Source organism: Parasteatoda tepidariorum, chromosome 4, assembly GCF_982258835.1.
Source record: "Parasteatoda tepidariorum strain Cologne lab strain chromosome 4, Ptep-v5.0, whole genome shotgun sequence".
Lineage (NCBI taxonomy): Eukaryota > Metazoa > Arthropoda > Arachnida > Araneae > Theridiidae > Parasteatoda > Parasteatoda tepidariorum.
In genome coordinates, this window is record NC_141758.1 from 8,130,335 (window position 1) to 8,202,423 (window position 72,089).

Consider the following 72,089-nt stretch of genomic DNA (forward strand, 5'->3'; position numbering starts at 1 on the left):
TGTTCAATTTAATTAAAAGTCAAAATTGAAATATCAATCACATTTTTCTCTGTATTTTTATCATATTCATTTTAATTAAATTTATTTTTCTTCCAATGTATTTTTTATAAGTTATATAAAATTAATAAACATTGTATTAAACAGAAATATCTCAAAAGAATTATAGTGAGACATTAAAACAAAGTGCACCACCATGCTCTTATGTTACTCCAGCCAATCTTCTTAAAGGTTAACTGTTAGATAATTTCAGTTAAAATTTAAATAAAAATATTTTGAGGATATTTAATCATTATTTTAACAATCTGGTACCCACATTGTAATTCACATTTTAAAGTTATCCACTAAAAGATATTCAACATCAATATGACTTTATTTACTTAATAAAAACTTCAATTTTTTAATTTAAAATAAAAAATTTTAGGAAGAGAATTTAACAGTTTGCAGACAATTATTTATAATTGAATGCAATCCAGATTAGGTTTTTTCACTTTAAAGAAGACTGTGCTCTCTTTTTGCACTAATTAAAATAAGCTGTTGTTCAAAGTTGAACATATTTTTTAAAATCTTATATGAAACTTTTCAATTAAAGAATTAACAAAAAATTATGCTCACTCATTCAGAAATTAGCAAAAGAGTAATTAGACTAAATTACAAATCAGTTTTTAGAAAATTTAAAATAAATTAATAAGCAAACATAAATCAGACTTGCCCATTAAAGAAAATTAATTGCTTTGATTTGAGTTCACATTTTTGATTTTCCCAAAATTTCAACACTTCAAAAAAATTACTATTAGTACTTAAAAAAAAAAGAGACCATTTCTGTAGCATGTTTGTGCTAAAATGGCAAGAATAGTTGCGTGTCTCTTGTAAATTTAATTTTAAAAACACTGAAGACAGTGGACATATGAATTAATGCATAATTTTAAAATACAAATATATTTTTGTTTTAGATTAAAACAGTTCTAACAAATTTAAAATGGTTTGCAAATACTAAGAGCTCTTGAAAATTGGGAGTCAAAATTTAAGTTCTTCTAAAATATTTTTCATGGCCTGTATTTACAGTAGACATTCTAAAACACAGAAAAGTGTTTTCGAATGTTATTTAACTTTTAGTGCGAAAGAGGGCAACTTCACACGTTTTGAACTCTTTGCACAGCAGACAATTTTTATTAGGAAAAGTCAAGAGAATTTAAGTCATTGTATGCATACCCACAATGAAATTTGCTTCTTTACAGCTTTCAAAATAAAATGTGGTTGATAAAAAACCGCGTAATTTATTGTGGAAGAAAGAATTTCACGCAACTTCACACTTCTTGAACTCTTGGCACAGCAGTTAATTTTTATTAATAAAAGTCAAAAGAATTTAAGTCACAGTAAGCATAACCACAATGCAAAAATTTGCTTTCGATAAAACGTGGTTGATAAAAAAACTTGTCTTTTAAAAGAGTTAAAACTATTAAAATTTCAGTAATTCATGTTACCGTCAAAAATAAGAGGGACAATTTTTGCTCCTTTGCCCTTAAAAGGGTGGAACAGAATTGAGCATCTAACAGTTAATTAAGATTCATCTGTAATTAAAAAAGTCATTAAATATGTGAATAGTTGCTATGATAATATAAAGAGCAGGAAGAGCTGAATTTAAATATTTCATATACATAACATATATAAGGTAATCACATGAAGGGTTGAAAGGTCAAATTTAAGGTGGAAGTAATAAAAATGTTGTGCAATCACTAGAGAGGAGGGAAATACCTGTAAATTATTATTTGATGTTTAAAATAAGCTGAATAATAACTACGGATTAAAGTGAAATTTTTTTAGTATAACTTTTCATTAGCTGTATGCAAAATAATTTGCTATTTAATTAACATATTTCAAATATAACATTTCAGTTTTATGTTCATTTGAACAAAAATACTTTTAGAACTTATTATACACGTAGTTTGTTTTCATAAATTATGACGACGGAATTTAGAACAAATGTTTTAGTGTTAATGTTTTAGTACTATTTAGTGTTTCCTGATCTAAACTAATTTATTTTTCATTAAATATCTGACACATTTTTGATTCTATGTCTTTAAAAATTCATTAAGAGTATTGAGCTGGAATAAACACGGCTATAAGTTTAATTTTTCAGTAATTAGTTTGTAATAATTAATTATAAAATGATTTAGATTGGTATATGTAAGCAAATAAAAAAAATCTCATTTAAATAAAAAAAAGATTTTTTTTAAATCTTTTTCCTAAAAAAAGAGAAAAAAAAACAATTATTGCTAACTTTGTCTTGCAATCAAACTGGTTTTATTCTCAACCCACTTCAATAGTTATATATCAGATTTTGTTAATGTTTTTTTTCCTCCCTTGAGTTTTAATTTGCAATTCACATACACTTTTTTTACTTCTTAAAGGATTCTAAAAATATATATTTAAGAGAATTGATCATAGAACACTCTCTATTTTGTTATGCAATAAAACAGACAGAATTTGATAATACAAAAATAGTTGCTTCCGTAATTTACTATCTTCAAGGCTGATAAATTTTTAGAAATATTTTTAAATCATGTTTAAGACATTAAATAAAAGATGGAAAAAAAAGGCAATTCAACTTTTATGATACTGATACATAATAGCAATGTTTAGTGCAAACAGTGAAAATATATATTTTTTTAATAGCCAGTTAACACATAATTCACAGAACACTATTTTGTTCAACAATAAATCAAACAGAATTTGCAAAATAGAAAATTAGTTGCTCTTGTAATTTACTATCTTCATGGCAGATTAATTTTGAAAAATATTTTTAAGTCATATTTAAGACATTAAAAAAAAGGCAATTCAACTTTTACAACTTTCAACAATTTCAACCTTTGTTACATAATAGTAATGTTAAATGCAAACAGTGAAAATATATATTTTTTTAGAATAGCTAGTTAGCACATAATTCACAATTGTGTATGTAAAATGTAACATTACACATTGTTAAGCCAAACATAAAAATTAAGTAATTAGATAACTTAAAAAAAAAAAAAATCTAACTTTAGCATACTGTGCTTATGTTATAACATGCAAGTGTGATAAGATATAAATAATAAAATTTTATAGCACGCAACAATTTTTCAAATATTACATGAACATATATTTTATACAAAAACAAATTTTGCATATTTATTAGACTATTTCTAGCAAAGTTTAAAAATTCAGTAAAAATGTAAACGTTTTAGTTGATTGCTGTTCATTATGGATGGCTGGTTCGTATTTTCTATAATAATCATTTTGTATCTTTTTAAGAATCATACCTGTTATAAAAACATGTTACTTTCAAATACCTGTTACAAAACACTAGGCTAAAGCAGTACTTGCAGTACCATGTAACAAAAGTATATTTTCAGAAATGGAGTATTATTTGAAGACAGTATGTAAGCTGAATGAGGCTCTTAAACATTTAATGTTTTTATTTAAAATTGTCTCTGAGAATCTTTGGTACTGAGCACTTATGTTGTAAAGCTTTCAAAAAAGTAAAACATAAAGAAATAAAAACTGGACTATACTTCAAAATAACATAAATGAGTGGATAATAAATAAATTTTCACATATACATATATATATATATATCACCAATTCACAAGGAGTGAAAAAATAGTTAATATTCAACCTTTAATGCTCAAACAATACCTCAAGCACTAAAAACCATTTATATCTCATTGCTGGTTTTTAATTATCCAAAACATTTAATCTTTTTAACAGTTCCCTTTTTTTTTTTAAAGTTGCCACCATCTTAATGACTTAATTGAATAAAATGAATCAAATTTCAGTTGGAATGAATTCTCCCTTTATTTTTAAATTTACCGAATCTAAGCATTTCAGCAATATCAATGTTTATAATTCTCGTATGTGATATTAATTATATAACTAATTAGGAGTTTTTGCTATAAAATTTATGCAATGCAAACCACATACATTCTACAAGAAACAGCTTTGTTAAAAAACCTTGCTTTTGTCCAAGGTGTTTAAAAAAGTAAAGTAGTAAAAATCAAAGAGGCATAGCTGTAAACAGGGATAGGAAAAATTCCAGTAGATTTTTTAAATAATATAAACTTTATAATAATTGTTGCAAAATATTTTATACATAAGGAATTTTAAGGTTTTTTACAGTCATCAAAAAAGAAAAACTGCAATATTTTCCAGTTATGATTGACGTTGTAACTTGAGACGTTATGTATTATGTTTACTCATAATTTTGAATAGTAAAGCAATTTATTCATCAAAGATAGTTAAAATTTTGTTTAATTTATTTAAAAAGGGAATTGTATATAAACTGAACAATTTAGAACAAAAAAGTTTTTTATAAATTAGGATGGCTTTATTATATATCAGTAATATTTACATATTCAAGCAAGCAATAATTTGTGCAAAAATTCTATTTCAATAGGGATTTTTTTTTTTAGGAAACTTACTCAACTTTAGGGATTTTTTTTTTTTAAATTTACAAAAAACAGGCAAATTTTCATTAGTTTACTGGAAAATCCAGAAGAGTTGGCAGCTATGAATAGGGATTCATACATTGTTTTCCTAAGAGTTATGAATATCTATTGATTTTGCTGGTGTTTTGTTGTTATTGAGAACATGTAGTTAACCTACGACTAATATTCAAACTATGGCTTCAATCTATAGATACTGATATTCAATTTGAACCTGCAAACAACTTTTGTGGAAATCTGACATAATTACTCATTATTATTTATTTCCTTGACTATTATTACCAAAAATTACAACTTTTTGCAAACATTTGGTACAAGAAAAATAGATGTGGGCATGCTAACCATTGTACCCAAAATAATAACATTGTTGTCTCTTTCAAATTTAACTTAAGAGGCTAAAGTTTCTTATTTGCTATGCTTAAACTTTCTAAAAGATTTTATATTCAACTTTTACTTTAAAGGTAGCTATTTTGCCATTATTATCCTCAAGGTAAAATGGGAAATTCTTGATCCCGTCCCAAAATGTCACAAACTATGTCTGTCATGAACTTATTTTTTCAGCTTAACAAGCAATTTCTACTTTTTTAAAATAATATTGAAATAGTAAAATGCACGATTAGTTGTAAATATTCAGAATTCGCCAGCCTCATGCCGTCCACATATTTCAAACAAAAGGAAAGATAGTAAATTCATACGAAGATTAACAACCAGGGGTAATGTATTTCTATTATTTTTCAAGTAATCTTTCAGTGTCAGGAAAATTTATTCTACTGGGGGTACAAAATTGAAACAAGTTGTTCTTTAGAAATTATTTTTTCACTTGAATAACTAACAAAATTAGATTATTGATATGTTTACACCACAAAATATTACAGAGAAGTTGAATTGGTTTAAATAAACTGATTAAAATCAATTATAAAAACCAATAATGAGATATGAATATTTACATTAAAAAAGTTTAGTACCTTTAAAATACTGTTTAGAACACAATTGGTAAAAGAATATGTTAAAAACAAAGAACACTTTCAAGGTAAGTCTAGCGAATAGCATTATGTTTAACCATTACCAAAAACGGTTAAATGAAACTTAGGTGCAATATTACGGTTTTGATTTACAACCTCTTTTTTTTAAGAATTAAGTCTTCACAACCATATAGATAAAGTTAAGCACAGCAAGCCATCACAGTTTCAAGAACATTGTAACTGATCCACTAAAGCTGAAGCAGCGAGTTCTACATTCCAGTCGACCGACTGCAATGCCTTCTCGCAATCGCTTTTGGATGCAATACCTAGACGACATAGTTGCATCAGTTGAAGCGCTTTCACGGCTTCACTAAAGTTCCCCTTATGCTCTACATAAGCGGCGTGACACTCATCGAGGCTGACACCCGACACGCGTGCCTGCATCAAGGTCAATTGACTTTTCAGCAGGTCAGCATTAGTTGAAGGATTTGGCAAACCAGGCATAAAAGTAAACATTGTATTGTTGTTGGAAAGATTGCATTTGGAAGACACGGGGTTGTTTATGAGGAAGGGTTTCACTTCTGCTGTATTTGGAGGTACAGCAGGGACAGGGGGAGGACCAGCCTGTACAGTCGTGGGTGACCTAACATCGCGAGGGAAGCTTATGCCAGAGTCTGTTGTCACGATCCTGTTGTTACGTTTTGCATGCTGCTGGGGTGGCTGAAGCAGCGGGATTTTCACAACGGTTTTTTTACCACTCTCGCTAGAAAAGTTTGTCTGCATTTCTTTTTTACCAAGTGTTTTTTTCAACTCCTCCAGCATTTGAGTCCTATCACACGTCGTCGCCGTCTGAGACTTACTGATCGGGAACTTGCTGAGAGGTTGGGTTTGGATTTGGGGTCCACCAAATGCTTCGAACAGATCATCAAAAGGAGAGGCAGCTGCTGATGAAAGTCCAGATGAAGAAGTAGTTTGAGTTTGGTAAAGGTTCCGATATGAATGACTTTGTTCCACATGAAGGGTGGGGCAACTGCCCATCCGCGTAAGGTGATTGCTAGTTACAGAAGGCGTGAGCATGTAGTTTCCCTTTGTTTCAGCAACAGGAGAGTAATAATTAGAAGCGACAGAATTATCCGGTGGTACAGAATAATACCTGTCGACAGAACTCTCAGAGTCGGATGGGGGCACATTGTAATACCTATCTTGAGTAAAAGTATTATTGGTGTATGTAGATGATGTATCATAATCTGGAGAACTCTTTCTATCAACACAGCACAAGTTAGAGAAGGTATTTGGCAGAGTCAAGTCAATGAGTGATGATGATGTGTGAATTGACGGAGTCATTCTGGGAGAAGGAAGTAGGAATGGGGAGGAGGGAGGAGGTGTGTTGACTGATATTTCATTTGTGAAATCTATTAGAATTCCTTCTTTGACTTCTTTCTTTATTTTGGATTTAAATTTTGGGGCAAAAGATTTTCCAACGCCATTTTGTTCATTTTCTAATTTGTTATAACCAAACTGTTTTGTTACACTTTTTTTAGAACTACCATCACTGCTTGTAGATACTGGTCCTGAAAAGGATTTTTTTTAATTTTATAAAATATCATTTAAGTGACAGAATATAAAAGCCATCTAATCTAATAATCTATGTATCTAGAATTTTGTTGTTGGTTAAAAATGAATTTGATATTATACAGTGATAAAATAACACAGAATATGTCAAACTGAAAGCATGTGTACAGGTTAACTTTATTAATGCATGATATTCAATTTCAAACCCAGATTATAGCTATAACTAGAAAATAATTTGATTATTTTAAGATAGCTAAATTAAACACATATTAAGATTTAAAAAAAATATTAAGATTCAACCAGAAAAAAGAAATTGGATTCTAAAATAGATTTTAAAAAAAGGATCAATTGCCTTAAGCGCTATTTTTGTACTTCATTGGAAATGAATGGGATTAGAGTTTGCTAAAGATTAAAATCGTGAATTAAATTGCAGATTTTATTCATTGACAATAAGAATATAGTATAAATTCTATAGTTTTGCAAACAAATAAAAAAGAATGAAATGTTTTTATAGAAGGTAAAAACTGAAGTATAAAAAAGATAAACTTACTTGCATTTCTATCTCTTAACTTTGGTGCGGGAGGAGGGTCTTCTTTAAGTCCTAACAAATCAGGTGGCTCCATAGGATTTTGTAAATACATCCTAAAAAATGTAACAAACAGGTAAATAATGTATTTCGAATACAATAATATTTTAGCTAAGCTTTTAGACTCACTCATCAATATGACCCGGATTTCCCCATGATTGTCCATGAATATCTCCATGACCAGTGTGGATAAAGCTGTTTCTTAATGGCCTGCTGATATCATCACCAGTCCTTGGCTTTTGTCGGTCAGCAACCAAACGAGGAAATAAACCAATTTCAAAAGTGCGCTGATTTTGACCTTTCCACCAATAAAACTCTTGCCTATTGAAAATAAAAAACAACTTAAAGTACAGTGATAACGTTTGTCTTCATAAAATCAAAGATGGCTGCATAAGAAAAAAAAAAATTGCAAATTAGAACTTTTTTTATAAATTTCAGGGAAAATTAAATTCAGGGGTATATCCCAGAATTCTGAGTTTTTTGTATCATCTCTCCAGGTTCAGAAACTAGAAGTAGGGCATGTAAATTTTTTTGGCGGAACTTCGCCCATCTCAAGATTCTAAGTTTTTTCGGGACGTTTTAATTCGGGTTTCTTTGTTTACGAGACGCTTTCATACATGTTACTATTTCGCAATTTTGATAAATTTTTTTTTCGTGGTTTGTCAAATTTTTAACGTTATTAATATTTAAAACTATGCCGGAATTCTCTAAAATCGCAACTCATATTCATGTGATTTTAATATCAAACATCAATTTTCGTATTGACTTGATTCAAAAGTTACTCATTGTGAATCATATTTACACGATTCAAAAACTGTACATTGCGGTACATATTAAAGTACACTAACACTTTTCACACTTATGGGATTTAAAAGTCGCAAGTCTTTGCAATCTGTATTTACGTGATTTAAAAATCCAACATTCCGATTTGTATTGTTGCGTTTTTAAATACAATATCGCGATTCATATTCATGGGATTTTAAAACCCAAATATAGCGATTTGTATTTTTGCGTTCTTAAAACCCAATATTGCAATTCTCGTAAGAACTTAGCTAAGTTTTACCTTAAATTAGTTACTAAAAGTGCAATATTCTTTATTGGTTGGTAATTTCATTATAAATTGTAGCCCAAAAAATTATATTAAATTTGAATAGTATATGAATTGATGTGTTGTTAAGTTTTTGCACACACAGTTTTCAGGGTTTTTCACTTTGTGTCACAATCACCGCTGAAATTTTAAGAGACTTAAATCTACAAAATATGATCAGTTTTCTTCACTTGAAAATGAATTCAAACGATTTTATTGTTTTACAAACCTTTTAAAAATAGAATTAAAACAAAATTTATCTACCTTTTTAGAAGGGAAAAAAAAAGGATGTGTAAGTACAAAACAAATAGTATTTCTGTATGGAATTGAGAGAGTAATTAAAAATAAAGTGTCATTAGGAAGAGTAAAGAAGAGATGGACAAAACTAAAAGACTTTTTTTTGTCATGTGACTACAGGGTGTAGGAGAATAAGTGCTTCTAAAGTAAAGTCAAAGTAATAAAAAGGAAAAATATTCCAAATTTTTTTATTCATTTTTACATCTCTGTATGACAATCATCATTCATTACACGAAAGTTCAAATGTTTCTCCATTTTCATTCAGAACTTTAGGACAACAATTGAAAAACATGACTAATGGAAAGGAGGACATGTCAAGGTCATTAGCACAAAATAATTTCCCATTTTAAATTGCTTGGAGTCCATATAAACCTCATGCATGTTCTCCAGGATTAAAATAAAAGTTGAATAAAGTTTTAATTAATAAGTGTATTATTAAATCATGTTGTGGACATTCCTGGACTGGAAGTCCAAAATAAAAAAATATAAGGACAAAATTACCTCCAAATTGCCAGCAATTTGTATGATACCAATATGGATTCGATTATAATTGATTACGATCAGGTATACAATTGGTAATAGTCTCAGTAGTTTTTGCTTTTAAGTGATTAAAAAAAACCGTTTTGAAAGAAAAAAATTATGCAAAAATTTCAGTTTTGGTTTTTCTGTTTACAAAACGGGGGAGAAAATTGAGTAAATATGGAAAATATTTAAGCCGTAGCATAATACGAGGATTCTCTAGTGAAAAACAGAGTATGATATAGTGATAAGAGAGAAAGCAGAGAGATAAGAGCTTTTTATATATTTCTCCTACATAGAATGCTTTAGTGTCATCAAATTAAAAGTAATTGTCTCTAATACTGGAAGGAAGTAGATGAATATCGTACTTGTCACGCCATGAAGACTTTGTCATTCCTTTTGTTATTTTAATGGCCTGTAGCATAACATATTTTTTCAATTTGAAATTTCTTCAATTCTTTTTTAGATAAATAACATTTTTTTCTTACAGTTGATTTTAACAAAAATTGGAAAATCGCAAAAATTTCAGGACATTATTGAAATGTTTATTAAAGACATTTAAGAACACCCCCCCTTTTTTTTAAAGGAAATCAAGGACAATTTTCAGCCTTGCATTCTGATGGGTTAAAATGAAAGTTGAATAAAGCTTTTAATTAATAAAAGTTTGAAATCAAACCATTGTAAAATGAATAGCTGATTATGAACAAACCTTCCTTCAATGACTTCTATCACGTCACCAGCCTGAATTTGAAGTTTTTCAGGTTCTTCAAACACTTGAACACTAGTTAAGGTCACAGGACGTGCCTAAAAATAAAAGAAACATACTAAATGCCCACAAACATAAAAATTGGTTTATTAATCACATAATGAGATAGCAAAGAATTACTGAGCATCCAAAATCTCAATCAATAGTCAATATCAATTGATAAATGTTACAAGGGAAAAACGAACCAAACATTTTTGAAACTCATCACCACATTTAATTCTCTATACAGGGGTACAGTGTGCAAAAAAAAAAAAAAAAAGGATCAGACAAAAACGTATTTTCTTCGAATAAACATGAATTTTTTTCAACAGACTGGGATTTCTGACAACCAAAATATAGGGGGTAGCCACAATCAGCGAAATAGGGTCAGAATAGTTTGAACAGTGGAGCTCTCCAAAGATTGGACCCCTTAATGTTCATTTTACTTTTTGAGTATTTCACTACATCTCGAAAACCTTTTAAGTGAATTGAAAAAATTTTACGCACAGTTAAAAAATTCGTTTATGCAAAGATAAGTCCGTGCAAAAAATAACTTTTAGTAAATATTTATTATTTTATTTAAGAATGGTAGAAAAAATTTTGAATTGTAAGGTAGACAATGTTTTGCGTCATTTTAAAGAATGCAATTTTACGTAGCAAAATACAAAATTTGAGCAAAATCAGTCAAACAGTTACAGAGAAATCGAATTTTTAAAAAGACATACACTAAAAATACTAAATCATAATCAAGAAATTAAATGAAATAATATAGAAAGATATATTTTAGGACCATTTTGCAAAATAAATAAATAAAACAAAATAAATAAATATTTTTAAGGAAATTAACCTCATTCTAAACTATAACTTTGGTAATAATTGATCATAAAATTTAAGGCACTTTTAAAATAATGTTTGAACCTTAATTACATTAAAAGATAAATCTTGCAATCTAACACCAGTTTCTAGTTGAATTCTAATAGTTCTAGTGAGATGAGGCTGTAGCACATTACTAACATATGTGCAGATTACATAAATATAAACAGTCAAACCTCGATATTTCAAAGTTGAAGGGGGGGAAAAATCAAAAATCCTATATTATGAAAAGTAGAATAGAGGGGAAAAAAAAAGCTTTTTTACATACCTTTTATAAAGTTATCTGATTTTTATTAATACAAACACTGTCTATTCACACAAAAATTATTTATGAAGACAGGGTTGCCACTCAAATCTGGAGGGGAAAAAATTTCCTGTGTTTTTCCTGTATATATTATACACAATATATTAAGAGGAAACAACAATTATTGTGCTCTTGTGTGAGCTATAGTGGGCTAACTATATTTATTAGTTTTAAAAAACAGCTGAACACAACTAAATAATATGAAATGGTTTAGTACAGCTAAAATATCATGGTTAAATATCCCATAGATTACACTTTGAGTAGTCACCATTTTTTAAAAGACAAAAATAAGAAACGAAATTCCCTGTATTTTCCTAGTTTGTAAAGAAAAAAATCGAAATTCCCTGTATTTTCCATGTTCTCCCGTTGGAGTGGCAACCCTGAAAGAGATTCCCTCGTTGTTGAAGAATATATTTTAACAATTACACTTTCTAAATGGGCAACAGCTTGGAATGTGATCTAGGACATAATTGGCTGACTTTCTACAAATTCTCTCTGAGTTGGTTTTAAAGAGATTTCCCTAACATAAATGGTTTTATCTTCTCCATTCAATCCACCACAAAGCAATAAGGTTAATCGCTCCTTCATGACTTAACTTTTTACATGCATGGTTTTGTCAGGAAAGCATTTTTAAAAAAATAGTCCAGTTTCATCAGCATTAAACGCATCTTTTTCATCGCAATCTTTCCAGCATTTTCTAAATTCTGCGCAAACTTTCTTATCAATGTTTACATCAAACATCTTCAAAAATTCAATGCTGCTATGTTTTTTTTTCCTTCTTTTTTTTAAATATTCAAAGCAACATTTACAGCTTTTGAAATTTAAATAGCCTATATCTTTTTCAAAAGAATCAGCTTTCACTTTAATTAAAAGTCCATCAAAGGTGATATTTTTGAATTCTACATTCTATAATTCACTTCATTAGACATTTCTCAATTTTTGGAAACATACTAGTGTTAAACTTCTTACCTAAACTATCATCATACTTCTTCAGGATAATTGCTTTATTTTTTAGGATTATTGAAAATGTGCTATATGGAATCCAAATCTCTTTCGAAATTTATATTTTCTCGCTCAAGCCTTTTCCCATTCATTGAGAATTTGATTCTTCACTTCAAAATAGTAAGCATATTAAATTTTCGCTTGTTAGCCATATTAAGAGATGAATCACTAAAGATTTTATTCCAAATTTTTCATTTCATCGTTCATTTATCATCATACTTCTTCAGGATAATTGCTTTATTTTTTAGGATTATTGAAAATGTGCTATATGGAATCCAAATCTCTTTCGAAATTTATATTTTCTCGCTCAAACCTTTTCCCATTCATTGAGAATTTGATTCTTCACTTCAAAATAGTAAGCATATTAAATTTTCGCTTGTTAGCCATATTAAGAGATGAATCACTAAAGATTTTATTCTAAATTTTTCATTTCATCGTTCATTTATCATCATACTTCTTCAGGATAATTGCTTTATTTTTTAGGATTATTGAAAATGTGCTATATGGAATCCAAATCTGTTTCGAAATTTATATTTTCTCGCTCAAACCTTTTCCCATTCATTGAGAATTTGATTCTTCACTTCAAAATAGTAAGCATATTAAATTTTCGCTTGTTAGCCATATTAAGAGATGAATCACTAAAGATTTTATTCTAAATTTTTCATTTCATCGTTCATTTAAAGCCGATTCCTAACTTTTTCTGGGGTAGCTAAAAAAATTTTTTCTTTCTTTTTTGCATCTTCAAAAATAAATAAAATTCAAGCTAATGAGGGAAAAAAGAATTGCGACATCACAGTTTATCAGCATTGAAAAATTGGAAATATGAATGAATTTTTCGAGTTATCCAGAAATTTGTAAAACCAAAAATTGAGTTTGTGAGGTTTAATTGCTTATGCATATTTATTTTAAATTGTATTTTTAATAGTCGGTGGGCCTCGAAACTTATTTTTTTTTTACAAAATGAGTGGTCTGCATAACTAAAAAAATTGAGAACTGCTGCAGTAGAGGATGATGTGAAACTATAAAAAATTATCTAAAAAAAAGAAAAGCATATGTTTTGTATTTTTATGTTGATTCCTAGTGTTTAATTCTAAGTAACTGCAAAATACATTCTTTATTTATAAAAATATTTATGGCAAATAATGTGTAATGAACGAATTCAAGATAAAAGGTAAGGTACCTCACACAGAAAATCTTGAAGGGCTAAAAATGTTGGTCTATCACCTGGCTTATGAGCCCAGCACTGCAACATCAGTTGATAAATATCTGTTGGACAAGCTTCAGGTCTTCTCAGTCTCTCTCCTTCTTGGTCAATTTTTTGCAAGATCTATATTGATATCAACATAAGCATTAGCAAAATAGGCATTTGGGGGGGAAAACTGAACTTTGGTAACATAAAGCTTCAAAAAAAATTTTTTTTTTAAATTACAAATTAAACAGCATGAATTACAAATTAAAATGTAATAGAAATTGCATTTTAAAGGAATTATTTTATTAAATATTTTTTTTAAAATTACATATTTAGTCCTTTCACTCTTATAGGACTTTTTATTAGCTTTTGTTCCTAACTGCCAATACTCAATGAACTCTCAATTAGAATAATTTCTTCATGAGAATTTCCTAATTTAATAAAATTTTTAATCAGAGCTTAATTGTTTTAAATTAAGTTTAATTTATTTTGAATGTAACTATGAAAATAAACATTAAAAAAAATATGTGAACAACCAGAGTTCATTTTAAAAATTTCCCGATGATTTTATTAATTAAATAAAAATAGCTGTTCGTGCCAATTCCACTCTTCTAAGCTAGTTGCATGGTCCCTGGAACACAATTGAGCTTTTGGATCGATGCAAGTGATAAAGTCATGATTCGGGGCTCTCTTATTAAACTTAGTAACACAGATTGGGAACTTACACATTAACTTTTGTAAAAATTTAAAAAAGTCATCAAAAATAATGGTTTGCGTATGATTGAAAACATTTTGCCATGCACACTTTAGTCAAATGCCTTCATCATAGACTTTAAGAGAGAAATTTCATTATATATACTGACCAAAAGACATTTATTTATATTTTCAAACAAAATCTTGATAAGTGTAGTCCACGCCAGTGGCAACATCAAGATTTCTTTTCACAGTTTAGTACAGATGTGCACCATGTTAGTGGTGCCAACAACAGGGTCGTCGATGCTCTCTCACTCATTGGAGTTAATCTCTCAATTTTGAAGCAGAGAATGACGACGTGTTACACAGTATCCAACGACAAATCTTCCCTTACCCTAAAAGAGATATTACCCCCAGAACGCACGAGTGATATATCAACTCGATCTCTCGGACCATTCGTGACCAATAAATTCTGAAGGACTCTATTCGAACATTTCCATAATTTAGCAAATCCTGGTGTTGCAACATCTCTAAAATTAATAACATCACGTCGCGTTTGACCTTATATGCAAAAAAGTCTGTAAAACGTTCAAAGATGCATAAGCATACAAAAACACTCCTAGGTACATTCATCTTGCCTGATGCAAGATTTGCTCACATCCACATCGACTTGATAGGTCTCTTGCTTCCATCAGACGGAAAAATATAATTCTGCATCATTACTGATAAATACACAAGATGGCTAGAAAGAATGTCCTTAGCTGATATAACTGCCGAATCATTATGCCAGCCAATGTTCTATGGTTGGATACCTCAATTCGGGTGTCCTGCCGCAATAACAACCGAGTTCGACACTATAAATCTGAAGTTTTTTTAAAGAATTAACAAAATTTCTAGGCACAAATCGAATTTGAAAGACATCATTCCACCTTATATCGAACAGTATAGTGGAACATTTATACAAACTTTTAAGGAGCTCAATAAACGCTCACGATCAAGTGGAGTGAAACCTTGCCTGAGGTTTTACTTGGATTAAAAGCTGCCGTTAAACCTGACATAAAAATTTCTAAGGCCAGAGTTGACATATGGTATGGCACTCAAAATGTTCAGACACCTCTTACGCCATGCCTTGTAACTGCACAACAACTGAAGGATAGAATGAGTAGTTAAAAACCATCACCCAGATCTGCTCACTGTCACAAAATATTTGTGCACTCTCAATTGAAGGATTGTGTTCATAGGTTTCTTCATGCAGATAAAGTGGTCCCACCTCTGACTCAACCTTAAACTGGTCCACATGAGGTTCGTAAAAGAACTGACAAACACATTACCATAGAAAAAAAAGGTGAAAAAGTTTTGTTTCTCTCGAAAGTGCGTTAGCGTGTATTCAATTTTAATTAGTTGTCCTACCTTACTGCTGATTTTGTTATTAGTAAATCATCACCAGCTGATCCTCCATATGTACCTAACGATCGACATGTTTCCTGAGAAAATATTCACCGAAGTGAGACAAACTCTTTAATGACTGGTGATACTAACTCCCATTTTATATATTTCGTTTATCAGGCAAAGTTGTTTTTTGATTTTTGTTTTCTGTGTATGTATATTCGGACATTTAAACTTATTATTCATATTCATCAACTTATTTATCTGTAGTGTCGTGTAACATGCATATAGAAATCATGCTCCCTTTTCAGCATGCCATGACCAAAATTTTGATATAAATTGTGTGCTCGAGAAAGTCATGTATCTTTCTGTCAATTCTTTCCATGACTGGGGGAAACTCACGTAGCAGAATTATTTCTAAAACTTGTACCACTTGCTGCATGCACAGCCATCTTGCCACTAAATAACAGCTACAAGCACAGCCAATACTCAGTTTATATTAAGGTTTTTTTCCCTAGGAAGGTGATCAGAAAGGTGCACAGAGTTCAGATGGTTTTCAGATATGGCGTGCAATACAATATCCAAATATTTATAATACCGATTACAGAACCAGGAAATGAATTTGAATGTTAGCTACATTGCCTCATGGGTTACTAGCAGTCGGTGTCTGTATCCACCATAAAACAAACTATACATAAGTACATGGCATGTTCCTAAACACAAACACGACATGAATGTCATTTTCATAGAACTTAAAATTAGTAAGTATGAGACTTGAATGATGATAACTTCATAAGATTTCACACATTTTCTAGCAATCAAAAGATTACTCCCAGTACATAACGGTAGAGAATATATAATCATTATCAGTAAAAATGAAAGAAGAAGAGAGATGGATATTGAACAATTAAGTAGCTGTATACATGGGTGCAAGTTGGAAAAAAGGCCAAGACTGAAAATTTTTTGACTGAAGTACATACACAATACACCCTTGACATATGCAAACTATCTAAGAAAGCTTTACCGTAATACATCAAGTTTAAATACTGTACAAAAAATATTTATTCATCTGTCTTTTGATAAAATAACAACAGGACATACGAAAGTAGACCAATAACGTAGACCTAAAAAATATTTTTAAGGACAGGAAAAAAAATATTCCGATTTCCGTCTTCGAGTCAGCCTTCTTTCCGTCTTACTTCCGTCCGCGGACATTTTTGAAAGACGGAAATCCATCCTGGGGACAGAAGACTTGCACCCATGGCTGTATATTACAGGAAAAGTGGCAGAAAAAGTGCAAGAAAAGCAAAATTCTCGAACTTGAAAATTTTGATTGAAGTCACATAAGCAGACATTTGACTACTCTGATAGGTTTAGTGCATTATTAACAATTTTTTTGTTAGTTACTTAATTCTTACTAAAGCAAAGAAGTGTTTTGTCAAAAATGTGTCAACTAACTCTTTTGATGAGTTTATATTCATGGTATTTTTGAGTACTTACAATATAATGAGCGTTTTTGTCTAGACCACAAGGTTTGCAGTATTGAGTATCAATTGTATTATGTCTTTAATTTTCTTTAGATCTATATAGGATAAAGTCAATAAAATGATTTTAATGTCTATTAACCTGTGCTCCAGATAATGCTGCCCAAGGCTCTTCTCCAAAAGTAAACATTTCCCACAAAGTAACCCCAAACATCCAGGTATCACTGGCATGTGAAAACTGTCTCGACTTAAGGCTTTCAGGAGCACACCTATTTGAATGAGAAATCAGATTTTTATATTTTGCAAATAATTAATGTAAGTTTTTAAGAAAAAAGTACTTTAAAAATAAAATACACAAGGAACAATCAAGAATATTCTTTTCAATATACATAGAACAAAAAAAGAACATACAGAATAACTTTTGATCTAATGATTGAATTATCATGTACTAAGACTCAATCTTAATGGTTCCAGGAGCTTAATCCACGATATGCTGATTAATTAGTGCAGGCAATATTTTAAATTATGAAATCAGATTTTCTCCATATACATTACATAATATACATTTTTTACAATGGATTCCTGACTCTCAAAATATGGGGGGTAGCTGTAATTTCTAAGATATGGCCTAAATAGTTTGGTCAACAGAGTAATCGAAAATTTGGACCCTTTAGGGTTAATTATGTTTTGCATGATCTAGAGAATTTTCTAAGCAGATTAAAAAAAACTAAAAAATTTGTCTACTTGAAGAAAATTACAGGCAAAAATAATTCTTTTAATAATTAATATATCTATTTACATTATTTTTTTACTTTATTTAATAATTGTAAGCTAATTTTTGTATCATTTTGAATGCAATTTTAAATTGCAAAATACAAGATTTGAACAAAATAGATCTAATAGTTCTCGAGAAATTAAATTTTAAAAATAAAACTTTAAGATTTAGTACGAGTCTTAGTATGTGACAGTTAAAGTTATTCAAGGTGTAAAATTTTTTTTAAATTCTAATATTTTAATCAGGGCTCGAAAACAGCCCGTCCGCGGCGGTCAAAAATTTCACGCAGACAACGAATTTCTCGAATCCGACGTCCGCGCGGACGGCCATTTTCCCGTTAATGTTCGTGATACATTTTTTATTTTTTTTTTATCTTACAAGAGTCTAGCGCCTAACTTCTAAAATGACCCTCTAATCTAGAAATACTGCAACATACTGCGCATGGTGGAATTGATGTTTTCTCTGACTGGGAGTACTGCAGCGGTTGAAAGGGGCTTTTCAACAATGAACTTACAACAAACACATTACGTACTGGTCTTAAACAAGAAGCGTTAAACGCAATTATAAACATCTACCTAAATGGAAAACCCCTTTCAGATTTCTGTGCAGAAACCTATGTAAATCATTGGCTTGATTGTGGAACTGGCAAACCTCATATTTGATTCATTTAAAAAACGCAGTACCCTTGAATAAATTGACGTTCCAGATAACTTGACCTTTGTCACTTAAATTATTTCATAAAAGAAATACATATTAGGTTACTGTTAGTAACCTAGTATTTCTTTTATTACTGTATAATGTAATCCTAGTATTTGTAATCCTAGTAACTACTAATTCATAGTGCAATTTATATAAATGTTTATAATAAATAAGAGAAAATTATATTTTTATTTATTTAGAAGCTATGGGTTAGCTTCAAAGGAGGACGGGTACATTGTTGGACAAGACGTCCTCGGGGACGGGTAAAATTTCTGAGTTTTTTCGAGCCCTGATTTCAATGCAATAGAAATAATTCAAAGATTAAGTTATGTTGAGTAGTTGTGTACATATAATGCAGTTTTTCCAAATGGAAAAAATTTGTATCACATTTATTAGCTGTATTATTATTATTTGTATCACATTAATTAGGTTAATAAATGTGGCACAATTACTAATATACTAAACACGCACTTATCTGTTCTTTTGACTAAATTCTGAATATTTGGCTCATCAATTACTAATTATTAGGCATCACTTGTTTCCTAGCATTAAAATGTTTTTTTTTTATTAATTTATAATCAGTTTTAAACATTCCCAATCCTTACTGAATAAAAGAGTGTTTAGCAACTAGGTACTTAAATAATAGGGAATATAAACAAAAGAAAAATTGAAAAAAGAACTAATTTTTTAAAAGCTGTTTTTTTCTTTTTGCTAGAAAATACCCATATAGTCATATTTAATCTGCCATAAGATAAAAATAATAAAAGTAATACAGAAACACTAACTTACAACAACTCTAAATCAGCAAAAACAAGTTAAGTAATTTAAAAAACCATGCTTTTGTATTAAAGTAATTCAAATTTTTATGAAAATAAACATAAAAAGGCTAATAAAAATTAAGTTATATTACTAAACATAAAATTTGACTTTAAATGATTATAAACTTTAAAACCTTACATATTTTTAAAATGAGCAATAAACATTGAATCACCAGTTTCAGTTATCAGTTGATTAGTTTAATTTCACACTTTTAATGGATATCCGTACATTAGACAATTCATTTATCTAAGGTATTAGATGTTTCTTAAAGTAAGAAGTAACATCTGTCGACATTCTGAGTCATCTTTCATCCAATTATTAGTTGATAATTTCCCCATAATGTTAAACAGCCACATGCACAGATTATTGTTAATAGTTTCAGAAAAGGTTGATTTACATTAGTTCCGACCTAGGAGAATACTCAGAGCAGTGTTCTCCCTAAGAGTTTTTAGAATGGCGACCCACCCTGCCTGCCTTTGATACCTATAACTGCACCCACTTTGTATAAATTAATTCACAGAGTAAATAATAATCATACACTGGTAAAATTATCTGTGTTTATAGGTTTAATTCAGATTAGGATTACAGATATTTACTTTGTTAGGATTATTCTCAACTCTTTACATTTTTATCTCTTTTTTCAGGGTGGGATATTAATAAATTTATTTAATGGTTTGAATTTTTAAATTTATTTTTCAAATAAATAACTTTTTTTTTAAAAAAAATGCAGCTTTAAGTGTTTATTTTCTCTTAATTTTCATTTTAAATTATATAAAAATCTTTCAAGTTGTTTATCAATTAATAATTTTTTTAGTTTAATTTTTTTGAAAAAAAATTATGCCCACAGATAATCTATTAGTATGCCTTTAATTATTTTTATAAACTACAAATTTTTCTTTTTTCTCATAATGAGAGAGAATCATTTTTTCGAAAAATATACATAAAATAGTATATGAGATCAAATAAAGTTATTACATAATACAGTAGAGAACCAATTACCCAGGATGCTTGGGACCATTGCTATCCTGGATATCTGCCTTTCCCGGTTTTCTGGATCGACCAAAAAGTGTTGTTAATCGATGTTTTATCGAATCCGAATTACAAGGAAAAAGCGTAACATATTTTAAAGTAAGAGAAAAAAAAAGGCCCTCCTAAATTTTAAAAGAATAAAAAAATTTGCAAGTTTAGACAAGAAAAACAAGTTTAAAAAATACAAAATTCTCATATTTATTTTTTAAAAATAATTACAATTCCTAAATTAACTAATATAAACAAAACCAATGATTTAATAACGCAATACATTTCATACCAAATTATAAGGGGGGGACGATAAAATAAAAGGAAAACTTATTAATCTAAATAAAAACAACACTTGAAAATTATCGGAGCAGTAACGATAGTTAAAAAAGGCACTGGCATAAATATTAAAACACGGAACAAGGCAAGATCAATAAGATCAACAAAATTTTTTAAAAAAAACCTAATGACAAAATTTATGAATAAAAATAATTAATTTATAGAATGCAAAATTTATCGTGAAAAGGGGAAAAAAATCAAACGTAGTGGAATCAGAAATACAAAACTGCAATCTGCTTCATAAAATAATCGTATGTTTAAATTAGTAAACAATTCTCCTTTTATTTTTTTTTTATAAAAACAAGATTTATAATTAAAGCAGATGTGATTCCACACCAAGAAAAACTTGCTAATGATACCGTACTTCCAAAGAATCAGAATTTATTCAAAAAGAAGAGTTATAATTAATCGATGTCAAATAGATAAATATATTTTTCTCTTTCATCTTCTGTTCACTGAAAACGAAATCAGCATGCCACTCTTTTTAGTTTGATTGACGACGTAAAGGGGAAAATGAAACATTTGTCCCATGCCTCTTCTCGAACTGAAGATCTTCAAAGTCACGGAAGATATGACGCTTTTCTGGGTAAACGGGGGGGGGGGGGGGGGATTCTCCCCTTCCTCTACACAACTTGGAGGATGAGTCCAATTTCGGCTTTTTTTCATAATCGTTCTAGTTTAAAATGGCGGGAAAACCGAACAAAATTTTTCGCGGTTTTCTGGATACCGGATAAATGGTTCTCTACTGCATGACACATTTTGATAAATTCTCTGGGGCTGAATATCATGTAAGTATATTACTAGACAATACAAAAAAAAATTTAATAAAAAGGAAAGAAATAAAAAATTTAAGTAAAATGGTTATCATTAACTAAATAAATCTCAAGTGGACTCTTCATTGAAACAGGTGGTTAAGAAAACATCCTCTTCCTTAAAAAAAATTAAATTAATAATAATTATAAAAAGGTAGTGCTTTTAAGGGATGGATATTTTTAGAAAAAGGGCAAGAAGGGCATATTTATAAGGATCAAATGGCAGGTGATAGTATCACTAGTGAGTTATAAAACGTGTGTTTTCTTACAAGTTTCAGAACTTAACAAATATGAGTAAATACTATTTCTAGTAAGAATCATTTTGTAAAAAATACATTTTTAGATTATTCTTTATTAAATCTATTAAAATTTCTCCCAAAAAATCTTCATCAAACAATAATTTTCCAATTAAATACTGCAACGAATATTCGGCAAAAGGGCTGAATAGTGGCCAAATATTAATCATATCCCTAATTTTAACAACAAGACAATCTTTGATAACTTAAAATTAGTTGCAAATAACTAAAAACGTCAGCAAAAATTAAATATAAGTCATTACTAACCAAGGAAAGGGAACTTTCTTATGCTCAGTCATAACATAGCAGTCTTCTTGATTAGGTAGAGCCCTCATCAGTCCAAAATCTCCAATTTTAACCTGTAAAGCATTGAAAATAAAATGCAACAATTTAAGCTAGTCTAAAATTACAATAGTAATTCTTTGTGATAGTATACATTTTCCTTAAAGCAGGGATGAGATAAGCCAAAAGGAAAAAAAGCTGAATTTCCACGATAGTAAATTTTACGCAAGCGCAACCCTTTAATAATAAATTCCAGGCAGTTTAAGATAATAAATAATGTGTTGATATACAATTGTGTACTAATCTATTATTATATAAATGATTACATTGACACTTAACATTTAGTGAGAATAAAAATTAACAATTGAAAAAATAAAGCTGGAAATTATATTTTTCCTCAGTTCACATAAGAGACAATTATTACCTGAAAAACTACCTGGTTTAGCAAATTAAAACTACTGAGAATATACATTAATATTTCATTTCTTTTAATAAATACTGTTATGTGATTTACAGCAAATATATCAGTAATATTACTTTTTAAATTATATTGGAGAAAAAAACTTTAACAATGAACCGAATCATTATGTTCATATTATAGTCTAATCTAGCTAGAGCCCTCTAAAACATATCAATAACAGTGAAGTAGAAATATATAGTAGCTCCTTAACATACAAAAATTGCTATTTTAGTTTGAAAAATTACATGTCAATCAGCAACTGTTTAGATAATTGTTTTTTATTTGGTAAGAATTTTGCATTTTATAGCATAAGTAACAGCAATTAAAATAAAATTTTGATGATGAGTTAATTAACTCTTTCCCCCCCCCCCCAAAAAAAAAATTTAAATTAAATCCCTTTTTAAGTGATTGCTTTTGTTTGCTATATCTTTTATGTTTGCTATATTTAGTCGTTAGTCCATCTCCAAACATCTTGTGACAAATCCTATTTTTTCTTCTTTGCAAGCACAGAATGTAAGTTTTGAATATATTCCCTTCCAGTTTCTCTGATGTTGTAACACTTACATATACAAATAAACGTCGTTAAAAAAACAGTCACCTTTATAGTAACTAATTAAAAAAAAAAATTTACTTCTTACAAGAATCGCGATAGTTGATCTTAAAATTGCGTGAATATGAATAACAATTATGGATTTTGAAATCACATGAATATGAAACTAGATGTACGATTTCGAAAATGAGAAAATACAAACTGGGATATCGAATTTTTAAAACGTGTAAACACAAATCACGATTCATAATTTTTAGATCGCGTAAATAAGAATCATGATGCGCAATTTTTAGATTGCATAAATAAGAATTATGATGCATAATTTTTAGAATGTGTGAATGCGAATCCCAATGCCTTATTTTAGAATCACCTATAAATATGAAAATCAATGTTTGATATTATAAACCGCATGAGCAAATCAAGACATTGAATTTTAAACTTGCGTGAATACGAATCGCTACATAGGTTTTTAAAAAGGCGTAAGTACGAATCACAATATCGGATTTTTAAATCTCGTAAATAAGAATCGCAACGTACAATATTCAAATTGCGTGAATAAGAATCGCAACACGCAAATATGAAAAGCTATGTTTGATATTAAAATCGTGTGAATAAGAATCGAGATATTAGCAGATTCCAGGCTTGGGACCTCCAAAAGGCTTGTCAGAAGCAGCGTCGTTTGAACTACGAAAATCGGATCTATCTGGAGGGCGGGTAAAAAATTCGGAAAATCTTATCTGCTGTGTGCAAAAGAGGAGAAAATAGGTAACATAAGTAAAAATGAGAAAGGATTGGTAGCTATGTAGTTTAAATTTTTTGTTTCTCTTTGAAAATCGGTGAATTTTCTGAAAAAAGCGGAATACTTATAAAAAAAAGTGAAATTTTTAGAAAATCTGAATTTTTGATAAAAAAAGCTGAAATTCAAGAGATAAAAGTGAAAAAAGCGGAAGTCCGCTAAAATGCGGAAAAATCTCATCCCTGTTAAAGTTTAAAAATCACAAATGGTTAAATTTATTATTAAAATCTAGAGGCATTCTGGTGTGCTATTAATACATTTAAAAAAATAATAATAATAATATTTATATACATATACAGGTTAGCAAAAGTAACATCAAATTGACAGTAACAGTTAATTCGATGTTAAATTAAAATTAACCATAACGTTTCATAATCATGACGTTAAAATTAATTATAATGTATTTCATACATTGGTTTCAATTTCTGGGAGAGTTATTGCATCATTAAAAATAAAAATTCGTTAAATTAATGATGTTGCTGCTATAGCATTTCCCTCACTTACTATCAATTTAATGTTGTTATATTTAACTTTATACTTTATGCACATAAGATTTCAAAAAAATTTTACAATTTGTGATTTTTTCAAACATTTTTAATGTAATTTAAACCATGTAATATTCTAGCAATCATTGCAGAATCAACTACCTAGCGATAAGTAATAGGATTGCCTTGACCTCCTCAGGGATAAGTGTATATGAGAAAAATTTAAACTCATTGCTGCAAGTCTCCCCAGGAAAGGAAGCACAGGCTCGAATCAGCCCCAGTGGGGGCGAAGTACCACAGTGGTATTTATTGAATATTATAATTTACTGATAACAATATCAACAGTTAATAACGCAGTCCAAAACAAATAGATAAATATAGAAATTAAAAAGTCATTAAAACGGAGTCAGAGGACTTTTAGAAAAACATATCAACATATTACAATTCAACAAGTAATCACGAAATAGTTGAGTGATTCGTGATAAACACTTAATAAAACAATGGAATTAAACTGTAGAATATGGGATAAAAAAATTGCAAAACTGAAGTCAGCTACTGTCGGGGGTCAAAAGACCCCTATAATCGACAATCGGGGGACAGAGGTCTTAATAAATGACGATAAAATTGAAATAAATTTGAAATAATGAGAAAAAATTATAAAAGTCAAAAGAACTAAAATAGTAAATGGTCAGAAAAGTTTTAAAATGAATGGGAAAAATCCAAACAAGCTAAAAGAGACCAAGAATTTACTACCAAATGATAAGACAAACAAGTTTGTAAATAGAAAGAATACTTAATATTAGGTTTAGATTAAAGGTGGGCAAATGTTTTGCCATGGCTACTTTGTGAAAATGGAGTAGGTGGAAGGCAACACTTTTTAAATTATTGCAATAGTTAACTTTGCAATCCAGAAAAGGTATAAGTTGTATTATAAAAATCAATAAAAGTAGTATAATTACAATAGTGCAGTCCATTCTCAATTTTATTCACTATATTAATATTATATCACCAATAGCTAAAAACACATTTAATTTTAGAATAAGTTTAATGAGACAAATGAATTTAGAATGAAATAAGCTTTACTGGGAAAATATTTAAAATTTTGACACTATGCTACTTATTTATTATTATTTTTTTATTTATTGTTACTTTTATTTTCTCATTTAATTGAAACAACGTGTAGACGTGTTATAGGCACTTGACTAAGTCTTGACTCAAGTCTCAAGTTGATTTAAAATTCCTAACCCTTCTTCTCTGATTTCTCTAAATTTATAAGCCGTTTTAAAGCGAGGTTCTTCCTTTCATAAATCTTGGTAGTTAACTTTTCTATTTCGTGTGAAAAAGGAGCAAGAAATGAGACTGCCTTCAGAAATTAAAATTAATTTTTTAAGAATAAAAATCACAGAAATAAACAAATTTTACAATAAATGAAGTGGGAAGGTTAAATCTATCATGTTCAAATTAACCTGGCCTCCAGAGGCTACCAACCAACAAAAAATGCTATAAATCTAATTATTGGTACCCCAAATCAGATTTTCCAGCAGGATAAAGCATCAATTTATGTTGAACATTTACATTCCATTAATTATGAATACATTACATTAACACAAACATTTACATTAATTACGTAAATGCTTGATTCCCGTTGATTTTCTTTGTTCTCAATTTTAATATAAAATCAAGTCATACTATGTTGAATACAATCTATTAGAATAAATATTATGTAATTACTTTTCTTTTTGTCGCCAATAAGACATTCCGAGTAGCCAAATCACGGTGTATGTATTGCTTGGATTCCAGGTAGGCCATTCCATTAGCGATCTGAACAGCATATTCAATTAGAAGTGACACAGGGGTGTGGTGGCATTCCTTCCGCAAACTATCCCGCAATGATCCTAAGGGTGCAAGCTCTGTAACCTGACCAGAAAAAAACTAGTTTTAAAAAGTAATCATAAAGCTTGTAACCTGAGTGAAGAGTGGTAAAAATTAATCGTAAAGAAGCAAATGGGGTAGTCCCGAGAACAGAAATAGTCAAGTTAGTCTTAAAAAGCAACATAACACAAAACAGTTTTATTTTATTTTATAACAGTCATTGAATCACCTGACCTAATTGTTGTATTAATTACTTATCTTCAACTCTGTAGCCCTGTAATTTTGAACCCAATATCAGAAGACAAGGGAACTCCTGGACCAAGTACTGAGAGAAATTTGCTTTTGTGAAGAACTTTTTGATGGAACTAACCCGTATTTGTGTTACATGAGAAGAAAACCTCCCACGGTGAGCCTGATGGCAAAGGAACTTTAATTGATGATACAACTACCACGGAGGACATTTTACTTCAGCATAGTGGTCAGTGCAAGCTTGATGTGGAATTCGTATCGACCTGCGATCGCCACAACTTGAACCCGGCTCACTCATTGGAAGGTGGAAGCTCTATCTCCTGAGCAATCACTGCTCAACACAAAACAATTAATAAAATAAAAAGATTAAAATTGTTCTGCTTTCTTATATGAAATAAAAAAGCAACACAAAGAATACAAACAGAAGAATTAGGTGGACTCAGCTGTTTTAATGCTATAGACAAATTATCTATAGTACCAAAATAACTACTATGTATCTACATTTAGAACATGTTGATTTATTTAATTTGTGCTCTTTAAATAAATTTTATAAAACAAATAAACAAGACTAAAAACAAGTAAGACTAAAACTGAAATGAAATATTTTAAAATAAAAATTAAATTTTAATGAAGAGTAAAAAATAGAACAGAAATGTTCTTTGCATTCTGCAACTAAAAATAAAACTTAAGGTATAAATATAAATAAGCTTTTCATTAAAAAAAAAAGTACTTTAAAATTTTTCAAACTAAATTCATTAAAAAAATGACAAGCTATAATGTATAAACGAATGCATTTCAAACAAAAGTTATTGAAGAGCATAAAAAAAATATTTTAGATAAAAGAAAACTTGATTACATTTTCTGGTATTTAGCTAAACTGTGACTATCCTTAAACTTTATATATTATAATTCAAACAGTGGGGACTTTGTTAAAATGTTTTGGAAGAACAGATTAGGGATTTATTATTATTATTCTGTGATGTAACAAAGTTAATTGCTAAATGACCATTTCCATGAAAGGTTTTTAAATCCAAACAAACACTACTCCACAAACAAAAGGTTATCAATGAAACTCTTTATATAATAGAACTAGTTAAATCTCTTTCTAAGTAACACAGTCTTAGGCAAATATTTACATTGCAAATTAAATACTTAATCGAATGTTTTATATTCTTATGAAGCATTGTCTATTATCAATGAAAAATTACCATGCATTTTTAGATAAAATAATAAACAATAACAAAATACAGATAATGTATGAGTTATTAATGGTGAGCAACATAGGTTGAACTAAAAAATTTCCCTCAAAAATAAAGTAATAGATTATTTAACTTTAAATAAAATAAAATAGTCCTGTAAATAAAAAAAAGTAGATTTATATCAACAAAAAAAAAAAAAAGTAAATAGCTTTGCTGAACATTCTTTTTTTTATCACAAACATAATTATCAGTTTTGACATTGTTTTTAAAATGCAAGGCAACATAAAATAAAAATAGTTTCTATTTTTGATTCCAGTGCATTTATTTTATTAAAAAAAAAACTTACCATCATTAATGGGGAAAGTAAAACCACGCCAAACAACCTAATTAAATTAGGGTGATTTAAGGAGTGCATAGCATTCACTTCTTCAATAAAATCTTTGAAGGCACCGGGAAGAGAGACTGCATCTTCTTTTAAAATTTTAACAGCAACAGGTAACTATAGACAAATAAAAAAATACCATATAAAATAAATATAGCACAAAAATAAGCTTAAAAATATATTTAAATTTAGACACATGGGTTTGATAGTTTAAGAGCTTATGGAAGTAATAAAACTATGAAATTTAATTAAGATATCCGATGCAGCACTAACAAATCCCAATATTTTTTTTTTAAATAATAGTCGATATTTGACTTTGGCTTCAGAGAGGGACAAAATTTTTTTGTTTCAGTTTGAGGCTATCTTTCGGCATCTATGTATCTAAAAGCTAATGTACTTTTGCAAATAAATTACAGTGGAGTATCTTTATAATGAAATCAACTTATTGGAGTTTAAACATTCATTTTAGAGAAGATTTTGTTACACTAAGGTTAGAGATTTTCACACTAATTACGTAAATATAATAAAATTTTTAGTTAGTTTAATTTGAAAAATATATAAATATAATTACCTATTTCTAAACATAATCATTTATAATTAAAAATAAAGTAATACATTTACAAAAGAGAGTTTAAAATAAGAACAAACAATCCAGCATATAGAATTCTAGTATTATGTGTCATCGTTAGAATGAGTTTGACAAGTGGCTCTAAGCACTGGCAAGTGCGAGAACGAATTTCCTGCACAGAAATTCCTTCAGTTGCAGTTTTCAAAAATAACTGTATTGAAAAGAAAAGCGTTTGAAAAATTTCCAAAATAACTGAAGACAAAAAGGATAAGAGTTTGAAAAATTCATAAAAGAGAGAACTGCTCTGTTATATGGATAATATTTTGAATATTATTTAATGTTTGGATTAAAAATATGCTTATAGAGAAAAATTTGGTGTAAAGAGATTGCTGCAATTTTTTTTCTTTTGCCTCAGACATATTCTTCCAGGCAAGTTTTCGCCACGATTTTGCTTTGCAAACTTAGAATTAACAATCAAGTTCAGGCTGATTACAAACACCCAGAAAAAATGTCTCTAGTTCTCCAGACTGATTTCATCAACTTTTCTCAATTTAGTAGCCAGTGGCATAAACCTTAGTATAAGTTTAGTTATGCTCTATCCTTATCCATAAATTTTATTACAAAACCTTTACATGGTGCATAGCCAAATTTATCAACTAAAAATAAGCACCTCTTAAGCACTCAAGAGAAAAAATTTTAAGCACTTTAAAAGAATATCACAATTAGGATATGTGCACTAATCAAAAGAACAGGAAATAAAATTTTTTTTTGCTATTAGGAAAAGAAATTTACAATGTTTAGTTGGTCCCAGTGATGAGCAAAAATGTTTCCGCTTAATTTCAGAGGGCGGAAAATAAAGCCTGAAATTGAGAAACTCTCGCAAAATGCATTAGAGTTGCAATTGAGAGTGCAAGAATCCTTACCACTGAATCCTGCTCCGTATACACACATGTGAACCCGCTAGCATTTCATGAAACACATAAAATGATTTCAGCCTTCATAGACTAGGTACCAGAAGGTACGCCAAAATGGATTGTGGTTTAATTAATTGTGAAAACCTTGAATAGAACAATGTGAAAATCAATTTGTGACGAAAATCAACAAGGTAAAGAAAAAATATCGCATTTTAAAAAGGAAAATTTAAGCATTTTTTAAAAACACCTTTAAGGGCTTTTAAAAAATGGAAAAAAAGCACCTTTCAGCATTTTTTAAAAATGCTATGCACCCTGGCTTATTCTTGCCAATAAGGTGTATAGATCAATAGTTTCAGCAGATACATCAAACTCTAGGTACTGTAATTCATTTTATCTGACATTTTCAGCATTTTAATTAACTAATCAGGCTCTTCTTTTCTCAGTTGTTTAGCATTGTTTTTAAATTTTCCTAGCAATTTTTATTTAGAAAAAAAAATGAAGAATAAACTTTTAAACTGATAGAAATATACTTGAAGCTTAAGTTTCGAGGGATCACCGTGGCTTCTAGTGGAGCCGACATATTTGGTGTATGACAATTACTTACACAAGAACCAGGAGCAGTGGTCCACTCTCCTTTCATGACAACACCAAAGGAGCCATCTCCTAATTTATTCAGCAGTTTCAAGTCTTTGTCATTGATCAAACAGGTGAGAGTGCCATTTGGAGGAGATGTGGGTGACACAGGAGTTGGAGGCCCTTTGGACGACTTATCCTGTTTTCCAGAAGGTAAAATCTAAGGTGTAATTGAACTATTAATAAGACACTACAGGTGCTTTACACAGAATTTACACTATAAATAATTAATAATTTTAATGATACATAATTAATAAGTTTATGTAATATAAAAAAAGACATAAAAACAATTAAAGTAACTATCAAATTGTTTAAAAATTCTTATTATAACTGAAAGAAATATTTTTTTCTTGCAATGAAATAGGGCTCTAACAGGTGGATAATTGAAGTAGATAATTTGGTTGTGCAAGTAGATAATTTTTTGAAAGATCACATGTGTAGATATATCTACATTTTAAATATAAAAGAATTAGTAATAGTCGATTATATTCATTCCTCACAATTCAAAATAGCATGGATCAGGGATATAGAATATGTTCGATAAAGCAAATGGGGGGGGGGGATTCAGGCAGCAACGTGGAAATTTTTATTTTAATTAAAAAAGAAATGCTATAAAACTTTTTGCTGCAAAAAAAATATAACTTATATAAATTTATTTATTAACATGATTACCTTAAGCTTACAAATGTGATCGAAAATATTATTTAATAAATTATTACTACTTTAATATAGTTTAATTTTTATTATTTTTATCACATACGCTAGTATAGATTCAAAAATTGCATAAACTGTAATTTTTTTTTTCCATAGAAAAAATTATCAAAACATTTTAATAATACAGTCAAACAAGGATATAGTGAACACGGTTTATAGCAAACTCCCGGATACAGTGAACGAAATGTTCAGTCCCGTGCCTTGCTGTTCACGTATAATGTTATTTTTTGTGGATATAGTGAACTAAAAAAGTGAGGAAGTTGGATATCATGAACTTTTTTCTGTCTTAGACTGACTTTTTTGTTTCATTTTTTTAAAAATAATTTTGAAATTTCTACTTCAAAATAAATACATATACTGATTTTTAAAACCATCTATAGCAGAGGTGGCGAACCTTTGTACACTAACGTGCCATTTTTTCCAAAAAAATTGTTTAATGAAGTCACAGACGTGCCATCAAATAATTTTGACTTCATGATTATTGGGAAAATAATAATTCTAAATACTATCAACTCAAAACTCTTTATTTACATTGAAAAAAAAATAAATTTTGCAATTTCTCAGTTATAGGCGTAATTCAACTTTAAGCAACATCAGTGGGACTTCTGTTGTTGCAGATTAGATGACAAATAACTTATACAGTAGGGAACCGATTATCCGGAACGATCGGGACCATCGCTATTCCGGATAACTGATTTTTCCGGTTTTCTGAATCGCTACAAAAAGCCGTTTTTTTAATGTTATACCCAACTAAAAAAAAATTTTTTTTTTGGAAATAATCTTAAAAAGAAGAAAAAACGATGGAGTAATACACTAATGATTATTTCCAAAATGATGGTAAGGTAAACATCTTTCAAAAAAGAACGAAAAATCCTAAAATCTTATGAGGAAAAAAAATTTTATTTTTTTAAATGGCGGGAAAATTTATCGAATTTCGTTCCGGTTTTTTGGTTCTCCGGTTTTCTGATTTCCGGATAACGGGTTCTGTACTGTATTAGGTTGTAAGATATTAGTTTAAGCAGATCTGTTGATTTTTTTTTTGCTTGTTATTTATTGTTAGCTTGTTTTTTATGGTTATAATTTGTTTCTTTTAGCATTAATTGTTAATTTTTTCATTAATAATTGTTCAATATTTTGTTTGTTTTTTGTGAATTTCAATTTAATTGTTACATATGCTTCATAGTGTAATAACAATTCATAGTGCAATAACAATTGTGATCGGTAGCGTGCCCAAAATATTGTGTCACGTGCCATAAATGGCACGCGTGCCATTGGTTCGCCATCCCTGATCTATAGAGTGGAACGTAGCGATAAGCATTTTTTCTAGTTTGCTTCTTTTATCTCACTTTTCCATCCCTAAACAAAGGCCAACCCAGGCAGATGTATGGACAAATTTTTCCCCGCATCACCTAAAGATTACTAATTTTTTTGTACACAAGACGAAGAGTACTAAAAAATAAAAGAAAGTTAACACATTTTTTGTTACTACGTATTATTTTTCAGTCATTTCTGCATTTCCTTTTATTGGACATTTGTTTAAATAATGTATAATAAAAAGGAGATTGAAACCATTATTTAAAATTGTTTGCAGAACGGATATAGTGAACTCGCGGTTATAGTGAACCGAAATTTTCGTCCCTTGAAGGTTCACTATAGTGGGGTTTGACTGTATAAAAACTTTTCTTTGCTTTGCTTTTGAGAATTGACTTTATTTGGAATTTTATAATTTTTAGATAATTAATTTTTAACATAAATTTTGTTCATTCTTACTTTTCTCCGTTTTCCTTATTTACTTTTTTAGTCTTGGCATTTCAATCTGTGTGTTGAATCTTTTTACTAATACAGTAGTGAACCATTTATCCGGTATCCAGATAACCGGGAAACCAGAAAACCGGGAAAAATTTTGATCGCTTTTCCCGCCATTTTAAACTAGAACGATTATGAAAAAAAAAAGCGGAAATGAACTCATCCTTGAAGTTGAGTAGAGGAAAATGTAAGGAAGGGGAGAATTTTTTCCCCGTTTACCCAGAGAAACGTCATTTCCTCCGTGACCTTGAAGGCAGGGAAGGGAGGAATGTTTTATTTTCTCCCTTAGGCTGTCAATCAAGCTCAAGGGTGTGACATGCTGATTTTGTTATTTGTTTAATTTATGAGGGGGGGGGGGAAATGCATTGCATGCATATCAGTGAACAGAAGATGAAAGAGAAAAATATATTTATCTATTTGACATCGATTAATAAAAATAAAATCTTTTTCTTCTGAATAAATTCAAGTGCGGTATCATTTGCAAGTTTTTATTGATGTGGAATCACATCTGCTGTAATTAAATATCGTGTTTTTATCAACAAAAAATAAATAAATAAAAGGAGAATTGTTTATTAATTTAAACATACGATTATTTTATGAAGCAGATTGCAGTTTTGTTTTTCTGATTCCACTACGTTTGATTTTTTTTCCTTCTCCCGATAAATTTCGCACTCAATAAATTAATTCTTTTTATTCATAAATTTTATCATTAGTCTTTTTTTTAAATTCTGTTGATCTTGCCTTGTTCCGGGTTTCAATATTTATGTTAGTGCCTTTTTTAACTATCGTTTCGGTTCGATAATTTTCAAGTGTTTCTATTTAGATTAATAAGTTTTCCTTTTATTTTATCGTTTCCCCCGTATAATTAGGTATGAAATATATTGCATTATTTAACCATTGGTTTTGTTTATATTAGTTAATTTAGGAATTGTAATTATTTTTTAAAAATAAATATCAGAATTTTGTATTTTTTAATCTTGTTTTTCTTGTCTAAACTTGCAAATTTTTTTATTCTTTTAAATGTTATTTTTCTCTTTAAAGTTAGGAGTACCTTCCTTTTTTCTCTTACTTTATGCATTGCATTTTTTCCTTGTAATTCGGGTTCGATAAAACATCGATTAACGACACTTTTTGGTCGATCCAGAAAACCGGGAAATTCAGACATCCGGGATAGCGATGGTCCCGAGCATCCCGGATAATTGGTTCTCTACTGTATTATTTTAGCTACTTTTCAATTAACTTTAATAAACACTAATCTTTAATCATTATGAGGCAATGAACCTAATTAGTTTTGCCGAGTTATAAATGGCAATTAACACTTTTTGATGTGCACCATTACGTAAGGCATGTAATTGTAATTTTTTTTCTTCTTCTCAAGTTAGTCTACCATATCAAGTTTCTGGACTGCCAAATGAATACCTAAGGTGGTAGCAATGGACCGCTAAAGTTTTAGTGCTGAAAGTTCGAAATATAAAAATTAAGGAAAAAATTGCCCCCACAATTAAAGATGCTGATTCTCTAATGGGAGCAATTTCAGCATGAAGTCACAGATATAGATTTGTTAATAGTCTTAGTAGTTTCTGAACTTAAGCAAAAAAAGAAACATTACAAAAAAAAAAAAAAAAAACCTCTGATTTTTTCTTCAATTTCTAATAAAGTAAAATATAATTTCTGATAACTAAAAAAGAAAAAATAATAACAAAAAAAGTAGAAAATAATCTAAATATGGAAAATTCTTAAGTAGAAGCAAAATACAAGAATTCTTTTATGAAAAACAGCATGATATAGTGATAGGAGGAGAATAGAGAGATAAGAGCTTTTTATACATTTCTTAAACATAGAATGCTGCCTTTTATGCCATTACATAAAGGGTAATTGTCTCTAACACTGGAAGTCATTAATATTGTACTTGATGCGCTATGAACACTTTAGTTTATTTTGTTATTTACTTACTTTCATGGCCTATAACATAATTTTTGATTTTGAAATTTCTTCAATTCCTTTTCAGATAAATAGTATTTATTCTTCCTATTAACTTCAACAAAAATTTGGAAAATCACAAAAATTTCAGGACATTTATTAAAATGTTTAATAATTAAGGATATTAAAGGACATTTTTTTAAAGGAAATTAAGGACAGCTTTGAGCCCTGTGTGAAGCTTAATAAAAAATGCATAATAAAACAATAGTTTACTTTATTTAAAATATTCTTCTTCCATATGGTAGCTCTACGTTTTTTGACAGCATCGAGAAGCCTCCGTGCAGCTGGTTTACCCATCCCAATATTTTCCAAGTCAAAAGATAAAACATAGTCGAAATGAGATAACCTGGTGACTTGTAATTCATCTTTGATTTTGGAATAAAACTGTTCCAATTGTACTTCTTGCAGAAGTTCGAACAACCACTGTGTATCAGTTGCCTCTGGATTCATTGTGGCAAATAACAGAAAAAATCACCTGAAAAATATTAATTTTATCTCATTAATATTATAAATATTTTGATAAAAAATAACAGAAAAAAACATATTTTTAGTTAAGAGCTAAGGAAAGAAAATATTTAAATGAATCTGTTTTTAATTAACAATTGTCCCTAGAGAAATATATCTTATATATTTGCTAGTTATAACCTAGCTAAAAGGTTAAAATTCAATGGAGTCATAAAATTAAAAATATTTTACAGATTTAAATACAGGGAGGAGTTATGTATGAAATCAAAAATGCTGAAAATAGAATTTAAAAAATGCTATGCCCAACACTAAATTTAAATATTTGAAAAAAATGTCAGAAATTTGAGCAAGAAAATAGAGTATGTAAGAAGCATGTAACTATATACTAATCAATGTATTAATAAAAATATAGATGCAAAATTTTTTTCCTTTTAAGCACACACGAACCTCAGTGTGCGATTTTTAGGTCAAACGAATATCAATAGCCAAGGATAATTGAAAATTGCTTGAATCTCGATCTGACATTTTTACATCATGTGATTAATGAATTGCAATGTCCAATTTCAAATCACATGAATATAGATTACAATGCAATATTTTAAATTATGTGAATAAGAACTGAGATGTGTGGTTTTAAATTGCTTGAATGAAAATAGATCCTGTTAACATACATTGGTAGAAATTTTTTTTTTGAAAACTAACTATTTTTTTCTAAATACACGAAAAAGCAGAACTTTATTTGTTACAGAATAATCGTCAAGTCTTGGCAACTTCTGGGCTCCTGCACATGAGAAACTTGAAGAAGAAGAAAAAAAAAAACACAGAAAGGGAGAAAATTGAAAGAAAATCATCAGAGCAAGGGACCAACTTGAAAGATATAACTCATAACCCCCGGGCAAAAATTCTACATATTTTATTTTTCAAAGAATTTGAAAGTTTCTATTTGGCACCTTGACCACAGATCACGATTCGGAAATATACCTAAATTTTTCTTCTTATTAATTTGAAAAAAAAGAAGAAAAAAGAAAAAACAGAAAAAACCCATCTATGATTGGTACCTGTTTGCTTCAACTATAATTGCCTAGGGAACAAAGTTAAAAAAATACATGTAGAGGTTCACCCACCCTTCAATTTGGTCCTCTTCCGTAAATGCTTTTTTGTAGTTGTCTGTGTCCAGAAATTGTCAAAACTTGGTGATTATATTAGCTCAGGTACAAATATGGCACTACTTACAAATGAAGCAATAACAATTTATTTGATGTTGCAATAAAGCCACTCCCATGATATTGAGATAGATGGTGGAACAAATTAGAAATAAATAAATCTATAAGAGTAGTGATGCATTCATTAATTACTACACTGCTCAAAATATAATATTTCATGGATTAGGTAAAATAAAAAACACTTTTCCGTATATAAATGAAGGAATATCAATATTAGTTGCGATTCCAATAAAACCACCTCACTACTTATGAATAAATAAAAAAACTTAAATGATTGTAGGTGAAATTTCATAGATGAAATGGATCATAGTATTCTCTAACAAAATTTTTAACTGTCAGATTTTGGAAAGAATGCACACATTTGAGAGTTAAATATAACCAATAAAACATACCAGTGAACATCTACTTATGTTGCATAAATTCAGACCATACTGACACAACATCAAACTTTACATCATAAAAATATGAAGGGTAAAAAAAACTCCATAAAAACAAAGCCATGTAATATTTTAATTAAAAAATGAATTTATTACAAATAGGAGGATCACTTGAGTCTCAAATAATTACTATATTATATATTCTAAATAAAAGAAAAGAAAGGGGGCGTACGTATCAACAAATCATAATCCAATATAACAATACAGAATTCCGCAACGATTTTAAATAAGTTCATTAACTAATTAATCATTTCACACGCATCAACACACACGAAAGGTGAAAAAAAGATCATTCAAGGACTGACACAATTACAAATGTTTACCTGCTACCTGCCTGCTGCTTATCCATCATTCATCAACTCTTAAAACAACCAAATAAATATAAAAAACTGTCTGCTGCCAAAAAAATGCTTATAAATGTAAGTTTCGTTTTCATTAAATGCTCTGTTTAATTTATTTTCGATTGATCAATTTAAATTATTTTACATTTAATTCTTTTAAATGTTCTTTCATCAAAGTTTTTTTTCTTTTGAAGAATATGTGCTTTCAGTCGCAATATTTATTTATTTGTGTAACTGTAACTTTATTGATTGTTAAAAAGTAAATAAATATTTTGGCGGTTTGTTTTTAATTCAAGGTTGGATATTTAAAGTATATGTTTATTTATATTCTGATCAATTTAAAAACTTTTATTTTATCTTTATTCTAAATTCAGCTATTTAAAAAAAATTAGTCATTCTTGTGTTTAAAATAAATCTTCCAATTTTAGAATAAGTCATTCCTTTTTTTTATGTGTCAGCTCTTTACTCTTCAGTTCTTATATCTAGCATAATTGTTAGATATCCATTTTGTAGATTGCCAAAATAAGTTGTTGTATTTATTCTTGTAGAAGACGAGTTAATTAAGTCCATTTTATAAATATTAGAACTTTTTTCATCGCTTGGAAGTCAGTGAAGGATTTTAGTTCACTTAGGCAGTTCATGTTGCACCAGGAGCAAAAAGGAAGAGAAATAGGCTTTTAAATACGTTTATAAATTGTAAAATTTTTTTAAAGGAAGTTTTGAAAAATTAATTAAAATTCAAACTCTAGACAGCTTATTTTTCTGTTGATATTTCCAAGTTGATTTGTCTCCCCTTTCAAAATCATACTTTGACTGTTACTTTCGTCCATTTCATTAAAACATTTGACCACTTTTTCTGCTAAAAATTTCTGATAGTTTTCAGGGGTCTGTCCAGGCCGAATTTACTTCCGTTTAGCGGTACCTTCACCAATTCAACTTGAGGAAAAACGGTAGTTTCTCAAATTCAATTTTAGGAAAACCAGAAGTTTCACAAAATACTTTTTCTTAAAATTTTATTTTTGTATCCCTTAAGAAACGATAAATCCATATTTTTGTGTTGATTTTTTAATATAATTTTTAATTTTTCACAAATTATGTCTAAATTTTCACAAAATAGGTACCTCTCAGAAAAACCTAGACAGACCCCTGGTTTTCTTAAGAAGTCAAACGAATCGTTAGATCTTAAATTTCGGATTTTTCAGAATATTGACACATCTTAGAAAATGCGATTCTTTGTTAGGTTTTTTTAGATTTCGTGATTTGGGACGATTTATCGTATTGTGATCTGTGGCATTGTCAAGTCTTTGCATCTGCCCGCAAGAAACTGGACATGGCCGAATGGGATCAACCGAAAGGGTATAACTTCCAGAGAGACCTCTATTAGTTCAATTTTTAAGAAAAATGTCTGGTTTTAAATCAGTTTGTCCCCTTGATTGTTGTTGGCATGACAAGTCACAATACAGAAATATACCCAATAATTTTCTAGAATTTTACATTTCTAATTTAATATATCAGATTTTTTCTGAAAAATTCTTAACTTTAAAAATATCCGAACGAGGTTAGAGTATATTTTGTACTAAATTTATAAAGTAAAACATCATGAATAAAGCCTAGACAAATCAAGAATTTTGTATTAATAATTTTATTTTATAACCGTAACGGTGCACCTGACTCAATTTTTCGGCTTTGCTATTACTAATGTTCGACACTGTAGCCTCGTAATTCGGAACCCAATCTCCTGGATCAAGCATTGGAAGAAATCTGGTTTCGTTGAGAACTTTTTGATGGAAATTTGTGTTTGCATTACATGGAGATAAAAAACTCCCATGGTTAGCTTGATGGCAAGAGGACTCTAACCTATGATCCATGTACCTTTGCAGATATTTTACGTCAGCATTGTGGTCGGTGCAGGGTGGATGCAGAATTTGTATAGACCAGCCATTGCTGGGATTTAAACACGGTTCTCCTTGTCGGAAGGCGAGTGCTCTATCCCCTGGGCCATCAGGCATCGCTTATTAATAAATGATACTTCTCAGAAAAGGCAATTATTCTCAAGACTTTTTCATTTAGCAATCAACCAAACACTTACTTAACCTATGCTGAATCAAGATCTTAAAGAGAAGGTTTTAGGTCTCTCTATAATGAATGAAGACATAAATTAATACCTAGATTTTATATTATATTAACACTTGTCTATAAATAATATTTATATATAAAAAATTATAATTTATTAAATTTTTTACCATATTAAATTAAAATAGGACATTTACTTTTTGCAGATGGAAGCTTTCTTGAAAGGTTACAAACCTGGATCAATTAAGGTGAAACCAAGCACATCTAAAGATGATGAAAGTGCATCCACATCTAAGAAAACAAAAAGACCTACTCCTTGGGTGGAAAAATAGTAATTCTTGTATTTTTACATTTTTGTACATAATTACATTTTATAACATTACATAATTACATTTTTGTATATGATTTACTAATATCTGTTAATTTATGTTCAATGTAGATTATTTTAATGGTGTAAAAAATTTAAAACAGTTTTATACATGTAATAATATACAAATGATTTTTATTTGAAGTAAAATGTAATAATTTCTAATACTGAGACAATTTCCTTATTGGTAACTGCACCAAGACCAAGATCACAAAAATATTAGAGGAGGACACCAATTCAAAGAATACTCATAGACACCTCTGTTTAAATAATTGAATTTTTTGTGTATTTTTGTCAGTTAATTTTTCCGTGCGTTGGTAATTATAATTGGTAATGGCAGTTACCATTATAGAAATATATCCCTGTGACCAAATGACTTTTTTTTTGTATAAAATTATTTGGAGCTTTTCTGAAATAAAATAGAATCTTATTTTTCCTTTTCTTTTGTGGCACAACAGCCCTGGGTGGGTTGTGGCCTTCTTTATAAGTGTTTTTCAGGCATATCTCCGTTGGTCAACTGGCCTCCAATTTTCTGGTTTTCCTACTGTCTATGTCTTTTTGAGATTGTCTATCTATCTAAGCCAAGGTCTGCTGCTTCATTTGGTTCCTATAGGCTTGGCTAGAATAGTTTTCAGCACTTCGAATTTTTCAGTTGGATTCTTAAGTGTTTCACAATATCAGACTCTTTAATGATCTTACATAATTCTAAATTTGTTCGCCTTCCCCACATGAGTTCCATAACAAATACTTCTTAAAATTGTCGACGCCTCCTGATCTCCTAAGGTTAATGCACATGTCTCAGATGCATGTACTAAAACATCTTATTTGAGTTTTATAAGAGAGAAATTCAGATATTTTTTGAAACTATAAAAATATCTGTTTGCATTTGTGATTAATTTATGTATTTCTGGTCATCTCATTTTATCAAAATATATTTCATAACAATTAAATGTAATTCCAAAGGAAAAGAAAAAAAAACTCCAGTTATGACCTAGATCTTTGTAAAAACGTATCATAACTAAGGCTAATGTTGCTTTACAGAAATTTAACATGCCATTTCAAAAATAATTTTTTGAAAAACAAAACAAAACAATAAACTCATAATCTAGAAATAAATTCCAATGAGGATAGTTTAGAGTACCTCTGTGATTTTTTTCATTTTAGTGAAGTATTTTTAAAACATAAAAAAGACTTACCTGGAATTATCTCGTAACTTGCTGACCAGGAATTATTCTGGATGATTTTAGCAGATTTTTTTTTTAAATCTATATTTCTGTTGATTTTAAGGATGTTTTATTTTCTTTGTTCAGGTTACAAAATTAAGGCAATGCTTATAATGTAGGCAATATTCTTTCCTTAATTTTTAATTCTATTCTTATGTTTGAGATCACTTTACATTATATTTTATTGCATTTTAGTCGTCCAAAATGCATGAACGAGGTTGTTTATCAAGATGAAGTAGTTGCAGTTTTAAAAAAGAGCTTAGCCAATCCTGATGTAAGTATTCAAAAATTTTTTATTCTTAAGCAATTTTTTTCAAAAAAACTTTAAAGCAATTTGAATTTTTTTTATTTTTTTTTAGCTTCCTAATCTGCTGTTCTATGGCCCCCCTGGTACTGGAAAAACTTCAACTATACTGGCTCTGTCTAGAGAAATATTTGGGTTTGTAAAAAATATATATTTGTTTAAGGTTTATGTCAATTTTCAACTTTTTGTTCATTTTTTTTTTTTTATGTGCGTATTTGATAAAAATTATCTGTCTGCGTTTTCATACACAAATGTTTTAATGTGAATATTGTTTTTGAACTGTTTTATTGTGAATACTGTTTTCTGTTAACTATTTTAAAGCAAATATTTTATTATTTAGTGACATGTTTAAGACTAGGATATTGGAACTTAATGCTTCAGATGAGCGTGGTATACAAGTTATTCGAGATAAAGTAAAAACATTTGCTCAGCAAACTGCTAGTGCAACTCGACCCGAGTAAGTGATGATATTATATGATGTAATTTATCATTGTAATGCACTTTATATGCTGGGATATGTGTTGAATTCATTTTCATAATAGGGAGAAAAGTAGTTTACCTGACTAATTGGTATTTACTTTTGTTTTTTAAAATAAATTAATATATTGTATCATTCAATTTTACTCCTTTTTAAATGTTTTAATGGAAATGAGCTATAGGCTTATATGCAATTAAATTTAAAATCAGATGACACAATTAAAAAAAATTCAAGTACTATAATAATTTTTGTAAAAAGGTGTCTTGGTGTTACTAACACTTACACCAAATTTTAAAAGTGTTTCGAAGTGTAATTTTTTTTTTTTTTTTTAAATTAAAACTAGCTGTTACAGACAGAACATATTGTGTTACACATGTGATATCCTAATTTTTAATTCTTAAAAATATTTTTAACTTATGAGAGTTACTAAAAATTTGAAGCAAGTGTAAACGACACCAAAACTTATTTTCACGAATAAAAATTTTTTTTAGACTGAGTTATGTTCTCAAAATTGGAAATTACAATAATATTGTTTAAATATTACTCTGGTTTCTCTTTTAGTGGTCGACCTTGTCCACCTTTTAAAATTGTAATATTGGATGAAGCAGATTCAATGACAAATGCTGCACAGGTAATATATTCTATATTAATTCCTCTTTTAAATGCTGATTTGTTTTTTTTTTATTACTTCTCCAATACAGTACAGAACAATTAGTCAGTGCTCACAAAAATGCGCAAATCCTTTGGCACCATCATAATGAAAAGCAATTTCCAAAATAAACCTTCTGAACAGTTATGTTTTTATCAAATAATAATAAAATCATAACAAAAAAAAAATGTTAAGTGATTGTTCAATACACAATAAAAAGAATTAAAGCAAAGCAAAAGCCTCTATTTTTTTTCATAATTACACATTTAATTATTCTTGAATCTAACCATATATATTATTATAAATCATTTGGGTGGCCAAAAGTCCTGGATAGTTTTAAAAGTGCAAATGAACAAGTCATTATCCTTGCGCAGTCATTGCCACATAAATTCATTTAAGTACAAATCCAAGTGTTTTTGGGTAGTTCCGCTGTGTTGACGGGGTATAAAAAAGTTGCTGTTATTGGTGCGGAAGCTACCTTTTGAAGATAATATCGAGTTTCAGGAAAATTATCAAGGGGATTATCGCAAAGTACAAAAATGGTTGACAAGATAATCCCAAAGTACCGTTTATTTTTCTGTCATGACTTAAAAAATTTTTTAAACAATTGATTTTCAATTTAATAATAAAATGAAAGATATCCAGCTAATAAAAATTTTTCTTATCAACTTCTATTTCAATAATTTCTTACAAGGATATATTGTTCAATCATGTTATAATTAAACTGTATTTTTAAATATATAATAAGAGGAATTAGGGACTTTTTGTGATAAAGAAAAAAAAAATTGGGAGTGTATGTTTAATTTTTTGATAACACATTTCTGTTACCACATTCTTTTAAATATTAATTTTTTTAATGAAAGTATGTTGCCTAAGTATGATATTTGTGTTTCTTAGATTGTTGAGTGCTATTTTGTTTTTTTAGTCTGCTCTTCGAAGAACTATGGAGAAAGCCAGTAAATCCACTCGATTCTGTCTAATATGTAACTATATTAGTAGGTAAGAATCTTCATCCTTTTATAGATATTTTTGTATTTATTTACTGATTGTGTTTTTATTTACTGAATTCTAATATAAATTTCAGAATCATTGATCCTCTCACATCCAGATGTTCCAAATTTCGATTCAAGCCATTATCTAAAGAGACTTTATCTCAGCGTCTAAACTACATTACCACTGAAGAGAATGTAAAGTTGGAAGAAAAGGTTAGCTATATTTTCTAGTGTGATGTCATAAATCTGATTGACTGAACATATTGACTGAAAAATGCACTAAAATTCCTATATCCCTTATGTCTTATAATTTATTAATTACGAAAGGTATTGTGTAAATTTGCAGACTCATACAATAACAGGGCTCCCACTGGTCAGGGAAAACCTGGAATTGTTAGGGAATTTTATTTTAATTCTAAAGAGTATGCAATAATCAGGGGAAGTTGCCATTTTTTGCAAAAAACCTGGAAAATAACCAGTCTTAGAATTGTCAGTAACAGTAATCGGTTATCGAGACTCGAGTTGAATAATTCTGATATTTATTATAATGATTTTATAAAATTCCACTTTTTAGGGAAATTTTCCATGTTTCCATTCTCTTTCTATTCTATGTTTTTACTTACAAAATCTAATATTTAACATTACAAATATAAAAATCAAAGTTTTCTGATGAAAAATTGCATGCTGTAAATAAAATATGATTTGGATTTCCATTGAAATTTACCCGATTTACCTGGACAAGTTAGTGACTTTTTTTTTTCCTTCTGAAATTGAGTTGGAGCCTTGAATAAGAAAGCCTGATCAATCATCAAATTTTCAAAATACAGAAATATTTTTGCATATGAAGTTTTAAACTGCAACAATCTCCTAAGATCTATTAGTTTCCATATGTTTATGGAAACAAAGATCTTCTATGGGATTTACTGTGCCCCTTTGATGAAAACTCCTCCAGACTAGAAGTCTGGTGCTGGTTGCTGTTATGGTAACAAGCGAGAGCACATTTCTAATGGGAGTGCAATGGAGGAATGAAGGTGTTGATTGGTTTACTCACGCTGACCCATGCCAAGATCACGACAAAGCTATTTACCCCACACCCCTATTCGAAGTGACTTTTTCTCGTAGCTACAGTACCCACCACGCGGAATAATGTCTGAAGGAGTTCTCCTGAAAGCCACACTATACATTAGGGAATCTATCGTGTTGTATAAAATCTATTGTGTTCTATAAAAAATTGTTAATAAATATATTGTTAAGAGTTGTATCATTTATTAAACTAATCTACAAAAAAAAGTTTAAAGTAGGAAAAAACTGTATAATGAATTTAACAAAGTAAATAGAAAGTTTTATTTTTCATTGCAGGTGATTGATTCCATTATTGAATATTCTGAAGGAGATCTGAGGAAGGCCATTACACTATTGCAAAGCGCTCATCGTTTAAAAGGAGAGGATGGAATAACAGCCACCGATGTTGCTGATATCAGTGGAGTGAGTTACACTTTGATATTGCATTTTATTTCTTTGTTATTTTTCTGTCATGATTGTCTAGGAGAACACCTGCATCGTATAGGTATTTATGACCACCCTCGGTGTCAACTGTGTGGTTCTAGAGCACCAATGAATGGAGAGCACCTCCATTGCTGTAGGAGGCTCCACGGACTTGACTCGGAGACCGCAAGATATTGGCGTGCCAGAGAGCTTTTGGGAAGATGACTTCAGTCTTTTGTTATTTTCTATTTTTATTGTTCCTCTGTGTTATTGTTTGTATTCCCTGCCATTGGAAATTAAAAAAAATTCTTTGTTATTTTTTTTTTAAAGAGAAAGTTATTTGTGAGCATTCAAAGGGGGGCCAGGATAGCCTGGCTGACAGGGTGCTGGAGTCATGTTTGTGAGAACAAGAGCTCGAATCCAGCCATCTGAAAACTTCCCGTACAGTAAATGGTGACTCGGACACATTATATCTGTCAAGTCACAAAGTCCTCCATGTTCCCCTAACAAATTATACTTCTGAGGGTACTAAATTGGAGATTGATCATTCTCTGCTTCAAGTCAAAATTACGATCTGTGGATGAATGGGTTTGCCCTATAAACAGGTGTGACGAATGGGTGTGGCAGAAATTTATTTTCTTTGCCATAGATGGCATCACTGAAAAACAAGAACAATCGTACCCGTTGCCTACAACAACAACAGCATTCACATGCATGATTTGAATTTTACCGTCAACCAGAGCTACTTTAGCCCAACAAAAAATATGAATTGTTAATTTTTGTACTGAAGAAATAAAACAAGACTTGAAAAAAGTTTTTTGAACTTAAAAAATAGTTTGTACTCCATTAATTTAAAGCGTTTGCTTTTAATGTATTGATTATCTAGTTTATATTTTCACTATATATACATTTCTTATATTTTGTTTTTTTAACAGATTGTTCCCAACAAATGGCTTAAAGATTTGATGAAAGTTTGTCAATCTGATAGTTACGAAAAGCTAGAAAATTTTGTCTGCGTAAGTATATTTTAATATTTTTATATTCTAAATTTTACTTGCAAAATTTTAAGCCTTCAGACACTACCAGAGCTTTTTATTTTTCTCTTGTCTATTTTTATTTTATTTTATAAGACTGCTTTTGATTTTTGTTATCTTGTTTATGTATGTATTATTCAAGTTTGGGATGTTGTAACTGGGAGTTCAGGCCATGCTATACCCTAGGTCCCACGGTATTGTCACAAATACAGTAGGGAACCGATTATCCGGAACGGTCGGGGCCATCGCTATTCCGGATAACTGATTTTTCCGGTTTTCTGAATCGTTACAAAAAGCCGTTTTTTTTACTGTTAATAAACAACTAAAAAAAAAACAAATTTGAAAATAATCTTAAAAAGAAGAAAAAACGATGAAGTAATACACTAATGATTATTTCCAAAATTATGGTAAGGTAAACATCTTTCAAAATAGAAAGAAGAATCCTAAAATCCCATGAGGAAAAAAAAATTTTGTTTTTGAAAATGGCGGGAAAATGTATCGAATTTCGTTCCGGTTTTTTAGTTTTCTGATTTCCGGATAGCGCGTTCTGTACTGTATATGGAAAATTACAGAACAGACTAGTGTAAAAAATTCTTTTAATTTCTTCATTTTAAATCTAATTGCTTTAAGTCAGTATGAAATCTCTTACTGTAAAGTCACTATATTTAAAAAGTAAAACAAATATATCTAATATAATAAAGCCTTTATTAATATTTTCAGACACTATCTCATGAAGGATATACTGCTGGTCAACTCATAAATCAACTTCACGATGAAATAGTATTTAATGACACATTAAATGATAAACAGAAATCTGCTATATGTGAAAAATTAGCTGTAAGTAATTTTATAAATGTTACATTGAAAAATTTCTGATTTGTTAACAGTAATTGTTATTTAGTTTTGTTTCATTTTTTTTTCTGGTTAGGCTTTTGTATGGCATTCTTTAAATCCATAATCCATTCCAGAATCCATATATATTGTCCTGCTTATCAATCCCCTGAAATTGCTTTCATAATTCCTTTTGGATTGCATTTGAACTCGTTCTTTCGATGCTCTCCAATTTTAGTCTAGTTTTGTATGAATGTAATTAAAATTGTAATTAAAGTGAAGTCTTAAAAGTATGCAACACATACATCCTGTGAAACCTTTGATTTATAGACATTTCACATTTCAGTGCTTCTTTAAAAACATTTTTTGAAACAAATGATACGTAGAATTTTTCTATATTCCAAATTATGAATTTCAGTGTTTAGGAATACAACATTTGAAATGTGTAAGAGCCATAGAAAATGGTAGAAAAAGAAGAAAAACAAGCTCGACGATTTTTGTTGGTAAAACACATTTTTTCCCGAATTAGTTGTGTCGCATCATTAAAACTAAATTATAGCTCTAAATAATTATCAAACTAGCCTAAAATACTATGAATAATTAAGACTATATGATAGTTGCTTGTAAGACTGGGCAATAAATGTATGCATCGGAAAATATCAATGTTATGCAATAATCGCAATAATGGATTGGCAATTTTTCCTTGCATTTTAAATTGTGAAGTACTGAAATGTGTACGATGTTTCTCTAAGTATTGTTGACATCGATGACTACACACGCATTTGAAAACAATGAATACATTTGAAAACAATGCTACTTACTAATTGCGAATTCTTAATATTTTACTTTTATTCCAGAATTCGTTTTACTTTTTTATGTATTCCTTTCTTTTTTTTTTAATGGTAATAATGAGCTAATTTTGAAATGGAGAGAGGTGTAACTCGGATTGAGTTTATTTCATGAATATAATTGCCTCAATCGAACAATCAATCAGAAAGAGGAAGAATTTGAATTTGCGCAGTACCAAATGTAAAACATTAATGCACCAAACATCGCGATGCATCAAAATATCGCAATGTTAGCGTGACGATGCATCGCGATGCCATAAACTTAACATCACCTAGTTCTAGTTGCTAGCTCCTAGTGCATTTTAGGAAAGCAAAATTTCGAAATGGACAAGAACCATTTAGCTAGATCTTCTTCTTTAAAAGAAGAAAACCATTTTAAATAATATTGGAAACAGTTTACGTCCATAGACTGATTTTCTTTAGTTTTTAATGTTTTATTATTCTTGTCATAGTGTATTTATTGTTATAAATATAAAGTTCATTACCAGGGGTCTGTCTAGACATTTTGTGAAAGGTCCTGTTTTTGTGAAATTGCGAAAAAATTACTCACATTCTTTTAACTCGGATGAATTCTTTTAACTCTTTTATGAATTTGTTCAAATAGGGTCCGGTTATTGCTGTAAAAAACTTTTTCAAGAAGTTTTTAAATTGTAGATAGTTACAAGATTATGCTCAGCACTGTGAAATTATACGTAAAATTATAATAAAAAAAAATTAAATTTTCAAAAATAAGCAGCAATTGCTGCTTCTAAATTAGAGATGCAACATACAAATATTTGGTATTTAGCCTATACTGCTGAACGCAGAATATTCATTTCGTACGAATAATGAAAGAATCATCTGCCAAAGGCAAAACTTAATTCGTTTACATTCATCTTTCTTGTTTTCTGACCTGGGAAGTGTTTATTCAATGAAGCTAAACAAATTTCTGAAGGGTCAGATTAAAAGAAAAATCATTTTGTGAAGGGTCCGTTTTTAAGTTAAAATATTTTGTGAAGGGTCTGTTTTTATGAAAAGATATTTTGTGAAGGGTCCATTAACGGACCCAAATTTCTTCCAAACAGTACCCTGATTACTGTTTTTTTTTGTAATTTTTTCCCCACTGCTCTTATCTTATGCATGTGCATTGCATGGAAACTAATCATGTAGAATCAAGTGCTTTTGCAATAAAATATAAATAAATAAAAATAAAGACAACAAATTATGACCCAAACAGTTGAAATTGTGATGTTGATTTTAGTTTCCTTTCTATTAAAAACTGTAATTACATTAATTATTATTTTATTTCTGAGTACGAAAGGAGCAAACTTTAAGGTATCCTTAGCTGAAATATTTTTTAAAATGCTGTGTTTATTTGATTTCTATTTAATGCAATATAATTCCATAATTTGAAATCAAAGTAGCGACTTAAAGATTATTTTCAAAAATAAATATAAAATTGGCTCTCAGAACACTGAAAATAATAAACCATAATTTAACTTGCATGCTACTCTTAAAAGGTTCACCATCTCTGCACTAAAACTATAAGAAAAGATAAAATTGAAAGGAACAATATTGTATTCCTGTCTGAGATCTAGAGGCAAGACTTGTGATTTTTCCGTGAATGTCACAGAATTCTGTGTATGGCAAGAGCATTGGTTTGCGGACTTTCGTGAATGGAAAACTTATAATCCGACGAAATTTCGCTAAATCCCGTTAACAAGACGCGATCATGTACATCATTCTACCGCCATTTTGATTCTTTTGGTTTCTGTTGATTTTCACCATTTTGTATACTTGGAGCTGCGAACCATTTTGAATGCTTGGAGCTGCAAACCATTTTGAATGCTTGGAGCTGGAATCTGCGAATATCGCGATTCTTATTCACAATATTATTTTCTTATACATCCGTTGTTAAACAGCCGACCCAATTTTGGGTTTACGACTACTAATGTTCCACTCCATAGCCTTTTAATTTTGAACCAATCCAGAAGGCAAGGAAACTCCTGGATCAGTACCCCCAGGGGTATTGATTTGTTATGGGAACATGGAGGACTTAGCGACTCGACAGATTTGACGTGCATCAGTCACTATTTACTACACGGGGAGTCTTCGGCCGACGGGGATCGTACCCACGAACTCTTGGATATGCAGCCAATGCCTTACCAACCAGACTATCCCTGCCTTCGCGCATCAAACATCGATTTTTCGTATTTACCCGATTTAAAAGTTACATGTTGCTAATCCTATTCACGCGATTTAAAAATTGTACATCCAATATCTGGATTTGTATTTACTCGTTTTTAAAACCTAATATCGCGATTCATATTCATGCGAGTTTAAAGTCCAATCTTGCGATTCGTATTCACACATTTTTAAAATCCAATATAGGGATACATATTCACGCAGTTGTAATATCAAAAATCGATTTTGGCATTTATACTTGATTTAAAAACCAAACCACACGATCAGAAAATTATGCATCGCGATTTAAAGTTAAATTTCGCGGTTTTAATATTCAATATCACGATTCATATTCATGCAATTTTTAAAATCCAATATAGCAGATTCTTGTAAAAAGTAAGTTTTTTCTTGAATTAGTTACTGTGTGATATTCTTCATTATTAGATAATTCAATTATAAATGCTAGTTCAAAAATGTTAATTATGATAGCATATTTGGTATATGAATTGATATCTTGATATCAATTTGCACATAAAATTTTCAGGGTTTTTAACTGTGTCACCCCTGCAAAAGGTTGTGCATCATAATATAAGCCTTTATTTTTGAATAAATTATTTTAAGTTCTTTAAATTTTGTTGTTTATAAAAATTGAGTGGAAGTTTTTTGTGTTTTAGATTTGTGATAAACGCTTACTCGATGGTGCAGATGAATTTTTGCAATTGATGGATTTGTGCTGTACTATAATGCAACAAATTTGCCATACAGTGGATTGAAATTGTTCTTTTATACTCATTGAATTGTACATTATGTCATGTTTATTTTGTAATAAAATTTTCAAAAGTTTCATTTTAAAGTTCACCAAAATAACAAATTATTTATTACATATAACAATTCATTCTGTTTTGTTAGTTTTCCTACTAAAGATATTTTGGTATCGAAATTTGGATGGGGGTTTGAAAAATGTTCATTGCCAGGGAAGTGCAGGTTGTTATACTATATATCTATCGTTGAAAAATGGTCATTTATAAAGATCAGGGATGAGATTTTTCCGCTTTTTAGCGGATTTCCGCTTATTTCACTTTTATCTCTTGAATTTCAGCTTCTTTTTTTATCAAAAATTCAGATTTTTCTAAAAATTTCACTTTTTTTATAAGTACTATTCCGCTTTTTCAGAAAATTCACCAATTTTCAAAGAGAAACAGAAAATTCAAACTACATAGCCACCAATCCTTTCTCATTTTAGCTATTTTCTCCCCTTTTACTCGCAGCTGATAAGATTTTCTGAATTTTTTACCCGCCCTCCAGATAGATCCGATTTTTGTAGTTCAAACGACGCTGCTTCTGACAAGCCTTTTAGGGGTCCCAAGCCTGGAATCTGCTAATATCTCGATTCTTATTCACACGATTTTAATATCAAACATAGCTTTTCATATTTGCGTGTTGCGATTCTTATTCACACGATTTGAATATTGTACGTTGCGATTCTTATTCACACGATTTGAATATTGTACATTGCGATTCTTTTTTACGAGATTTAAAAATCCGATATTGTGATTCGTATTTACACCTTTTTAAAAACCTATGTAGCGATTCGTATTCACGCAAGTTTAAAATTCAATGTCTTGATTTGCTCATGTGGTTTATAATATCAAACATTGATTTTCGTATTTATACGTGATTTTAAAATAAGACATTGGGATTCGCATTCATGCATTCTAAAAATTATGCATTATGATTCGTATTTACGCTATCTAAAAATTATGAATCGTGATTTGTATTTACGCATTTTAAAAATTCTAAATCCTAGTTTGTATTTTCTCATTTTCAAAATCGTATGTCTAGTTTCATATTCATGTGATTTCAAAATCCATAATTGTTATTCATATTCATGTGATTTCAAAATCCATAATTGTTATTCATATTCACGCAATTTTAAGATCAACTATCGCGATTCTTGTAGGAAGTAAATTTTTTTTTTAATTAGTTACTATAAAGGTGACTGTTTTTTTAACGACGTTTATTTGTATATGTAAGTGTTACAACATCAGAGAAACTGGAAGGGAATATATTCAAAACTTACATTCTGTGCTTGCAAAGAAGAAGAAATAGGATTTGTTTCAAGATGTTTGGAGATGGACTAACGACTAAATATAGCAAACATAAAAGATATAGCAAACAAAAGCAATCACTTAAAAAGGGATTTAATTTTATTTTATTTATTTATTTATTTTTTTTGGAAAAAGAGTTAATTAACTCATCATCAAAATTTTATTTTAATTGCTGTTACTTATGCTATAAAATGCAAAATTCTTATCAAATAAAAAACAATTATCTAAACAGTTGCTGATTGTCATGTAATTTTTCAAACTAAAATAGCAATTTTTGTATGTTAAGGAGCTACTATATATTTCTACTTCACTGTTATTGATATGTTTTAGAGGGCTCTAGTTAGATTGGACTATAATATGAACGTAATGATTCGGTTCATTGTTAAAGTTTTTTTTCTCCAATATAATTTAAAAAGTAATATTACTGATATATTTGCTGTAAATCACATAACAGTATTTATTAAAAGAAATGAAATATTATTGTATATTCTCAGTAGTTTTAATTTGCTAAACCAGGTAGTTTTTCAAGTAAAAATTGTCTCTTATGTGAACTGAGGAAGAATATAATTTCCAGCTTTATTTTTTCAATTGGTAATTTTTATTTTCACTAAATGTTGAGTATCAATGTAATCATTTATATAATAATAGATTAGTACACAATTGTATATCAACACATTATTTATTACCTTAAACTGTCTGGAATTTATTGTTAAAGGGTTGCGCTTGCGTAAATTTTACTATCGTGGAAATTCAGCTTTTTTGCCTTTTAGCTAATCTCATCCCTGAAAGATAAAATCGAAGTTAAATTTTCGTATGCGTAATGCGAACCCTGTCTCTCTACAAGCTACAGTTTTTATGCAATTGAATAACATAATAATCAGGATTTTTTTTAAAGTCACGATGTGCCTCCACTTCTCTGCTACACTGGTCGTGGTAGGAAGATGATACATTTCAACTTATGCAATACGTTGAGATCATAATTTTTTTGTCTTGAGTATTATTTTCAAAAGAGCAGACAAGTGTATAGGTATGTATATAAACATATGTTCTTTATAAACTTGTAAATTCAGTCATAAAATAAAATAAACCAAAATTATCATTTAAAAAAAAATATCTGTAGCTTTTGGAGCGAAACTAATTTCAGATTTGAAATCCTCACACACGAATTAGATAAGATATAGTAATATTATATATATATGAGAAATTAGTTTGCCAGTCTAATTAAATTGCAATATATATGTGTATATTTTTGAATAATCAGGCCCTAAAGATAATAAAAAAACCGGTCTCTCTGCTATACTTAACCTTCTACAGGAGTCTCCAACCCTGCTCTAGTGGGTTAATCAGAAAACCTCCACACCGTTTTTTATAGGTAGTCTGATCAGACCACTGTGAAGGTTATCCACTTTCCGAACGAGTCACTTAATACAAAATCTAGTTAAAATAAGAAAGTGGTAGCAAATATGTGACTAAAAATTTGTTTTATTTTAGAATATTATTGGTTTGCCTTACTCACTTGTCAACCACTACAGATTCCATTCTCAAATATATATGATAAATTTCTTTCAATTACTTTTATAAAAGGTTTTGGGTTCATGCGCACAATTGGTTCACTTTTTAAATAGTCTGCGCGGACTACTTATAAAAGACCGTGTGGAGACTTTTTGATGTAGGAGGTGATGGTTAACCTCTATATAGAATTACTCTTTATTGCAGGAGTCTATTAACTATTTCCTGTTAATGCGGCCCACGTTATCAGATTAGTTATGTCTGGTATGTGATTGAATATATTCAGAAGAAATATAATGAAATTAGCTTAAAAAATCAGGGAAAATGAGAATTTTTGCCAAAAACCTAGGGGGGGAAAAAGTAGTAAAATTTGAAAAAAGGACAAACATTTTCATTCTTTTAATACGCAATTTTTTTAAGAAATCCCCAGACAAACATTATTTAAAAATAGTTGGATACTATGAATGTTAGGTTGTTTATGGTGATAAATGCTCAAACGGATGCTGGGGGGGGGATTTTTTTTTTTGCCAAATTCTCTTCAATCCACGTAAGTAATTTAGAATTGAAAGCGTAGAAAAAAATGAGTTCAGAATTCACCTAGGGTAACCTACAAAATTTTAAATGTCTGATTTTTTTTTGTCTTTTCAAAATGGGAATGGCATGAATATGCAATGAAAAGTAATCCTGCTTTGCTCTCGTTTTTTTTCCCTCTTTTCTTTCGTTGGTACAGCGTCTTCTTAAAGGAGTGATAGTGATTTCGTGTTGATGTATTTTAACTTTTTTTTATGCTTGTAAGGTTTCGTCATTGTGTTTTGTACACTAATATTATTATATGTTCTTGACTGACGTACTGTGAATTCTCGTTTTGAAGAGAAACTGAGTTAGATCCCTGTGATACTCATAACGATATTAAACATTATAATTCAATTGTAAATTACGATTCGAAATTCGTCCCTACTAACAAACACCGACTCGGCGATAAGTCTACTGATGGTTCGTTATAACTAAAATTTTTGATAAAGTATATTTTAGCATATTGCAGTAGTATTCTTGGAAAAAGTGACTGTAGTAGTACAAAATTTTATTAATAAATTAATAACTAACTAAATATATTGAGTCTCTCTTCAATATAGTTTCCTTTTCGTCTTTTAATACAATCTGATGAAATTTGAAATATTTTTTTTCTTGTGTAAATAACTTAAAACTTAGAAACTGCTAGGAGCATAAATCCAAGAAAAAGATAATATGTATGCAACACATCAAATTTACGATCTAATATTTATGTTAGTAATGAAGCAGCTTGAATATTTTTAATATTAAAATAGTAATTTACTCAGTTTAAGCTTTATTGAAAATGAATATACCGCTAAGAACATATTACATTATTCCGTCGTTGAACAGCCGACTCAATTTTGGGTTTACGACTACCAATGATCAACTCCTTACCTTGTAATTTTTAACTAAATGCAGAAGACAAGGGAGATTATTTGTCCTCATTTACATGGGGCGTAAAACCACGAAAACCTCCTGCCGTTAGTCTGACGGCAAAGAGACTCTATAATTCGTCTACCACTTACGATATTTTACTTCAGCACTGTGGTTAGAGTGAGCCGATGCGCAATTCGTATCGACCATCCATATCTGGGATTCGAAGCCGGTCCGTCTGGTTGCGAAGTGAGCGCCTTATCTCCTGAACCATCACGACTCACTAAGAACACATTGGGTTAGTATCTAACCCGCACAATTGCGCAAGCTAACTTTTGTATATAAAGTACAATTACGTTTTATTAACTAATTGTGCTTTAATCACAATCGTAGGATAACGAAATTTTAACGGAAGGTTAATAATCATTCAAAATATTCCCTCCCATGAGGAAGGCTTGAAAAGATAGACGTTTTATCTTTTTCAACTTTTTATATGTTCATGTTTTTGATTTAAGACATTTCTGAAGAAAGTTGTAATTAAAAATTGGAATTACTGTGCTGCTTTCCCTTCTGTCTGTTTTTAGAAATATTTGCATTATTCATTCCAGCGAAATAAGTTATTTTAAAAGTTGCCTTGTATAATGTGAATTCTAAATCATAATTGTATACCGTTGTATCACATGGAGTAATCATTATTTAAATACTTGCAAAAAGGAAATTTAAGTCCACTATTGACTGAATGTATAAACAATAAGACCGGAAGAAATTTAGAAAACTTCCGGTGTATCCCTCCGCTTATGTTATGCTTACGAGGCGATGTGTGAACAGGCTTAGGAGTATGGTATATTATGAAAAGCTCTCGACTGCGATAACACCTTCCATGTCACTGTCAACATAGTAATTTTAAAGATACAAAATATTGCATGTTTATAAAAAAAATTATTTGCCTCTTCCTATGGCGATACATATTTTGTTGTTGTTGAAAGAAATACATTTTTCTTCTGTTTAAATGGTCTAGACCAGTGTTCCCCAACCTTTTTATCACCGTGGACCTGTCAACGTTTGATAATTTTACCGCGGTCCGATTTGGGGGGGGGGAATTGATTGTTTCTATTTTAGATTATTTTAATTTATTAATTTTAATTTAATTTTATTTAAGCATGCCTTCGAAATAAAATGCAGTTACATCAAAAAATAAATATAAAGTGATTTAACATTTTAACTTACTAGAACGAAAAATCAATGAAAACCCTGAGCTTGTTTCTTTGCAATGAGACGGTTCCATCTGGGGGTAATCGTTTTAAATCATTAAAAAATTTATGTCACTACCTTCAGGGGCCCTTTTTTTTTAATAAATAAAATTTTAATGGAACACAGATATTTTTAATTTGGGGTAAGAACCTAGGAATTTAAATTCAGTTTCAATTAAATGGGTGGCCCGGTACCATTTGATCCACGGACCGGTACCGGTCCACGGACCGGGGGTTGGGGAACACTGGTCTAGACCAGTGGTATCCAACTGGCTACCCGGGGGCCGCATCCGGCCCGCGAACTAAACTATGTTAGTTGTCATTTTTTTGCGGACAATTTTTGTAAAAAATCTATATGGGTTTAAAATACTTTTCTCGTTAATAAAAACCTAATTTCTTCGTTTCTGTGAAATTTATCATACCGACGGTGCAAAAAAAAAGTATTTCTCAGGTTTTGCATCCAAGAAAATATTTATTCAAATACAAAAATAGTCGTTTATGTTGCTCTTTTTTATTTTCTTTTCTTTTTGTATTTTGTGAATGTAATTTAGCATGTGTGCATCAGAAATTTTCTCAAAGAAATTCTCCGATTTAACTTTTTGAAACCACTCATTTTAGACGAAAATATTTACGCACACATTTGTAAATTTAAAATGTAAATATTTGTTCTCTGGTGGTTGCAGCAGACAAACCTCAATTTTGTCATTGAACATTTTGCGTGCTACTATGTAAGTTTTAATACCAACCTTTTAAAAGTTTTATATCTTAACAATTAGATATCTGTTTCACATTAATTGTTTAATACATGGGTGCACATTAAAGTTATTGTAGCCCGAATTTTTTAATATGCAATTAAATATTTTTTAAAATCTACTTCTTATTTTAATCTGTAATTCAATACTTTTGTTTTACAACTTGGTAAAAATCTGACAGTAATATTTAATGTTCCTTCAAACATAAAAGAGTCCTACATAAAACTTTGACTGACAAGGGAAACTAGGGAAGTGTGACTCGCCAATTTTGAAATAAACTAGTGGGATGTATGCAAGGCCGGATTAACCATTAAGCACACTAAGCACGTGCTTAGGGCACCAGAGGATAGGGGGGCACCACAAAGCGTAACTAAATGTTCGCAATAAGAAAAAAATTTTCTTGAAACATTGATTATAAATTTATTATTTTGAGCTTCCATTTTAAGAGTAGATAACAACCGTTTCTAAGTACGAAATTTCACATAATAATAAATAAAAAAATAACGAAAGATGTTTTGTATCAAAAATTTTTGGTCTTATAATGAAATTAGGTAGCGAATTTCTATGCGATAAAAGCTCTATTTATTTATCCATAACAATGACTCTATAACATACTGTTACGATTCATGTTTACAGAATATTTTTCGTAGTTGTAGCAAGTTAATACTTCGGCAATTAGATTTTTCTCTGAAAAAAAAATTTTATTTACAAAATTTTGATGATGTAAAAAATGTGATATTTGATGTGAAAAAAAAAACTATGTTGTGCATGTTTGCAATTTTTGTGCATGTTTTTGTTTATACTATATAAAATTTTTGCTTATACTATATTTTTAATTATATTCTTATTTACGTAAAGGTTGTGTTGCAAAATTTTATTTCAAAAATTTACGTCAAATATTTTTTTTTATTCACTAACTTAAGAAAAAGGAGCTGTGTTTAAGTATCATTTTTCGAAATTTCTTTGTGGAGGAGAGGTTAAATTTGCGAAAAATATGACCACACACTTCGCACATTTTTTTTCATCCATATATATCGAATATCGAAATCAGATTTTAAGATTTAAAATATATACTACGTAATATGAATGCAAGCAGCTAGTTTTTGAATAAGGAAAGAATTATAGGTTCCTTAGTCCTTAGAGTCTTGTATAAATACAAATGTTATAAAATTTGAGCACAAAAGATGTGTAAATTCACAATGTGAACCAGATTTCGATGACGGTGAAAAATAAGTTAAGAAGAGTACCCATTAAAACTAATTTAATTTTGAAATCAAATGTAAGAAATAAGTAGCAATAAAATCAAATTTTCAATCATTGAATTGAGTTTAGTGCAAGTAAACTATATTTTGTACATCTTATAACGAAATTTGTAAATAGTATTATTAAGAAATAAGAAAAGTACTGAAAATTTCAAATTAAAAATAAATAGCAAATATAAGAAAGATATTTTTATTAATTGAACTTAAAAATATGCTTAATGACTAATAAGGAAAATCCTTAATGATAATGATTATATATATATACAATATATGTGTGTAATTTCATTAACTTTTATTATGATAATAATATGAACATGTAAATATTTTGATTTAAAAAATATTATTTCTGTCACTAAAAATAAATTTAATGGTTGTACTTAATTTTTACTTGTAGCTCGTGTGTATATCAGATTGAAATAAATAAATAATTAATTAAGTTATTTCCATTGTCCATTTAACTTTTTCTTAAAATAAAAATTGGTCATTCTGCATAAACGAGTGGGGAAAATATCGTTGTTCCTGTTATTTTATAAGTAACAGACTGCTGGGAAACGTGGTTCAATTTAACCTGATCTTGCTTTCTGCCTATAACAAACAATCCCACCGTAAAACAACAAAAGCTGTATATTGCCAGTATTCGATTTCATGAATTCGAAGGTTCCTGAGAAGAACCACTTTAAGGACAAGACAAGTGTAACCAATTGATTTACTACAGACAGAGAGCATCCTTTCATCTCAGATATCTTTTAAGCATCCTATAGGTGACTCATTCCCCTTTCTTCTTTTTTTCAAAAGAAAAAAGAGTGTGTATCTCAGAAAACTCAAAATAGTCTTCCTTTCGAGGGGGCGGGGGGGGGGGGGTAGAGATACAAATACTAAATGGTGATTTAAGATTGAAGAAAGTGGGAGGTCTAGGAAAAGAAAAGTTTCTTGATTGACATAATTCTTAACCAATAACATTATTTATGCTACAATCAGTAATTAATTTCCCGTATTTACAACTCCCGTATATACGTGAATCTTACGTGAATGCACAGAACGTGAATGCACTGAATCCTACATGAATGCACAGAAAAAGTTTAATCTACTAAAACATTATTCTAAATTATTGCTTTTGAAAGAATGCTGTAATAGTGTAAAGCTGATGTTGCTTCAGGTAGTAGCTAAACCCTTCAAATAATTTTATCAATAATTATTATTTATCGATCAATATTGATTTTGTCTAAATCAATATAAGTGAAGAGTTTAATTTTCCTAAAGCATTATTATATTTTAATAATAAAAAATTAATTAAACTTAAATGTAAAAATAAAATTACAATTATTAAAAATTATATAATTTTTTTTTACATTTTAAGCATTCTATTACACAATAATGCTCAAAAGTAATAAAAACAAATTTCAAGTTTTTGTTAAAAATACAATGTGACATATTTTTTAAGAGGGGATGCCGTATTATAAGTTTTAAGAAGTAATTAAATTTTTTAAATGATTGATCTTATCGAAATAAATTTCATTCTATGACGTTATTATTAAAATAGTAATTCGATTTAAAATAAACATTTTAGGTAACAATACACAAATTTTATTTCGATTTATTTTACGAATTTGTCTTTAAATTTTGTAAAGAATATGTAAAATATTTAGTACATAAAATTTTAGTAGGCAAAGTAGATTTTAGTTGGTTTAAGATAAATGTTGATTTAATAAAATTACATAAAATACTTCTGTTTATGTTTCTAAGGATTATATTTTTCCAAACCTAAAATTATTTTCTATAATACTTATGTGGTATTATGTACGCGTATGCATACAGGAATAAAAAATATCTTAACACAAAAAAAAAACTGTATAAATTAAAAATGATGGTTTGTTATTTTCTACTGATTATTATTTAAGTTTAGTTTTTATATTATAATCATTGTTGCTATATTTATGTTTTTGTTTTGTATTATAAAAACATGTTAAAACATTCGTGCACGAATGTTCTGAATTTGTAAATGAAAATCTGATCATTGAATTTAGAGTTATTTAAAGTATTTTGTTTATGCATTTATTTACTTATTGAGGACAGAGTATTTATTTACTGTAACAGCTTTTTCAGACCAAAGTTACTGCTATCACTTATGAGAATTTAAAGTACAGGTTTAATGTAGTAGTTTTAAGTGATTTCTATCATTTTTTCTAAAAGGTCAATTTTTTACTAGTCTAATTAAGATTTAATTGATAGTAATTTATTGCTCTTAAGCTCTTCTGTAGATTTGACTTTGACAGGCCAACTAACTACGAGAATGTCCAAAATATAAAACAAAATAGTAATAATTCTATTAGATAATTAGTTCTGTTTTCCACAGATGCAATCTAGAGTAAGTTGTTATTATGAAATAAGTTCATTTCTGATTTTTAATCCAGATTTTATAGGATCATTTAAGATAATTGCTGCATTTATAAAATTACTCATCACTATTTTTTCCCCTCATTTCTCTTCCTATCATTATTAATATATTAGGTTTAATAAGGAAAAAGGTATAATGAAAAGCATTATTATTTGTAAAAGTTTTGTTGTATTATATACAATGCTCAAAATAAAAAAAGTAAAAAACCTGAATAACTCTTGATTTGATCGGATTTTAGCTTACTAGATCTCAATCTAAATGGTTTGAGGGCCAAACTTAAAATATGCTAATTAGTTGGTGCAGAAGATATTTTTTTAAGTTATGAAATCAGGCAAACGTGCTAACTCTACCTACATATATATATATGTAGTTGTTGTTGAATTTGGATATTTGTCTCTCAAAATATGGATGGTATTCACAATATGGAAATTAAGATCCCAAAAATCTTTTTAGGTTGAAAGTTTGGGCTCCTTTATTTAATTGCAGTTTTTATGCATTTCGCCATGTCTCGAGAACTTTTGAAGCGAATTGAAAAATTTTTGAACCTCATAATAAAATTCATTAACCTCAAAAATAGTTTTTTTAAAAATTATTTATTATTAATAGTCGGAACAATTTTGAATTTAAAAATATACACATTTTTATATAATTTTAAAGAATATTAATTTAAATGGTAAAATACAAAATTTGAACGAAATCTGTCTATAAGTTCTTGAGAAATTAAATGTTAAATATATAACTTTTTTAAAATTGAATAATTCAGGTTTATTTGATTGATTTAGTACACATTAAATTTTGTATTTTGTCATTTAAAATGACATTTGTTAAATTTTCAATTTAGAGTTATTTCGAGCAATATAAAATGCAATAAAGCAATATAAAATGATTAATACTTCTTAAAAATTATTTTTAACAAGGAACTATTTTTAGGTAAATGAATTTTATTATTGTGTGCAAAAACTTTTTAGTTCGTTTGAAAAATTCTCGAGATATGGCTATTTATTTCGAGAGTCAAGAATTCGAATCAATTGGAAAAAAAGGTATGCTTATTTTAGAAAAAGTACGTGTCTAATTTAAAGTATTTTGAGTTTTAGAGTATTTTGAGTCTAAAAGTTCAAACTTTCGTTCATAAGTTATTCAAAGTGTTTGCTTTTCTGCACATTGTACATACACACAAACATAAGTTATTTTTTTAATATTAATTGAAAAGTTTTCAATTGATTATATTATTTTTTTTTGTTGATTTAATTTGAATAAATATATTTTTTTTTGCAAAAATTTTTTATTTTATATTTTGAATTAACGTGACTTAATACTATATATTTTTAACTGTTAGAGGGGGGGGGGGGCACCAAAATATTTTCAGTGCTCAGGGCCTCAAGAGGTCTTAATCCGGCCCTGGATGTGTGCCTTATGAGGAATAATTTTAGGGGGCAACATTCGTTTCGGCCCATAGAAGGTCCTGTGAGAGATAAAAAATAATTCAATATATAGAAAAATCGGTATTTTATTACTTCAATGCAGGCTATTAGTTATTGTAATTGTCTCATACTCCAATTAATTTGTAATTAATTGGATAATTAATTAATTTGCTGATTAATAATTTAATTAACATTCGTTTCGGCCCATAGAAGGTCCTGTGAGAGATAAAAAATAATTCAATATATAGAAAAATCCGTTTTTTATTACTTCAATGCATACTATTAGTTATTGTAATTGTCTCATAATCCGATTAATTTGTAATTAATTTGATAATTAATAAATTATTCAGAAAATTAATTAATTATTAATTAATTGTTAATTAATTATTAATAAATTGCTAATTAATTATTAATTAATTAATTAATTTGCAATCACATACTCCAATTAATTTGGAAAATTAAAAAAAAAAATTAAAAAAATTTGATGTCAATTTTTTTTTTTTAAATTAACCTAACAGGTTTTTCTGATGAACTACAGATATATAAAATTTTCGAAATCAATTTTAACAGTAAATATGCATTATATAGTGCGTGAAAGTACCACAAATTTAATTGGAGTATGAGACAATTTCAATAACTAATAGCCTGCATTGAAGTAATAAAATACCGATTTTTCTATATATTGAATTATTTTTTATCTCTCACAGGACCTTCTATGGGCCGAAACGAATGTTTCCCCCTAAAATTATTCTTTATAAGGCATACATCCCACTAGTTTATTTTAAAATTGGCGAGTCACACTTCCCTAGTTTCCCTTGTGAGTTGCGGCCTGCCATTTGATTTGTGTTTTTAATTGTGGCCCCCGACCTCATGTAAGTTAGAAACCCCTGGTCCAGACGTATAAAAAATAGACATTATGAGCTGTGTTTCTATTTATGTCTGGTATAAATAAAGAAAAATAAAAAACGGAAATCATTTCACCTTATTTTCCTCTTTGAATCTCAATCCTTAAGGTTAATAAATCCAATAAATGTGGGCTATCTCCGTCCGAATTATCATCCATCTCCCAAAAGAAAAAATATATAATTTTGCTAATTTTAGAAATAATACCGCATATTTCAAATAAATCATTGTTTAGCAAAAAAAAAAAAAAAAAAAAAAAAATCGTGAATAAAACGCAAATGAACGTACGGATATGGACATACTATGGTTTCGGTTCTATAAACCAAAACTTTCCTCTATGTGGCATCAGCCAGATTAACTGTAACTGTGTACTAACTGTTTAGTTTTAGTTTCAGTTTGCATTTATGTTTAGTTTCAGTTTGTGTTTGTGTATCTCGTTAAGTTGTTATTAAATGTGTTTGCGAGATGCTATATCCTGCTCGTTTATTTAATATGTACTGAAATAATGCATAACAACACATGGTGGCAGCGGTAAAAGAAAACAAATTAACACAGTAAGTTTTGACTCTCCTTCGATATTCTGAAATTACATCATGACATTGTGTCATATAATCGTAATCGATTATAGTATACACCTTAAGGCCTGGTTTCTTAGGACAGGACGCCGTCAGCTGGAAATCAGCGCTAACCTCTGATTGGTCCATTTGTGAGTTTGATAGTATACGTCATCGTACGCTAGACTTTTTGAATCTTAATTTAATTATCTTCACTGCTGCTTCAACAAAACCGTTGCTTTGAGGATATCTTGGACTTGAAGTAATGTGCTTAAAACCGTATACTTTTGCAAAGTTTTGAAACTCTGCTGTTCTAGTAACTTCAAACTGTGGTCCATTATCTGATCTTACAACATTTGGAATTCCATGTCTGGCAAAAATAGATTTGCAGTGTAAAATTACTTCTTTTGATGTTAAACTATCCAGTTTTGCCACTTCTGGATAACGTGAGTAAAAATCTGTAACTAATAAATACCATTCTGCATGGAGTTTAAATAAGTCCATAGCTACAATTTCCCATGGTCTCTGAGGAAAACTAGTTGGTTTCAAAGGTTCAGAATAGTTTTTAGCTTCCTGTATACATGAAGGACAGTCCCGAACTAATTCCTCTATTTGTTTACTAATGCCAGGCCAGTATACTGCTGAATTCGCTAAAGCTCGACATTTATTAATTCCCATATGCCCTTCATGGATTTTGCCCAATATTTGAGGTCGTAGCCTATTTGGCACGATTATTCGGTTTCCTCTCATTAACAAGCCATTCTGTATGGAGATTTCATATCTTAGAGGCCAAAAGGGTAAACAGGATGGTACTATCTGGTTTTTCTCCGGCCAACCTTGAGAAGCGTAATTGATCAACATATTGCATGTTGAGTCAGTCTCTTGTTCTAGTTTTATCTGGGAAAGTCTCTCTGAAGACATCGGAACTGATTCTAAAACTTGATTGATAAAAGCTTCAACTTCCTCTTCCAATTCCAGATTTGGAGTTTCTTGTTGATGTGGTGCTCTAGATAGTGCATCTGCTACGCAAAGATTTTTTCCAGGAGTGTGGGAAACATCAAAAGAATATCTCATGAGCCTCATTTTGAGACGTTGTAGGCGAGGTGTTAAATCATCCAAAGATTTTCTAGTAAGTATTGGGACAAAAGGTTTATGATCTGTCTCCAAAAGAAACTTGGTACCCATTAGATAATTGGAAAATTTTTCGCATGCCCATGTAAGTGCAAGGGCTTCTTTTTCTATCTGAGCATAACGTTGTTCAGTAGGAGTTAGAGTTCTGGATGCATAAGCTACCACCTTGATTGTAGAATCATGCTTCTGACACAGTGTGGCACCTAATCCATAAGAAGAAGCATCGGCTGTAACAATTGATTGTTTGTTTGGGTCATAGATGGTAAGTATAGGTTCAGATAACAACATGTCTTTTAACTTTTTTAGTGCGGTTTCCTGAGGAGAGCTCCAAACAAATTTATTCTTTGTGGATAACATAGAAATCAAAGGTGCCATAATATCTGAAAATCGTGGAATAAATCTTGCTAAATAATTTGCCATTCCAAGTAGCTGTTTCAGTTCAGTTTTGTTTGTTGGGCTTCTGAAATTTTGTATGGCTTTTACTTTGTCCTGATCTAGGTGTATTCCTGAGTCATCAATGACATGACCAAGATATTTTATAGATTTAACAGAGAAACAGCATTTTTGTTTATTAAGAGTGATTCCCGTTTCTTTCAGACGGATTAAAGTAGATGTTAGACGTTCATCATGCTCTTTTTGATTTGAACCCCAGACGAGTATATCATCCATGTGACATATAATACCAGGAAGACCTTCTAAAGCTTGTGACATTCTACGTTGAAAATGTTCTGGAGCAGATGATATTCCGAATGGTAGACGTAAGAAACGAAATCTGCCAAAGGGTGTGATGAATGTTGTGAGATATGAAGATTCTTCATCAAGAGGAATTTGCCAAAACCCAGAGTTTGCATCTAATTTTGAAAAGATCTTCGCCCCAGCCAAAAGTGATAAATTGTATTCTGTTGTTGGCAATGGGTGCCATTCTCTTTTGATGCTTCTGTTGAGTGTCGTTAAGTCAACACATATTCGCACACTTCCATCTTTTTTTCGTACTACCACTGCAGGAGAACACCAATCAGTAGGTTTTTCTACCTTCTGAATAACATTTAATTCTTGCATTCTCTGTATTTCTAGTTCAGTTTTCTCCAGAAGTGGTATTGGAATTCGACGTGGAGAAGTTAGAGCATATGGTTTAACATCACTATTAAGTTCAACATGGTAACTTCCTTTCAGTAAGCCAAGTCCTTGAAATAACAAAGGAAATTCATGAAAAGGATTAAAACTTGTAATGTTGAGCACAGATTGAGATTGGATATTGGGACCAAGTCCAAAAAATTTTATGGCAGGTTTTCCTAATAAACATGTTTGGAGTCCCTCTATAACATAAATTTCTTCTAAGCACTTTTTTCCATTATATTCAACATTTTCAAGCAGTTTTCCCATTAACTTCAAGGGTGTTTTATCGGGGCCAAAAATCACTTTATCTGCACTTTTTAGTTCTGCATGTTTGAGTACTGTGGAGGCAATACTGCTTGGAACAGAGTAGTCTGCACCACTATCAATTTTAAATTGGATGCATTTTCCTAGTATTTTAACAGGAACAACCCACTCATCTGTGTTTTGTGTACTTCCTACTAGTCCTACAAAACCAGCATCACAAAGTTCATTGACTCTTTTAATAGTAGATAAACAAACATTATCCCAATGTCCTCTTTTCTTGCATTTTCTGCAATTTGAGTCCTTTGCTGGGCAGTTTCTTTTTTCATGTGGCTGTTTACCGCACCATTTGCAATTTTTTCGCTGATAATTAGTCTTCGAATCTTGATATTTACTTTTCGAATCATGAAAATTACTTTTGTCTGCATTAGTTGTTTTATTATATTTCTTCTTTTGACTAATAGCATTAACTGTAGAATTTTCAACTAGTAGTGATTGTTGTTTCTTAACTGATTCCGAAAGACGTACTTTGTCAATTGCAGTTTGCAGGGTAAGTTCAGAATCAAGTTGTAATTTTTCGCTTAAAGTTTGATCTTTAATACCAACAACTATACGGTCACGAAGCAATTCGTCATGTAAATTACCATATTCACACTTGTCAGCAAGAGCATATAAAGCAGTAATAAAATCATTGACAGACTCACCTTCTTTTTGAATGCGCCGATTGAACTGAGCTCGTTCGAATATTATGTTTCGTTTAACAACAAAGTGAGTGTCGAAACTATTCAAAACCTCTTGGAATTTCTTTTTATCCTCTTCCGATATACTGAGCGAAAGAAATATGTCCTCGGCTTTATCGCCCATGACGTATATGAGAGCATCCACTTGTTCCTCTTCTGTTTTTGTTATTAGTCCAGAAGCAGTTCGGAAACGTAGAAATCTTTGCTTCCATTTAGGCCATTCCGAGGGAATCGAAAAAGGAAATGATTCTGGCGGCGTTATATGATATGCAGGAGCTGATGTCTGTTATGTTCAATAAACACACAGTTTAAATTAAATACAACTTTATTAATAGTCAAGAATAATTATATGAAACATGTTAAACCTCGTGGTTCCGTTCAACAACAAACGCTGACGTCACCCCCGGCCTGTTGCCATCCTCCTAAGGTGTATACTATAATCGATTACGATTATATGACACATCCCCTGTTTCAGATAAATTGCATTAACAATAGTCACATGAAACATCCTTTGTTTTGAATAAATAGTGGTAAGAATCATAATACAACTCATAATCAGCTAATCGTGTGCAACATTTCTCCCACACCTTTTTTTTTTTTTTTTTTTTACAACAAGAAAAGAAATATCTAACATTCATAATCATCTAAATACGAGGGCACTCTAACCAATCGTCCAAATCTTGTTTTAGTTTGAGCATTAATATCATTACTATTTATGGGTGAGCTAATAGCATTACTATTTACGGGTGAGCTAACATTGTCACAATCCTCACATTTGTTCTCATGAAATTCATAATCATCTTCTTGATCAAAGTTAAAAGTGTTTGCTACCTTTCTCAGATATTTCCTATTTCTAACTAATTTCTTATCCGTTTGTGTCTTTATAGTATAAGATCTAGGATTTTTATTCTTAGATACAACAACAGCTGGCTCCCATGATTTAGTTAACATATTTTGAACTATTACTTTATCCCCTGGATTTACACTGGTTATCATAAATTAAGGAAAAATCACAAAAATAGCGATAACTCTTTCAAAAGTAAGCCAAACCGTGCAAAATTTGCATATGTTGTCCACTAAGAGTAGCTGAGTAAAATTGCAATATGCAAATTAGTGGCGCTGCACTCGGCTTACGTCATCTGCCTGGAGCATAAAAGTCCAAGTTTGAGAGAAAGCACACAAATTTTACTGTGATTGCGACATTGAAAATCTGAGATAGCCAATTCGTAATAATGACCTCTAGGCATCATTTGCCTGAAGAACTACGATGGAGAGCCATCGGGAGACTAGAGGCAGGGCAGAGTCAATCAGAAGTGGCCAGATGGCTAAATGTGAGTCCATCTGTGGTTCATAGACTTTGGAGGCAATTTCAAACCACAGATTCGGCATCTAGGAGGTTCAGTCAAGGACGGCCAACTGTTACGACCAGTGCCGATGACCGATATTTGACATTAAGTGCACGCAGGAATAGAACCGCTACTCCGACACATCTTAGATCCTCTCTTGCTGCAGCCACCGGAAGGTTGGTGTCAACGTCAACTGTGCGCAGAAGGCTCCACGAAGGTGGTCTGTATGCGAGACGACCAGCCATTTGCGTGCCGCTCACATCACGCCATAGGAGAGACCGTTTGCAGTGGGCCCGACAACATGTCCACTGGACGTCAGATCAATGGAGGCCTGTTCTCTTTACGGATGAGTCCAGGTTTAGTCTAGAAAGTGACAGTAGACGTTATTTGATATGGAGAGAACCTGGGACCCGTTATCATCCATCAAACATCCGTGAAAGAGATGCATACGGAAGAGGCAGTGTCTGTGTTTGGGGAGGCATATCCTTAGGAGGGCGCACATACCTCCATGTCTTTCCAAGGGGAACCGTGAATGCTCAGGTTTATCGAGACAACATCCTTGATGCTTATGTGCGCCCATATGCCGGGGCAATTGGTGATTGCTTCCTGTTACAGGACGATAATGCAAGACCACACAGAGCTCGCATTGTTGATGATTATCTTCAACAGGAAACAATTACTCGCATGGAGTGGCCAGCTCGATCCCCGGACTTGAATCCTATCGAGCACGTTTGGGATGCTCTAGGGAGGCGTGTATCTGCCATCAATCCGCCCCCTCAGACCCTTGCCACGCTTGCAACTGCTTTACAAGAGCAATGGCTCTCACTTCCTATTGAACTGATAGACCGCATAATTGAAAGCATCACACATCGCTGTTTGTGCTGTATTGCTTCTAGAGGCAATCATATTCCATATTAAAGGTACTTTTTCTATTGCAAACCGATACTTCCAATTTGTTTATTTTATACATGTGCTAATTTCTATACTACTATTAATGTCTGATAATTTCTTTTTATGTTGTTTAATACCTTACTATGTGTTGTATATTGTGGGTAAGTTTCATAAAATTCCATGTGTAATTTCTTGAGTTATCGCGATTTTTGTGAATTTTCCTTAATTTATGATAACCAGTGTAGTAGCGTTAATTCCTTAGCACTTTTGTCATAATAAAACTTCTGCTTCTCTTGATTTTGTTTCTGTTTCTTAGCAAGCTCAGGGTAGATCCTTGGTTTTAAGAGTGTTTGACAGATTGGTAACTTTGTTCTTAGCCTCCTATTAAATAATAGTTGAGCTGGAGACAAACCTAGCCCAGTAATTGGTGTGTTTCTATATTCCAACATTCCTAACACAGGTCGTTTATTATCATCATAAGCCTTTTTTAGAATTGATTTTACAATGCCCACAGCTTTTTCAACCTGCCCATTACTTTGGGAATGGTATGGACTGATAAATATTAACTCAACATCCCATTCTTTTGCAAAATTTTTGAAATCGATACTATTAAAGGGAACATTATCACTAACTATGTACTCTGGGACTCCAAATCTGGACATAATCATCTCTAACTTTAATATTATTTCTTTCATGCTTTTACTTTTAATTTCACTTATCTCAATCCATTTGGAAAAATAATCAACAACAACTAGGTAATCAATATTCTTAAATAGCATTAGATCAACACCTATCTTTTGAAAAGGTCTATTAGGAATTTCATGAGGAATTAATGGTTCTTTTGTTTGCCGTTTCTGATAAGTATTACATATCTGACAGTTTTTAACTATTTCTTCTATATCACGACCCATTCCAGGCCAATACATTACTTCTCTAGCCCTATTTTTGCACTTTTCAATTCCTAAATGTGCTTCATGAATAAGGTTTAACATTTCATTCCTTAATTGTTTTGGAATTATCAGCTTATTACTTAAAAACAAAAGATCATCGACTATATAGATATCAGCTTGAAGATTATAGTATTTTTTTAAAATGCCTGATAACTTACTTTTATGGGGCCATCCTTCTTTGCAATATTTAAACACTAACTTAAGATCAAAATCATCCTGGGTAGCCCTACGAAATTGTTGCATTCTACGTTCACTGACTGGAAGATATTTAGTTATCATGTGTACCATATTTAACATTTCTGGATCATCTTCAACTTTATCCTTAATGAAAGCCCTGGATAAAGTATCAGCCACATACATCTGAGTACCTGGTAGATAATTTAAGGTAAAAGTATATTTAAGTAATTTCAAAAGCATTCTTTGTAAGCGGGTGGATATCTTGTTAATAGGTTTTTGAACAATTGCTGTCAATGGCTTGTGATCAGTTTGCACAATTACTTTATGCCCATATAACATATTGTGATATTTCTCAAATCCAAACACAATAGCCAAAAGCTCTTTCTCAATTTGTGCATAGTTAATTTCAGTTTCCGTTAGACTACGGGAAGCGAACGACACAGGGTGACCTTCTTGAAGTAAACAGACACCGAGTCCATCTTTTGAGCTATCACATTGCATAATAATTTCCTTTGAGCTATTGAATACTTTGAGAACAGGTGTTGTACTAATTAACTTTTTGATGCTAGCGAAAGCCTCATCCTGTTCCCATTCCCACTGAAAATCACTATTAGTTTTAAGTAAACTTCTAAGAGGGACTGTTACTGTAGAAACGTTTGGTAAAAACTTTGAGAGAAAATTGACCATCCCAAGTAATCTCCTAACATCTGGTTTGTTTTTAGGTTTTTCTAACTCTGCAATAGCTTTAATATGATCACTATCAGCCTTAATCCCATTCTTTGAAATTTTCAATCCCATGTATTTAACTTCCTGTACACGAAATTGGAACTTATCCGGATTAAACCTAATGTTGTTATGTTTTGCTCGCTCTAACACTTGCCTTAAAATCTCATCATGTTGTTTTTCATTTTCCCCAGCTATGATAATATCATCAAAATATATTTCAACCCCGTGTATATCTCCAAAAAGTTTTTGATTTCGTTTTTGAAACACTTCAGGGGCGGATGCAATACCAAAAGGCAGTCGATTGAACTTGTATCTCCCAAATGGAGAGTTAAAAGTACACAGTTCAGATGAATATTCATCCAAGGGTACATGCCAGAAACCTTGCTTTAAATCTAGGACAGAAAAACATTGTTTACCCTCAAGTCTACCTATAATTTCATCTGATGATGGAATTATATGGTGTTCTCTTTTGATTGCTTTATTTAGATTTCTGGGATCCAAACATATACGTAATTTACCCCCTGGTTTTTCAACTATCACTAAGCTACTGACCCAGTCTGTTGGCTTATTGACCTGAGATATGATCCCTGATGCTTCTAACTCTAACAATGTAGCTTTTAAAGTATTATGTAATGCTTGTGGAACTCGTCTAGGAGGATTAATTACCGGTTTAATGTCATCTTTTAACTCAATATGATATGGTTCACCAGGAAACTGACCAACCCCTTCAAACACAGTTTTAAATTCACTTATCAACTTACTTTTTTCAATATGAATACTATCTACCCTTTGTATAAGCTTTAAAACAGTACATGCTTGAAGCCCTAATATAGGATAAGAATCTACATCAAGTATAACAAATTCTAACAAAATATTTTGACATTTATCAGTAGAGCACTTTAAATTTGCTTTACCTTTTGGCATTAACACATTATTACCATATGCATGCAACACAAGTTTTGTATCAATCAGTTTACAATATTGTGACAATTCAAGATTGTTATACATTTTTAAAGGTAAAATGTTTACCTGTGCACCTGTATCTAATTTAAAATTTACTGGTTTACCATGAACAGATACTGTTTTATACCAAGTATTTTCAGAACACAAATCATACATTTCATTAATATTTAATGAATCAATATACAAAGATTGGGTTTCATTATTATTATCAATAACTTCATGAACAGCATTATATTTGTTACGAAATTGCTTATTTATCAGTCTCTCAGACTGACACTGAGAGGCAAAATGGCCCTTTTTTCTACACACGTTACACAATCTGTTGAAAGCTGGACATTCAAATTGTTTGTGCCATCGTCCACATTTCCTACATTTAAATGAATCACCTTCACTCGATGATGGCTTTTGATTTAGTTTCAAAGCATCAATTTGGCACTGAAGTGAGTCATCATGCCTATGAATCACCTTGAGC

At 30.1% G+C, this 72,089-nt stretch overlaps 2 protein-coding genes across 5 annotated transcripts; one reads left to right on the plus strand and one right to left on the minus strand.

The window, feature by feature from the left end:
• Window positions 1-4,816: 4,816 nt before the first annotated feature.
• Window positions 4,817-37,391, minus strand: Ack (activated Cdc42 kinase). 3 transcript variants are annotated; one of them, XM_043043524.3, is made up of 12 exons: window positions 37,273-37,391; window positions 35,038-35,299; window positions 30,296-30,484; window positions 28,174-28,326; window positions 26,239-26,424; window positions 22,202-22,293; window positions 17,320-17,446; window positions 13,606-13,752; window positions 10,211-10,305; window positions 7,728-7,919; window positions 7,563-7,654; window positions 4,817-7,011 (listed from the first exon to the last, which is right to left on the minus strand). In XM_043043524.3, the coding sequence occupies exons 2-12, from the start codon at window positions 35,272-35,274 to the stop codon at window positions 5,666-5,668; spliced, it is 2,856 nt and encodes a 951-aa protein (XP_042899458.2). In that variant the 5' UTR covers window positions 35,275-35,299; window positions 37,273-37,391; the 3' UTR covers window positions 4,817-5,665. The 3 variants fall into 3 exon arrangements, with proteins under 3 accessions (XP_042899458.2, XP_042899457.2, XP_087016722.1); XM_043043523.3 differs by having other exon boundaries at window positions 37,122-37,322; XM_087160596.1 differs by having other exon boundaries at window positions 36,905-37,301.
• Window positions 37,392-37,467: 76 nt separating this feature from the next.
• Window positions 37,468-50,583, plus strand: LOC107439251 (replication factor C subunit 4). Of its 2 annotated transcripts, none has more exons than XM_016051773.3 (12): window positions 37,468-37,586; window positions 39,570-39,694; window positions 41,149-41,227; window positions 41,313-41,392; window positions 41,598-41,714; window positions 42,297-42,366; window positions 43,310-43,383; window positions 43,469-43,589; window positions 44,736-44,861; window positions 45,797-45,877; window positions 46,616-46,732; window positions 50,412-50,583. In XM_016051773.3, the coding sequence occupies exons 2-12, from the start codon at window positions 39,570-39,572 to the stop codon at window positions 50,508-50,510; spliced, it is 1,089 nt and encodes a 362-aa protein (XP_015907259.1). In that variant the 5' UTR covers window positions 37,468-37,586; the 3' UTR covers window positions 50,511-50,583. The 2 variants fall into 2 exon arrangements, with proteins under 2 accessions (XP_015907259.1, XP_015907258.1); XM_016051772.4 differs by having other exon boundaries at window positions 37,477-37,600.
• Window positions 50,584-72,089: the final 21,506 nt, after the last annotated feature.

Bases quoted from the DNA above. Each gene is read 5' to 3' on its own strand.
- Ack (XM_043043524.3), bottom strand. From the start codon at position 35,274: ATGAATCCAGAGGCAACTGATACACAGTGGTTGTTCGAACTTCTGCAA. The intron at 30,485-35,037 runs GTAAACTATTGT...ATTACACCTTAG, and splicing joins AGAAGAATATTTTAAATAAA to ATTTTACCTTCTGGAAAACA. The intron at 7,012-7,562 runs GTAAGTTTATCT...AATCCTTTTCAG, and splicing joins GTTAAGAGATAGAAATGCAA to GACCAGTATCTACAAGCAGT.
- LOC107439251 (XM_016051773.3), top strand. From the start codon at position 39,570: ATGGAAGCTTTCTTGAAAGGTTACAAACCTGGATCAATTAAGGTGAAA. The intron at 41,228-41,312 runs GTAAGTATTCAA...ATTTTTTTTTAG, and splicing joins AGAGCTTAGCCAATCCTGAT to CTTCCTAATCTGCTGTTCTA. The intron at 45,878-46,615 runs GTAAGTATATTT...TAATATTTTCAG, and splicing joins AGCTAGAAAATTTTGTCTGC to ACACTATCTCATGAAGGATA.